Genomic DNA, 71,331 nt, shown 5'->3' with positions numbered 1-71,331 from the left:
CATACAACAATTATTCGAAATTATACTTCAGTGCCTCCCTTATGTATAGTTATGGTTTTACCTTGGCTAGTTTTACGTCAAGCATCTCTCATGTTGCTCTCTTCTATGGGAGATAGGACCTGTAACTTTTTTTTTATCTTGTAAATAAATATTCATTGTAATGTTTGTTTTTGGTACAATTAGTGTGCTCTTGTTTTTATAGTTGAAATAATCCTTAGTCCTGATTTATATACGTGTTATAATCTTGTTGGCTAATAGTTCTCTTCCGGTGTTAAGCAGATCACTATGGATACAATTTGTCAATTCATATCAGTGTCAAATGCAAGATGTTCACACGAGGTTGATGAAACAAAATTACGAGTCTATTCCCCGGTGGTGGTTCTACTCTCTACTCTTCTCCATGATGGGTTTTGCCATCTTGGTATGTGAAATATTTAGTGATCAACTTCAACTTCGCTATTGGGGAGTTGTATTAGCTTGTGCCTTGGTGTTCATATTTTTGCTTCCAGAAGGTGTCATGATGGCTACTACTAGTTCGGTAAGATGAATATTGAGTCATCGTATTCTCGTATATAGTTGTAGCTCAACGTTGTCAATATTTTTCTTCTAATCCAGCTTAATATAATAATTATAATTACTATATTGCAGGAATTTTCAATACAACTTTTATTAGAGATCATAATTGGGTACTTGCAGTCAGGTAAACCTATTGCAAATATTGCATTCACAACATACGGCTCTACTGCAATTAATACGGCAAAATATTTTACTATGGATATGAAGAGAGCATATTACATGAAGATTCCCCCAAAAGTAATGTTCTTCGTACAGGTATTTTCTGGACCACTTTGTTACATTAAGATACATCACAATTTATGTACCATATATTGACATATTTTTGCAAATCCAGATTTTGAATTTGCTAATATTATTATATTATATTTACTATCCTATATGTTTTTCTTGGTACGTAGATTTTAGGTAGTATACTAGCATGTGTGGTTAGCTTCAGTGTTGGATGGTGGGTCTTACACTCCGTGAAAAATATATGTTATCCAGAATTATTACCCAAAGAAAGTCCTTGGAAAGAAGATCATTCGCAATAGGAGTCACATGGGATGTTATAGGTCCAATTAGAATGTTCTATCCTCATGGCACATACTCCATCATCTTCATCTTCATTATTATTGGACTCCTTGCACCAGTAGGAGTGTGGATGTTGTCGCGTGTATACCCAGAAAAAACATGGATAAAACTAATTAATTGGCTGATTATATTCAGTGTTGGTACCATCGTGCCTCCTGGCACTCCGGTTAACGTTTGGTCATGGTTCATAATTGGTTTAATATTTAACTACTTTGTCTTCCGAAGGTTCAAAGGATGGTGGGCACGTTATAATTATGTGTTATCAATTGGATTGGATCTTGGAGCAACTTTTTTGACGATTATTGTTACTCTTTTTCTTCAATTTCGAGGTATATATGGACCTGATTGGTGGGGGTTGGAGATGGATGACCATGCCCCTTGGAGTTATTGTAAAAGGTTGTCCCGTGATCAATTAAGATTATCATTGAATTTGAGTGATCAATTAAGACTATCATTGAATTTGATCACTCCATTTGTCGGAGGGATATTATTGTTCATGGTTCAGTTGTTTAAAAATATAATTTTCTTTATTTCAGTTGTTAAAATAGATACTCTACCTGGTCAATCTCAATTGTTTTACAGAAAAGATTAAAAATGTCATGTTGTTTTTATGAAGATGATAAGCTTATATGGAGCAACAAAAACAAAAATTTTGATCTCGATAAACAATTCTACGATGTCCTTCATATTAACATTTGACAAAGAAGCATGCAACAAATACTCAAAATTGGAATTCACTTCTCGTAACGGTGTGGTGACACATTTTCTTTTCCACATCCCGATTGGTTTTGTTTTTCTGGGTATAGAGTAAAAAAATAAAAGGAGCTTTAAAAAAAATGAGGTGAGGTCTAAAGCTAACGTTACACTCCAATTTTTCATTAAAAAAAAGGTTTATGAGAAAGTGATTATTTTACTGTGCTAATTTTATTTAGAAATTATTATTCCTCTAATCCTGCCTATTTTTTATTAACCTATCAAATCTCAGCGACACATTCATTTGTGTGTCTTCGTGTCCCAAAGATACACGTGCATGTCTTGTTCAACCAAGAATATCTATCATTTAATAAAATAATATAATAACATCAAAATAAAATATTTATATGAAAATTACCTATACAAGAAACTATTTATTCATCATTATAAGTGTTAGGATAAAAAGTCGTTGATATCTTAGTCAGCTCGACGTTATCTGGACTCGTATGAGCAAGGTTATTCGAGGTGCCTCCAAGATAGAAACGTCGAGCTCATGAGGTGTTTCTAACACAAAAATCGAAGTCACGAGAGATTTTTCAACTCGATCCTTTTAATACTCAAGTTAATAACTCGAGATGAATGTGGGTGTGAATACTCAAAAGAAGGAAAAGACCCCCTTATCATGTGGGTGAGGCTCATTCCTTCGTTTGAGCCTCTAGGGCCTTATTAGAAGTCTTCTCTAATTTGTCCTTATTTCTTATAGAATGAATTAGTTCTCGAGTCCCTTTAGTCCTAGCGTCGGTTCTACAAAAGATCGATCTACCACCATTCTGCTCTTTCTCCTCAAGTTATGATGTCTCTTATATCTCGTACAGGCTTCTTTTGATCTATTGGTCGTTAGACAATTGAGGTCCACACTCCGCCTTTCAACAGCCCAAGAGCATAGAAGGTCCTAACCTCTCCTTTGTTATGGGAGGTAGTTCCCGTCAACACGAAGGTTCGTCGAGACTTAAAATAAAAAAATTCACATGACTATGATTTAGTGATGCACCACTCTTATATTACTTACGAGCTAAGTATTTCATCTTGATTGAGTTCGATTTTCAAGTCCCCTAACCTTGTCCGCATCCATTTGACCTCACACCCGTGTCATTTTGCTTATCCTATAACATTCTAGAGAGGGGACTTTGTCTTCCCATCTATTTGGTGATAGTATTTTACCTATAATGGTGAAAGATATAGCTCTCTTAAATGGTATTCAACTCATGACACTAATAGTGTTTAACGAAGAATATTGGTGTAATGATATTACTCCGACCCGTAAACATTTTGCTGCACCACACTGCCGTCGTCTTTGGGGAGGTGGCCTACCTCCTCGACCTCCGCGTCTCCTCCTCTTGCCGGTGACTCTCACCACCCGTTAATCTCCCCCACCACACTAATCACTGTATTTAATACTAATCTAATCGAGTGGCTACCTTAGGCGAAGGGGGATCGCACTGAAGCTGGTGCAGAGGTTGGAGGAGTGGTCTAAGGAGAAAGGGGCGGCGTATGCGTACATGGCTACGGAGAAGGATGACGCGTCTTTCCGCCTCTTCACCGGGCGGTGCAGTTACTCCAACTTTCGCACCCCCGCCAACCTGGTGCACCCCCCATGGTAGCCCACCACCTTCCCCTCCCCCTCCCCACACGCGTCGCCATCCGCCGCTGCACCCCCACGAAAACAACCGTCATCACGGTGGAGGCACCTACCCGGGAACATCATCTTCTTATTGATGGAAAGATGTGGGACTCGGAGGTACCACCATTGGGAGTCGATCGGAATGGGCCAATTCCGACCATGGTGGTACACCCAAAGCTACATGATTCGCATCTGCCTACATCTCGCCGTCATCACCATCACCCAAGTGATGTGCACCCACCATCACCATCATTAATTGGGTGGTGCGTGACACATCTGCCGCATAAGGATGATGATGCGCCGTTACCCATACTTACCGTCCACACAGCTCCCTTGTTGGGGCGAAGCTCGCATCTAAATTACATAATATATGGCGTTATTCGTGCCACGCTGCCCTGCTCTGCTTACACAGGAAGTAAGCAGAGGGACCACGCAGCTATAGTTGTCATTTCCATTTGGAAATTCAACCCCTCGTCCTGTGCTTCTCTTACAGCTATGTATATGCACACTGCTCTCTTTCTCTCTTCAATCTGGTCTTTTTCTGTTCTCTCTCTGTGACTGATGAGCTGCTGCTATATATAAAATGAGGGAGGGAGAGAGTAACCGCACCTCCACACCTCGTCCCAACTACTGAATGAGCCCCATACCTTACCCTTCCGATCTCTTTTCTCTCAACCCACCATTGATGCCCTTCAATTCATGCCAAGTACTCTCTTCCGAAGAAAGAGACAAGTTCCACTGCCATCACTTCCCCTACTTGGGAAAGACACATACATATGTGAAGACATAAGCTGCAGCGGCGTGTTTCTATTTGTTCTTCTTTTGCTTCTGCCTACTAAGTGATCGAGCCTAGTGACTGGACAAAGGGAGAAACAATTGCATCATCCCTCACCTTCGCGACCGTCATAATTGGCCGCCATATAAGGATGGTGGAGTTTATGGCGGTCGTGGTGATCAGGGGGTACGACGCGTAGCAGGACCCGGGGGGAGCGGATGTGGGAGGTGGGGTAAAGCAGCGCTGACATGTTCGCCACTCCCCTTCCTTCCTCATGCTCGTCCGTATTCCTTCTCTTTTTTTCTTTTTCTTTTTATGTTCCATTCTTTCCGATCATCTCCTGTTTCTGAGTTAACGCACTTTGGACATCCTTTTGTGATCTTATTCTACTTAGTAAGTATGCGTGTGTGTATGCGAAGAAGCACAATCAAAATGTTAATAAAGGTGGCGGAGATGATTAGCGGGCCGGAGAAGGAGATCATTGGACTTGTCCGGATGCATCAAGACCGTGGCCTGAGGCACCTCCTTGCCTTGTTATTATCCTCACCCTCGAAGAAGGACACCGTGAGCGACGTCTCTCGGCACCTTTCTCGCCGTCCGCCCGTGATCCCGGGTGACAGGTCCCGTGATCCTTCGAACGACGTCCGCCCGTGATCCCGGGTGGCAGGTCCCGTGATCCCTCGAACGACGTCCGCCCGTGATCCCGGGTGGCAGGACCCGTGATCCTTCGAACGACGTCCGCCCGTGATTCCGGGTGGCAGGTCCCGTGATCCCTCGACGTCCGCCCGTGATCCCGGGGTGACAGGTCCCGTGATCCTCACCCTCGAACGACGCTACAAGGCGTGGGGGACCCCAGCAGTTTTCTCGCCGTCCGCCCGTGATCCCGGGTGGCAGGTCCCGTGATCCTTCGAACGACGTCCGTCCGTGATCCCGGGTGGCAGGTCCCGTGATCCCTCGAACGACTGTCCGCCCGTGATCCCGGGTGGCAGGACCCGTGATCCTTCGAACGACGTCCGCTCGTGATCCCGGGTGGCAGGTCCCGTGATCCCTCGAACGACGTCCGCCCGTGATCCCGGGTGACAGGTCCGTGATCCTCACCCTCGAACGACGCTACAAGGCGTGGGGACCCAGCAGCTCCCGTGACGTCGGCTGCCGAGCGATGACGACGTACGAGCCTCTCTCCCATCGCACTAATTACTGTCTTTAATATTAATCTAATCGAATGGCATCCGGGGATTACACGTCCTCGTCAACCGCCCTCCCTCGGCACCTTCCTCGCCGTTCCCTCGGGCTGCTCCGTCGCGGTCCGGTGGGAGGGGGCGGGCGCGTTCCTGGCCGACCCGCCCGCATCGTGGGCGGTGGCCAGCGTGTGGAACTCCAAGGAGGTGTTCCCACTGGAGGTGCGGGGGGCAGGGCGGTGGCGGCAAAGGCTGGCGCGGGCGAGCCGCGCGGTGGACCGGGCGCTACCGTGGCTGCGCATCCCCCGGAGCCGGGGTCCTCCCTCGCCGTGTTGTGCACGTGACAGAGTTCACGGGTGGGAGTTCAGAGGTATTAGTAACGCGTTCAGATCTCGGACATGCAGAGAGGGATCACGGGATCTGCTGGGCAGGCGCTCTTTTCCCCTACTTTCGCCACCGTCATAATTGGCCGTCATATAAGGATGGTGGAGTCTATGGCGGTCGTGGTGATTTACGACGCGTAGCGGGACCCGGGGGGAGCAGATGTGGGAGGTGGGGTACAGCAGCGCTGCCATGTCCGCCACTCCCCTTCCTTCCTCATGCTCGTCCGTATTCCTTCTCTTTTTTTCTTTTTCTTTTTGTGTTCCATTCTTTCCGATCATCTCTTGTTTCTGAGTTAACGCACTTTGGACATCCTTTTGTGATCTTATTCTCCTCAGTAAGTATGCATATGTGTATGCGAAGAAGCACAATCATAACCTTAATAAAGGTGGCGGAGATGATTAGCGGGCCGGAGAAGGAGATCGTTGGACTTGTCCCGGGTGCATCAAGACCGTGGCCTGAGGCACCTCCTTGCCTTTATTATCCTCACCCTCGGCGCCGTCTCTCGGCACCTTTCTCGCCGTCCCTCCTTCGTTCTTGATCCTCACGCGCGGTCGTGGGCCCTGTCCCGCAGGTCCCGTCATCCCTTTCATCCGTGAACGGTGCTACAAGGCGTGGGGATCGGGCGCTACCGTGGCTGTGCATCCCTCGGAGCTCCGTCACCTTTTTCTTAAATGATTAGTGTGTTTGGAGAGAGGCTCGTACGTCGCCAGCAGCCGGAGTCCCCCACCTTGTTGCAGCGTTCACGTATGGGAAAGATCACGATACCTGCGGGACAGGGCCCACGTGCCGTGATGGATCACGGGTGAAGGATGGACGGCGAGAAAGGTGCCGAGGGGCGTCAATGTCACCGTGTTCTTATTCGAGGGTGAGTGCAATCAAAGGCAAGGGTGCCTCTCCCATCGTATTAATCACTGTCTTTAATACTAATCTAATCGAGTGGCATCCATAGGCGAAGAGGGATTAAACCGATTCTGGTGCAGAGGATAGAGGAGTGATCTAAGGTGAAGACGACCGAGTACGCGTACATGGCGGCGGAGATGGACACCGTGACATCGACGTTGTCCTCGCCAACCCGCCCTCCGGCACCTTCCTCGCCGTCCCCTCGGGCTGCTCCGTCGCGGTCCGGTGGGAGGGGGCGGGCGCGTTCCTGGCCGACCCGCCCGCGACGTGGGCGGTGGCCAGTGTGTGGAAGTCCAAAGAGGTGTTCCCACTGGAGGTGCGGGGTCAGGGCGGTGGCGGTGGAAGTCCAAGGAGGTGTTATGGTAAAACTTTTGTTATTTTTTTCTTTTTTTTTTCAGGTTTGAGATGGTCCGGTACTTGGCGCCGACAAAGCAAGAGTACTTGGCGCTCTGCGACTAAGGGTAAGGGTCCGGTACTCATCGCCTGTCATTGTTGGCCTCCGACTCAACATTCGGGTCGTTGAGTCTGCGAGAAGGCATTCGGGTCTTATCAGGCTCTGGGCGGGCACAAGGCCAGCCACCGGAAGCCTAGCAACGGTGTCAAGGAAACCTCGGCCTCGGGCTCTTCCACGACTAGCGCAAGCGCCTCCACGGCGGCCTCCGGTGGCGGCAGCGTGCACCGGTGCTCCCTCGGTGTGCCTGAAGACGTTTCCGTTGGGGCAAGCGCTGGGTGGCACAAGAGGTGCCACAACGACGGGAGCGTCGGCAGCGGCACTACCCCGGCGGCGATGACGTCGTCGGAGGGGGCGAGCTCGAGGCACATGCCGTTCTATCTGAACGTGCCAGCGACGCCGGACTCGGAGTTCGACGACGTCAAGCGTTGGGTGGCGGCGGCGGTGAAGGAAGAGGAGGAGGTGCAGAGCCCGCTGGCTTTCAAGAAACAGAGACCTGTCGTCCCACATGAGCGAGTCAACTCCAGTACTGGAGACCGGAGATCACCGCCGTAGAGGAATGAAAGCAGCCCCAGAGGAGAACTAGCCATTGCAATCGGATTGTCTATAAAATGGTTCTCACAGTACAAGATAGTACAAGATCGAGAATGAGTGAAATAGTGCTCATAGGCTGCGATTCTAGTTGTCTTTTTTCCACCCCAATCCGAATCCCTTGCTTCCTACACCTCGTTTCCTCCTCTCCTTTTCTTCCTCGTCAGTCATGCCGGTGTTCACGTTGCCATCAAGAACCAGGTGACAAAAAAGAAAAAGGATTTTGAAAGCTATAATGTGCCGACGCCAATCCACTTAGTATAGAAGAATATTCCCACCATCCAGTTCACGATTTTTTTGCATATTTAATTCCTTAACTAATCACAGCCACACCGACACCTTTAAAACTAATAAAAGTATATTTGGCAAAGGAATCACAACTGTTTCCATCACTGGTCGGACAATTAAACCTTTCCACTATATTTAGAGATGTTTTCATCCTTTATATCTGCTCAATATACAGCTTATTCTCTCTAATAGGAGTCCTACCAAATGGCCGATGAAGAATGTGACATGCCCCTCCCTGACATCTTTCGTTTTGACTTCTTACTGTCATCCTTGTTCAAAAGATTCTTTTTCAATTTCTTCCTCCCTCTCCTCTTCTTTCAGGTTCGATTCTGGATGACTCTCCGATCGAGCAAGTTCGGTTGACAGTCCCACCAACGGATGATAATACATTGCAGGTCTTGACGTTCCGAACATGGTTTATCGGAATCCCCATTTGCATCCTCGGGTCCGTAATTGCAGCATTATCTTCTTACCGACAGCAATTGTTCTATTTATCACAAGTCTGCATCAACATCATCGTGCTCATCGTTGGGAAACTAATGGCTAATATGCTACCAAACAAAGTGGTAAGGATGCCATACACAAACTGGGGTTTCTCGTTGAATCCGGGACCCTTCAACTTGAAAGAACATGTGGTGACCACCATACTGGCCGGCACGGAAAGTGCTTCTGCCGGCTTCGAAATATTATCCATGTCCAAGATCTTCTACCACAAGGATATCCCATTACTGCCGGCCATGCTGCTGGTGCTATCGATTCAGGTGATTTCTGATGATTTTGTTAGTTGGTTAATTCTGATGATTTCTAATGATTTTCTTAGTTATAAAGAAAAGGTAATAAATAATATGGTTGCTGATGATTTTGTTAGTTAGTTAATTCCAATTGATCTTTCCTTACTTCCGGTCAAGAAGTAACGGCTTTTAAATGCCCTTATGGTGTGTAGTTTCTCGGATATGGGTTTGCTGGCATATTCACGAAGTTGCTGGTGGACTCACCCTATATGTGGTGGCCTTCGACTCTAGTAGACGTCTCCTTCTACAGGTGGCGTGGCGTGCCTCTCCTTGTAAACAATGCAGAAGACAGGAGACTTTTAATTTATTTATTTAACATGTCTTCGTTGTTTTCACTCGCAGAGCGTTACACGAGCCGGAGAAAAGAGTCAAGGGAAAATTGTCACGATATCAGTTCTTTGTCATAGTCATCGTTGTAATTTTTACCTACAGCATTGTTCCTGTTTACCTTTTTCCTTCTATCACGGCTCTATCGTTTGTTTGTTGGATATGGAAAGACTCGATAACTGCGCAGCAAATTGGTTCTGGATTTAATGGATTAGGCATCGGGTCCTTTGCACTGGATTGGATAACCATGTCATCCTACGTGGGCAATCCACTGCCACTTCCAGCATTTGTGGTGATCAACATGATGGTCGGATTCATTCTCATTCTTTATGTTCTGCTACCATTATCTTATTGGAATAATGTCTACGATGCCAAACGCTTTCCTATTTTTACTTCAAGTATTTTTGACGTCCATGGGCAATTTTACAATGTGTCGCGGGTTTTAGATGAGAAGTCACTCACATTCAACGAAGAAGCATACAACAATTATTCGAAATTATATTTCAGTGCTTCCCTTATGCTTAGTTATGGTTTTATCTTGGCTGCCTTTACGTCAAGCATCTCTCATGTTGCTCTCTTCTATGGGAGGTAGGAACTGTAACTTTTTTTTATCTTGTAAATAAATATTCATTGTAATGTTTGTTTTTGGTACAATTAGTGTGCTCACGTTTTTATGGTTGAAATAATTACCTTAGTCCTGCATGTTATAATCTTGTTCGTTGGTAGTGATAACTTTTGATAGTTCTCTTCTGGTGTTAAGCAGATCGATATGGCTACAATTTGTCAATTCATATCGGCATCAAATGCAAGATGTTCACACGAGGTTGATGAAACAAAATTATGAGTCTATTCCCCGGTGGTGGTTCTACTCTCTACTCTTCTCCATGATGGGTTTTGCCATCTTGGTATGTGAAATATTTAACGATCAACTTCAACTTCGCTATTGGGGAGTTCTATTCGCTTGTGCCTTGGTGTTTATATTTTTGCTTCCAGAATGTGTCATGGAAGCTACGACCGGTCAGGTAAGATGAATATTGAGACAACGTTATAAATATTTTTCTTCTCATCCAGCTTAATATAATAATTATTATATTTCAGGGATTTACAACTAGGCTTTTATTAGAGGTCATAATCGGGTACTTGCAATCGGGTAAACCTATTGCAAATATAGCATTCGCAACATACGGCTCTTCTGCACTTGATACGGCAAAATATTTCATCGTACAACTGAAGCTAGCACATTACATGAAGATTCCTCCAAAAGTAATGTTCTTGATACAGGTATTTTCTGGACCACTGTGTTATATCTGAATAGATTTGAAAATTATGATGCATCACAATTTACAAAGCATATATTGACATATTCTTGCAAATCCAGATTTTGAATTCTATAACATTATTATATTATACTTATCGTCCTATATGTTTTCTTTACATGTAGATTCCAGGTAGTCTACTAGCATGTGTGGTTAGCTTCGGTGTCCAATGATGGACCTTACAGTCGGTGAAAAATATATGTTATCCAGAATTACTGCCCAAGGGAAGTCCTTGGACATGCCCTTGGGAAAGAAGGTCATTCGCATTAGGAGTCACATGGGGTGTTATAGGTCCAGCTAGAATGTTCTATCCTCATGGCACATACTCCATCATTTTTATCTTCATTATTATTGGACTCTTTGCACCAATGGGAGTGTGGATGTTATCACGTCTATACCCAGAAAAAACATGGATAAGACTTATTAACTGGCCAGTTATATTCAGTGTTGGTTCCATCGTGCCTCCTGCCACTTCGGTTAATATTTGGTCATGGTTCATAGTTGGCTTAATATTTAACTACTTTATCTTCCGAAAGTTCAAAGGGTGGTGGGCGCGTTATAATTATCTGTTATCAGTTGGATTGGATTCCGGAGCAGCTTTTTTGACTATTTTTGTTATTATATTTCTTCAATTTCGGGGTATATATGGACCAGATTGGTGGGGGTTAGAGATGGATGATCATTGCCCCTTGGCTCATTGTCCTACGGCATCAGGAGTTATCGTAAAAGGTTGTCCCATGATCAATTGAGACGATCACTAAATGTGATAAGCCATGGGTGACTGCCATTAATTTGTTGGAAGGATGGTATTATTTATGATTCAGTTATTAAAACAACATAATTTGTTGTTAAAATAGATACTTTTACCTGTACAATCTCTTGGGTATGGAGTAAAAAATAAAAAGAGCTCGAACAAATGAGGTGAGGTCTAAAGTTAACACCGCATTTAAATTTTTCATATAAAAGGTTTTTGAGAATGTGATTTTTTTTGCTATGCTAAAGAAATATTTAAAGTTATTATATCTTATTCCACACAAAAAAACACCTTATCTATGTGTCGTCAAGTCCCGAAGACGACGTTCATGTTGTTCAACAGAAAATATCATTGTCATTTAATAAAATAATATAATAACATCAAAATAAGATATTTAGATTAAAATAACCCATAGATTATGCGCTTATTAATCTTGAATTACTATTTTTTTAAAAAAATATTGAATTAATGTTTAGATTAACAATACAATATAATGTTTCACCCATCCCATATATATGAGGGTTAAATTGAAAATGCATATTTACAAATCTCATCAAGTTTAGCAATTCAGCTTTTCGCCACACATCAAAAGGGGTAAAATTAGATATACATATTCTTGTTCGCATTTCTAAGTCTTCGCTACAAGAGAGAAAAATTTGAGCTAATATTTTTTTTTTTTTTAGTGGTGTCGAGAGTGTTATCATATTAAAAATATTAAATTTATTTATCGTATTAAAAATATTAAATTTATTTTAGATATATTTTATATCATTATATTATTTTTAAATATGATAAAATAGTTGTAACATCGAGAGTTTTTACATATACATCCTTTTGACAATCGAATATCCCTTCCATTCGGACTTCTCAAGGAGATGATGGAATAGTGTTTCACGTCCCTAATTTCTCATCTCCAAAACTTTGTTCTTGCAATTCGACATCCACAGAAGAAGAAGAAGAAGAAGAAGAAGAAGAAGAAGAAGAAGAAGAAGAAGAGAAGCTGGAATGCTTATTGGGAACCAATCGATGGGGCAAGGAACTTATTTCAGGAATTGAGCTTGCATGGGTTTAGATTTGAACTTAAGCTCACATTTTATTTTTTGAATAACTTGTTTCAACAAAAAAACGTAGAAGGGTATCATTGCATGAAGAGATGGTTATTGTGAATTCAGATGGTTGTCCGAGCTAAGTGCCAATTCTAAACCAATCGAAGACCTTTCCCAAGTAGGTCTCAGTTCAATTTCAACCGAGATATAATTCTTCCGTGACTCTGAAAGCATCCAACCTGCAAGAACTACATGAGGATTTTACCCAAAAATCTTTTCTAATGATTAAATTAGTTTTGGTTTTTGATTATTCTATATATATATATATATATATATATATATATATATATATATATATATTATTCATAACTTTTTTAGAGAATGCACTTGAGGAATCCTCTATGATGAACCTTGAAAACTATTACTCCTCCGTTGCACTTGGGAATTTTACTATGTTGAATCTAAAAAGATGATTACATCCATGATATCGAGGGTCGATTGAGATGTGTCGACCACACGTAGGATGTGGTATCTTATATCGATCTCCCAAGAGGTGGCTCTTCATTATTTATGCATCTACACTTGAAACAATATATATATATAGTATATTCAGGTTATTATAAGCCAAACACCATAAGTAATCTGAGGGGGTCTAGGAACAATTTACAGAAATATTTAGACATAGTGGAGCATTAGCAGCAGTAGCAGAATCTCCACCACTATACTATTATTATATGATGTTTTAGCCTTAAAATATATTATACGACCTTTCCACTGTCATCCTCGATGATAAACCCAATTCTGATTCACTGAATGAGCCATCAGTTTCAAGCATAAAATTGAAGTTAGGAGAACTCCCTGTACTGATAATAACACATGCCCAACTAAGCATTTTCACATACATGTTGTTTGAGTTTCAAACTTTCATTGCACGATAAGAAGGAAGGATGAGGCTTGTGATTGCAAAACTTGGCATCGTTTCTACTAAGCCACAGCATCGAAAGAGAGTTGGAATATGATTTAGGTTGTTGTTGGAAGAAATTAACATGTGACCTCCACAAAAAGCTACACTGGACCAGAAAATACCATTTGCGATTGAAAGCCAAAGAGGATCTGAAACTTGTCCGTCATGTTAATTTGGTGTGCATTTATTTCATTAAACTTGTCTCGTGAAACTTGTCTCGTGATGTTGTTGCATAAGGTTGTCTCGTGATTGATCTGTTGTTGCATAAGGTTGTCTCGTGATTGATCGAAACGATCGCTAATGCAAGATGTTTCGCTTCTGGAAAGCAGCAAAAGATGGGATGATTAGCCGTCGCTTGTGAATTCTTGTTCTTTGGGGTATGGTTGGGTGTACAGAGAGACCATTTTGTCTCCTTCTTTATGACTTTGACGATCACCGGCGAGATGAGATGATTTGCTCGACTCTGCTGTAATGAAAGACGTGGTCATGCTTGATCAACATGGATGGATCTTATCGTGGTATGTATTGCTCCAGTAACACAATAGGACAATCTTCTATAGTTTCCGGAAACACAACTAAGAAAGGATAGGAAAGAGATGAGAAATCTGACTGCTGAGAGATTTGAACTGTTTTGTTGCTAACAGCATAGAACTAAATAAGAAGAAGATGCAAAGAACTCAGATATCAGGAAAACTAATTTGTTAATCTTAAACATGTCAACGATCGACAAAAAGAAACATTATTATGTCACATTTGCTCCACAGCAGAAATTTTATTTTTTGGGTTTGCTTGAATGACAATAATCAGCAAGATTTCAGCAGAAACTGATTAACTATTGTCATATAAATACTAATTTACCCCCCATAAAGGCCGGCAACAATAGCTGATCCTCTCTTAGCATCATGCAAGCATTGCTGTCGATGATCTTAATGGCTGTTCACTGCTTGTAGCAAGAACCAGGGCCCAATGGAGCAGTTCTGCCAGGTCCTGCTACCGGCGCAGCAGCAACCCCCCTTTGGTTGAGCAAACATCTGAATCTAGCCAATCTTCCTGTGGCTTGCCTTGGATCCTTCGCTAGTTTGTCAAGAGGAGTCCACAACCTCTCTTTGGAAAAAACAAACCGATTGCAGAATTCCGTAGATTCACGAAAGATGATCAGAAACACTTAATTAACAATGGCGTGAATTTTGACAAACAGTTTATACAAGTATTGATCTTTATCTCTGCTTTTGATACTACACAATACATTTTTCAGATATGAGTAGCATGCATGTTGAAGAAGACAACTTGATAATATGATTCTGTCGAAGTAAGGAGACAGCAGAGGTAGTACTCGGCTGGTTTGGTGCAGGTTATTCTTGAATCTTTTATATGAAAAAATTAAGTAGAATTATTTACCTCTATATCATAAAATCTTGTATTGGCAAGTTTGATATTCTATACTACCACAGCACTTTGGATGCACAAGAAGATATCACTTGTTCTACAAACATGCAAGTTCAGATGTATAAAAGATGGTGGACTCATGCCGAGTTTGTGAATTTGTCAATGCACACATCTAGTGTCAGACCAATAAAGATATTACCATTTTGAAATGTTCAATTGATCTGTATGCGAATATGCATGGTCTGATGTTTGCTGTCTGACTGAATGACGATATTGGAACATATAGTTCGATAGCGATACAATACCATTACTTTTTAATTCTTTTTCTATTTTATTCAATTATATATATACTGGTCTTATATTGGTTGGGTAGGTTATGGAAACTGATATCTAACCGAGATTTTAATGCTTAGTTTTCGCCAGTATTACCTGCAGCAGCTGCAGCACGAGGCCAGATGGTTTGCTCGATATCAGAGGCATCAATACTTTCTCCCCACATGCACACCTCACCACCAATGACCAATTTCTGCTGCTCAGGCGTGGAGATGTTTGTAAGGGGCTCATTCATGTAGAACTTCTGCCATGGGACATCCAAGTGATCCAAGTACCACTTGTCCTGGTTGCTCACAATGCATCTCAGTCCGGCCGCCACCACCTTCTGTGCTACTCCAACACCAAGCCTGCAAGCACACAAGGAAAATTGTCTTATGACAGTGATGACACCAACACAATCGATCCGGATCGCTGTACACATAAATAAATCCAAATTTCCAACATGCATTCTGATTTTTCTTTTTTTTTCGGGTGAGGATCTGGGAGAGGAAACACATGAGGTTTTTGAATGATGTAAGATAGTGTATCATCATAACTTTTGTTTTGACTAGACAGATTGGACAGAAAAAATGGCATCAAGAGCATAATGCAATTAACATTCTATAAGAAATAATGATCTGATCTCATTGGATGATAAGTTTGTGCTGCATTAGTTTGTTCAGTTTGCCATGCTGACCAAAAGATGGATTTTGAAAAAGCAAACTGTTACTATACAAATACATAGTCAAAGTTTATAAATATGTTTATTTTGACTAATATTAGACATTTTACAACATCAACTACAAGTATGATGAATGAATGATGGATGGTCTCTGTTCCCACGTATCATCATGGTATCACTGATTACATGAGGGTTGTTAATGACCACATTTATTATCCAAAAAATCAACATTTGATGTGTGTTTTATCATTAATGATGAGAACTTATATTTGACATATTTGAAAGCATATGTATTGCTTGATACCAATTAGAACAAACATGGCAGATCAAGAAAAAATACCAGTTATGAACCACAGTTTTTGGGCTGAGTTGACTCCCAAAGTTGTTGAAAGTCTCTTCCCTGTTCATCAAGGAACACAAGTTTTAGAGCAGAAACAACCGAGGACATACAATTCATCCAGATGTAGAATTCATACCAATTGATGACTTCATATCCATGTGATAATGCTATTTTTTGTGCACGCAAAACAAAATACTTGTAGCCCTGAGATTCATTCATGCCATGTTTATTCAACCTGTAAAAGAAATTACATAATGTTGAAAGATAATCTAAAGTTTATCTGAGTTAGTATTAAAAGGTGTTATCTAGAGTCATACTAAATTCTTTGTATTTGAGTAAGATCTTCGTATATGAGTTATGACTTTGTAAGCTAGATTAGGAGAAGAGTGATGGATAAACCTCTATGAATCATACAAGTTCACCAAAATTCTTTGCAATTTTCAGACAGATACACCTTTTTTTTATGCTTGTCAGACAACCAAAGTTACCGAAGGATTAAGGAACAAGAGATGAAATATAATTGAAAGTTATTGGAGGAATGCAAATTTATAAGAGAAACAGAATCTAATGATTTTTTGAATAGAGTGAAACTGAGGTTACATTTTTTATAATAGGACTCAAAAATAGTCCGATGCTATTTAAAAATATTGTAATTCAAGTATCCAATTTTTTAATTAAAACTTAGAAAGAAATTTTCTAATAATTTACAAGTGATTTTTGGCCTAAGTGATTGTAAATTCTTTTCAAATTAGTCGAAACTAAAAAATTGACACAAATGTTTTAAGGACTAAAATCAGTGAAAATATCGATTTTGAAAGTTGAAAATATCTATTTTAAAAGTTTGAAATAGAAAAAGTGATTGTTCAAGCCTTTATAAAATGGTTTTAAGGTTTTATTAAATCCTGGATCGTTTTGAAATAGTTGACTGAATTGGCATTATTTTTTAATGAAGAAATATTGTTTGTAAATGAGAACAAAAAACAATGTAACTCAACTCCTTTGGAAAACATACGACGATAATATTCACTAGTTTTTGGCCTAAAGTAATTGTAAATTCACTTTAAATATCAAAATTGAAAAAAGGTACAAATTGAGCTTTTCAAAGGTTTAAAAAATTAATAACCATATGTTTTAAAAAATTATTACATTAAACAATGTATAAGACACTCAAACATGTAGTCGAACCTTACATCAATTAATATTGCAACAATGCACTAACCATTAGTTTGTCTCAACAATGACATGAAAATTCTTATTTTAAAAGATTAAAAATGAAAAATGATCATTTGGGTCTTATATATTATTTCCAAGGTTTTGTGAAATTTTGGATATTTCTAAAATAGTTAGACCTAAATTACACTATTTTTGAATAAAAACCTAAAAATTTGAAAACAGTGTAACTTTGTCTCCAAAAAAAATTATTTCAAAACTTTAGAAAACGTTCTTTAATAACATATAAGTGATTTTTAGTACAAAATAGTTGTAAATTCATGTTGTATTGGTCAAAATCGAAAAAATTGACTCTTGGCCCTTTTAGAAGCTTAAAAATATGTGAAATGCTTATTTGATGATTTAGGCCTTTGTAAATAGTTTTTTATGTTTTTAAAAATTAGAAAATAAAAAAGAGTTAGACCTGACTTTTACTCTTTTTGAATGAGGTTATCCTATATTTAAATAGGACTAAAAAACAGTGTGACCATATTTAAAAATAGTTGATCTAAAAAAATAATTTTCTCTTAAAAATTTAAAAAATACTTGTATACTAATAATCGTGGTCTTGAGTTTCTGTTGAGGTCTATCCAGTAGTAGTGGTACTCAAATTAGATCAAATAAAAGTATGATGAACTTTATTTGGAATCGGACTTTAATGAACTGCTTTAATGGTTAAAATAAATATTCATACCTATTTTAAAGGCTTTTTGGATGGGGTTAAATTGTTTTCTAGTCTTCATAGTCTTTTTGAATGACATTAAATGCTTTTTTTTAAATAGGATTAAAAACAATGCAACCCTAGATTTAAAAAATGTAACTCGAGTCTCCAAAATTTTATTTTTATTATTTTATAAAAACTTTTTCAATAAAATTTAAGTGATTTTATACCCAACATAGTTTAAATTTACTTCAAATTTTATAAAAATAAAAAATGACATAAATTCAATCATTTAAGGGTTGAAATAGGTGAAAATGCCTATTTGAATGACTTAGAAATAGGAAAAAAAATACATATAGGCCTTTGTAAGTCATTTAAAAGGAATTCTAAAATTTCATAAAATATAGAAATAGTGAGATCTGAGTTATAAAATTTTTGAATTGAGTCGCACTATTTTTGAACTCGATAATAAAAACAATGCAATCATATTCAAAAATAATATAAGCAAGGACTTCAAAATTATTTTCTCAAAACTTTAAAAATATTCTTTGATGATATTCATTTTTTGTGACCAAAAGTGGTTATTAATTCACATTAAATTGGACAAAATTTTAAAATGAGATAAATTCAATATTTTAAGGCTAAAAATATTGGAAACATCCATTTTAAAAGCTTAAGAACCAAAAGTGGCCATTTAGACCTTCCTACATTATTTCCATAGTTTCCTAAAACTTCAAAAAAAAGAAAAGAAAACTAGCACCTAAGTTATGTTATTTTTTAATGGGATTATACTATTTTTAATAAAATTAAAAATTGTGTAATTTTGTCCAAAAAGAGGTCATTTGGGCCTTTGTATATCATTTCTAAGGATTTCTGAGATTTTAATAATTTTTTTTAAAATGTGATATCTGAGTTATATTTATTTAAAGTGAGATTACACCATTTTTTTAATAGGACTAAAAAAATAATGTGACCTTGTTCATTTTAAAACAACATAAGATAGGTCTCCAAAAAATTTTCTCTCAACTTCGAAAAATCTTCTCTAACAATATTTATATTTTTTTTTGCTCAAAGTGGTTATAAATTCATGTTGAATTAGCCAAAATTAAATAAATACACAAATTAAACCTTTTAAGGATCGAAATCAGTGAAAATACCAATGTTAAAGACTTATCTTAATTACACTTTATTTATTAGGATTATACTATTTTAGAATAGGTTTCCAAAAACAATATACCTTGTTTGAAAACTATGTAACTAAAAAAACATTCTCTAATAATATACAAGTGGTTTTGGGGTAAAGTGGTTGTAAATTCATCATAAATTGGCCAAATTTATAAAATTAACACAGATTCATCATTTTAAGGGTAAAAAATAGAAAAAATCATTCTGTGTAAGTCATTTCCAAAGTATCTTGGAAATTTGATAGTTTTTGAGAAAAGTGGATCATGAGTTATTCTTTTTTAATAAGATTATACTGTTTTTAATATGACTCCAGAAATAATATAACTCTTAGTCTCGAAAATAATTTTTTAGTAGAACTTCAGAAAAATAATATTTAACTGGTTTTTTAGATCAAGGTGGTTGTAAATTCACCTTAAACTAGGTTAATTTAGATAATGACAAATTCAATCTTTTAAGGGCTTTAATCAGTGAAAATACCTATTTTAAAGACTAAAATTAGAAACATAGGTATTTGTGCTTATAATTTTTTTAAATTTCCTAAAAAAAAATTAATGGGGTTAAATTTTCTTTAATAGGAACCTAAAGATAGTATAATCTCATTCAAAAATAGTATGATCCAGGTTTTAAAAGGATAAAAATTCAGAAAACCTTTTAAGATAATATTCAAGTGATTTTTTGGCCGAAGTAGTTGTAAATTTAACTTAAATTTGATAAAATTAGATAAACAAAACAAATTCAAAATTTAAAGGAATCAAATTATGAAAACACCTATTTTGATACCTTAAGAAAACGACGATCATTTAGAACTATGTTTGTCATTTCAAAGTTATTCTAAATATTTGATAATTTTTAGAAAAAGTGAAACCTAAGTTTCCTTTTTTTTTTTTTTCAAACTTCAAAAACCCTTCTCTCATGATATTTAATAAGTTTTTGTTCCAAAACAATTATAAATTCACTGAGTAAGAAAATTTGCTTAAGCATAATCATCAACTTGTTCCTCAAGAGAGGTGGGCAAAGCTGATACGAAATTTGAATGGAAATTAAAGGCTGAAAATGTACTATAAAATTTAAGTCCCAAAGACATGGGCATTCTAATGAATGTAGATAAACAATGAAGTTGTCTTCATAAAAACTATTAGAGGTAGAAGAAACTATGATCTATGTCATGAATAAATTCTATAAAGGTGGAAATTTACATTTGTAAGGATACATACCATTCAATTATATGAGGAGTGTTGGTCCAGCAGCCTGAAATCCACAACAAAAGCGGTATATTATGCAAAAAAAAAGAAACACTTGCATACTTAAAAATATTAAATTAAATTAAAGTTAAAAATATCACCTGGTGTGGCTTGGTATGAGCGGTATTTACCAATTCCATAACCTACTAGCACGTGGACCAGAGTAAACCGGATGGTATGTGTGGTACATGGCTTGCACCACCCAATATAGCTGGCATAGGATGACACTAACCTTTTTTTATTTTTCAGATCTTTTTTTGAAACTCGATATGTCTCGGTCCAGTAACCAAAATTAAAACCTTGATTTGAAGTATCTAAACTTCTAAAACAAATGTTTCTTAAAGCCATCTTTTGCTATTTGTATGAGACATCAAATGAAACATGAATGGTAGAAAAAGAAAGACCAATAGGAAAACATGAAAAGTGACTTTGTAAAGATCAAATGTCAAGAAATGACCCAAAAAGAAAGTTAAATCAGTGAAGTAGTATTTGATAGTTTCCGTTGTCTCTAGAAGTTTCAAGTTTGCCCACCACTGACCATGATGACTAAAAAGAACATGTTGAGGCATAAACAAATGAGGTGCTATTACAATTAACAGGAAATGTATGAGCTTACTTGTGTTAACTTCATCACCGCCCAAATGGACAAACCTGAACTTGAAAACCTTAGTGAAATCTGAAACATTAATCAGGAATTAGTCATTCATCTAACAACCATCATGAAAGATAATCTAACTTGCTTTTCTAAACTAAAAATAACATGAACTTTGAGAATAAATTCTTAGAAAAGAAGTCACATCAAAAGTATCTATTCACTGTATTGTATTCATCCAATATTATCAATTGCAGATATGATCAAACTCTGCCGTTAATCTTGTAGAAAGTTCTGGCTTTATTTGTCAGGTGCCTCTGGGAACCTGATTATTATGTGTGGCTAGTCTTGTTAACATCTAAATCACTGAAACCGTATTGTATTAGATGCAAACAGCAAGAAGAAGAAAATTTACCAGAAAGAATTCCATCAATTACTTTGAATGTGAACTCTTTACTGACATCAAGTGGTTCTTGGCATTCAGCTGAGGGCCACAAATCAGGATAGCCCACACCCCTACAAAAGATAATTTATAGAGTTTTATCTGGGTTGTGTAATCACTCCCAATTCACAGAGAAAAATCAAATAAATTGAAAAAGAATATTGCATTGCAGAAAAGAAGACATCTTTGGAGATGCAGGCTATGATCACCAAGAGCAGTATGAGTTAATATAATAACAACATGATTTCTTTTAGTTAAAAATTCAAGAATTTTTAAATCCATACAACAAAATAAGAGCTAAAAGGCCTTTGGACTTTATCTACCATGAGAGAGCATGGCCGGGCACATCAATCTCAGCCAACACGTTTACTCCCCTTCTTTCTGCATACCTGAAAATATTCATGTTTAGAAGTACAAAAAGATTCAGTCATGAAGAAACTAAGAAGCACCATAAAACTCATACTGATATATAAATTACAGGTATACACATATGAACCATTTAAAAACATACACAAGTGCAGATGATAATTTATGCATGTGAGGCATCAGACAGGAGCTTTTGTCCAAATTCTTGTCACCAGAATGTATATTCTTGGGGGTTTGTTCAATGTTCATCAGAGCAGAGGGTCATATGTGCCACTAATATATGTGCATGACCACAGAGAAGAAGTAGGCCTGCTTAGCATGTAATTAAAACTTAAGTATATTTTAAGAAGTCTGATCATATGTGCCACTGATAAATGTGCATGAGGGGATGATGCAGAGACACTGACAACAGTAGTGTGATGGAGATTATATGGGTCATACATTGCAAGAAAAAATATTTCAACTGATGAAAGGAAACTAGACATCACATAAGAAAAAATAATTACTTTCTTCTTAGTTCAGATGTCTGTTACACTCAAATATATCTGTATGCAAACTTTTTGTCCATAAAAATCATATGCTTGTAATGATCTAGGTATAACCCTAGCATATTCACCATCTCTTGTTGAGAGCTAGGTACAGATGGCTGGTAAATGATCAGAGCTAGGCCAGTGTGACGATCTCCAAGAACAAACATATCACAATCTTGAAAAGGATGCTTAAGTAGCCATTCATTGCTTACTGTACGATTTCAAGAGCATCAGCCTTAGTATATCGCTCAGAGTAGGAGTATGCACCAGCCCACAGTCTTGGATATGATGGTATCTCCAAGGGGAAGGATTGCTTATCCACGATATGCCAGTGAAGCACATTCTGTATGACAGTAAGCTAGAATTGATGAAACAAACACATAAAAGAGACAAAAGATACTGAGAATTTGAAATCATTATTAAAGAGACATGACACAATCTATACTATGAAAATTTGAGGATGAGCTGCAACGCAGATAGAAGGATTATAAAAGGAAAGTGTATGATAAAAGGATGAAAAGATGAACATACCAACTTACTATAGGCCATTGAATCTATAACACCTTTTATTATTGGGAGGGGTAGGTAATGTCGTGATGTATCTGCATCATAGACAGTCGCAAGTAGTGACCAATCTTTTTTGCTCATGCATGAAGATTATCATGAACAATCATATTGAGGTAAGAAAATTTCAATAAAGTCATGAAGTTCTCAATTGTTAACTATTTATCAGATTTTGTTTAAGATAGCTAATAGGATATTATATACAAGGCCGCGATGTCTGCAACATACACAGTAATAGGTTGTAACAGATACTTTTTCACTCATGCATGAAGACTATCATGAATCATCACATGGAGTTAGGAAAATTTCCATAAAGTTATTAATTTCTCCATTGTTAGATAATTATCAGAAATTGTCAAAAATAGCAAAGAGAATATCATACACAAATAACAAATAGTAGATTTAAAAGTTTTTAATGCAAGCTTAGTTCATTTATGTGTATGCAACTTGGTTATAAGAAGCCTATGTACACACTTCTGTATCCTTTCAGGTTGATCTAAAAATTTACACTAAAAAAGAAAATCTATAAGGAATAGTATTTACCAATAAGAAGTCCCCGATATGGGAATCTTGGTTGATCTAAAATATACCAAGGAGCCAACTGTAATTCAACAATTCTCTTATAGATATTAAAATGACACAGTTGGCTGAAAGTCTGCAAAATCAAACAAAATCAAATTGTTGGTTAGATCTACTACAGTATATTTTACAAATGAAATCCATTTTCGTAATGCCTAACTTACCTGCAAAGCATGAAGTGCTCCGTAAACAGTTTGTGCCTGCAAAAGTTATGATGGCGAATTGATTAAGAATAATAATTAACTGAGATGAGAAATCTTTTTGCATTAGATTATGACAACATGGTTGATTGGCATTTATTTAGAACTATAAAAGAACCAAATGAGGAAATGAACAACAAATCCCTTTGTGGCATCCTTGTAAGCTTATAAGTGCATCATCTTATGACTCCCCTCCTCTTTCAGACCAATGTTTTGTCATGAAATTGGCCAATCCTGATCTTGATCAGCAGAAACAGAGGCATTTTTCCTTATTGAAGTGCATTTCAGTAGAGGATTTTAATATTTCAATTGCCAATCCTTAGCTAATATGTACATTTTGTAGATATCTGTAACTAAAAGATTACCAATCCCATTGAAACTTGATAAATGCAGAAAAGACTCCACTGAGACCAAAATCAAAAGCGAAACAACTAAAATTCTTGTGTCAGACCTACTAATTTCTGTTAAATTTTGCAACCAGACCAATTTGTCCAGAAGATGATCTCTATTTTCTTGTTATGCTCGACAAATTTATTATGGACTAAAATAAATTTCCCACAGTGACAAAACAGAATTTAAGTGTAGTTCAGAGGACAAAATGGAATTTAAGAAGAACCAAACAAAATTCCAGATAACTATGCTAAAAACTAACTCAAATTTTCATGAAAATTGGAATATGCACTTCTGAACATATGATGTTCCTGGAAAACACATGGATTGTTTGGACTCTTTGGTGACAATTTCAAGAAGTTATTGCTTCATCTACCTCAATACGTGCATACACATGTTTCCCAGCAGCAGGAACATCCAGTTTATAGGACTCATTGATCCCAAAATTCAGCTGCAAAATAAAAAAAACTGTATCAGTAGACCATCAAAGTAATGCCTCTACAGGATTTACATTTTACTCAAGAAATCTATGTTCCAATCAAACATATGAAGATATACTAATTATATCAAGAATGAATTTTGGCAGCATTTCACAAGTTTTTTGCATACATTAAATTGTCACTACTTCACATATATGTACTAATCAGGTAAGGATAATAATATAAAGAGTCATAATTCATGTAATTCGAAACACACAACAACAACAACAACAACAATATCTGACTAATCGAAAACTAATCATGATAATCTAGCAATTATTTTCTCCAAATTTATGGCGACAATAAATAGTCTCCCCAAAGATGGTCAATCGATTAAGTAAAGGCCAAATTATGGACAATGAAGAACAAATACCTGATCTTGAGGTGACAAGATCACCACATTTAAGCCAGCAAGCACCGAAGAGGTTGGCGTGCGGCCATCAACGATATGATTCACTTCAACCACATCAATCATCCTGTCAAATGCTTCCTTCAGCAGCTCGGAACCGTCTCCATACTTGCTTCCCTGCGTCGACAGCACGAAATCCTTGCTCAAGAACAGCATCTGCGAGCCATGGCTCGCCGACTTGGGCATCGGCCAGATGTTAACGCCGTCATGCTCTCCACCAAATGCCAACACGAACAAGCAAGCAAGCAACCCAACGCAGAGGAGGACTTCTCGAGCCCAGCTTCCAACCGCCAGCGGCATTATGAGAAGAAAGGAGCGATTTTTATAGCACTCCGAGCAATGCAGATGGCCAGGACGCAAAGAGGTGGAACCAAGATCTGGTTTCGATGCAAGAAACTGATAGTTTCAGAAATGCAAGGAAAAGAGCGCCATTCTGAGAAAAAGAACAATAACAAGTACAAGAACAACCTGAAGCTGATAGCTTTGCTGTTCCAGCAGCAGGGATATTATGAAGGGATTGAGCGAAGAGACCAGGGGAAGGGAGGAGATGCAGAGACAAGAAGGTGTTAACGAAGGAAAGGAATCTCTTTAATAAGGGATGGAGACAAAAACGCACAATTAAGATGTGAATATAAAAAAGGATAAAGTTGCAGATATCAGAGAGAGAGAGAGGAGTCGAGGGGCAGTTCTGGGATGGCAGAGCTTCTTGCTCGTGGATCTCTGCGTGGGCAATGCAGTAGTGATGGTTGTGTTGGATGCTTCTTTCACTTCCTTGGATTGGTGGCCAGGCAGAATGCGTGAGAGAGAGAGAGAGAGAGAGAGAGAGAGAGAGCGAGAGCAGATTTACCTGCTCGTCTGCCACAGCACAGTCACGCCTTTTTACTGTCATGCCTTATTTAGCCGACATATATAACACCAAATCTCTTTTTTTTTATCAAGTTATAAATACTTATATAATATACACACAAATACACATGCAATACATATATATTTAGAGACAATATAATTCTGCTAAAACCTAGAGACAATATAATTAATTTAATAGACGAAATAATATGGAGTTTAGTGTTTTTCTTTATCTTTTATATTTTTTCCATTATGATTTTGATATAATTATTTTAAAAAATAGAGTTTCAAGTAATTATTTAAACATATATATTTAGAGGCATCACTACCCCAATACAAAAAAATAACATACAAATATTTTTATGATACCCACAATTACACACATAATATATACATATATATACATGTATGTAGATACAAAATGGGAATAAAAAATAATTTTTCCGAAACTGAAATTAGATTGCATTCATATTTTGTCTAAACTAGGATGAAAATTGTTGATCATTAGAAGACAAGATAATGTGGATTTTAATTTTTTTCATGATATTTGTTTTTTTTTCCCATTAAAATATTGATTTAATTATTTTAGAAACGTCAGTTCAAGTATTTATTTTATGTTTTTGAAAACATATAAGCACATATAGAGGCAATTCTATTTATCATATGGTATACATACATATATTTAAATATATATCTACTACCCCAAATACTAAAAAGAAAATAACATATAAAAATACTTTTGCTGCTCCAAAATCTTATGTACTACTTAATATAACCCTCCAAATTTTACATCTTATATATATCTCTTCAAATATTTGAATCTTTCATATATGTCACTCCCAATGGTACCTATCCAATAAACTCATGCTAATTCAGTATTGGTCATTGTTACTAATGAGTTTAACAAATATTAAAATACCTAAAACACCCTTTAAATACTTCATTATAAACTTGAATTTAAAGTAGTAAGTAAAAAACTTACTAATTTGTAGGAGTATATCTCCTGAAGGTATTAATGTCACTTGGATCTTCAACTAAATAAATTGATTATAATAAGTTTTTATTAGTTTTCAAGTTCTTTAGACATAAATATATATATATATATTTATTTGTATATATATATATATATATATATATATATATATATATATATATATATTTGTTTGTTTTTATATGCTTTGTGGTAATTGAAGATGATGATTTCTTACCTAACAAGTTGTCCCAATTATTAGTAAATCATTAAAAAATTTGATTACCTTTATGCCCAAAGAAAAGAAACATTAAGATAATGCATGATACTTTATTTTAAGAAAGGGAATGGGAAAGATCATAATTAAGTCTGAGAGGGACACTTTACTATGTGATGATTTGGGTTGCCACAGCACAGCTCTCTCTCCCCCCCTCTCTCTCTCTCTCTCTCTCTCTTGAGGAAAGGACTTGTGGGGCTTGACTGCATGCAAAAGAATGGGTAGTGATGAATCAGTCATCCTTTCTATAATTATATAATTCATTGGATTTTAGGCAATTATTAGTTTGATGGATAGGTTGGACCACTTATATGAATCACACACTCTGCATGAGAGGCCAAACAATGCATCAAACAGTTGAAGAATTGGCAAGGGTAAATTAGTCACTTTATTTTACTATATCACTTTGGTAAAATGCCATCTGGAATATTAGGTTTTGGTATTTATTAGATTGGAACAAAAGTAGGACCAATAACACAAAACATATAATTTGTGAGATGGGTCAAGATAATATTTTTAAAATCGGACCGATCAGTAAATCAATTTTCGACCCGACCAACATAATCGAATTATAAAATATAAAAAAATTGATAAAAGATATATCAAATATATGTAAAAGTGCTAATATTATTTTTAGATCTTAAATCCTTTGTAATTATCATAATAAAAATATTCAATATAAAATTTATATTTTTAGATCTTTTCTTATTGTTGAACTCCTTGTAAAAAAAAAAAAAGGACCCTAGTTGAATTATTTTGTTAAAATAAAAAAAATGATTATTTTTGCTACTTTTTTATGTGTTTATCCTATTGCCAACTATGTGTGTCCTCAATAGAACTTTTTGAAGGCATAGGCCACTTCTTGAAAAGGTTTAACTTCAGAAGTGCTGCACATCATGCTCATATCATAATCAAGTTAGAAACCCTAGAAGGAGGAACTCCCTACCCCAAGTTGCTGATAAGAAGAAGTTGGTCCCATTCCTTTGTTTTAGGTTTCATACCATGTATGAGCTCATATTAACTTTTTTTCACCGATGCCCACATAATTACTCCTAATTAATTTTTCTTTTTTCAAGTGATGTGATCTCTGAGAGGCTTACAATAGACAGATCAACCTAAAAAAGCACGATTTTTTTGCTAATTATAAGCTAATATAATAGCCTCTCTTTTTTTTTTTTTTTGGCTGAGGATTGAGATAGGAAGACAAAAGAGTTTAGTAGCAGCATGTGGCATGTCCTGGGAAACTGATGAACCCAGCCCCACATAGCATCTCCATGGCTGGCTGTGGCTGTTGCATCCTCCTTTTCCTGCTCCTTTTTGACTCAATTATTTCCATACCTTTACTCCAAAAACCATGTGTAGTAGTACAACACCATACAAATTTAATGTCTCAGTGAAACGTAATTAATTAGCCATTTCACCATCTCAGTGTACCTCAATGCTTGTTATTGCTTGAGCATCTTCTTCCTCGTTGCTATAGAATTAGTTTTCAGCCTGTTCTGTGCTTCAGCTTCTTTCTTCCACAGTTGGCAGTAACAATTTGAAGTCACATGTTAAATCTCATCGATGCTGATTCCAAAGATAAACTGGTGACCTTTTCTAATGAGATATAAATGTACATGGATGAGACATATTTCCATGCAAATTCCTCTAAAAATATTATATAGTAGTGTGATTCCATCTTTAAACATAGAAGATGAACACCCATCACATTCTATGGAGGATACCCTTTACCCACTAGGATTGACATCTTGAGCTCAAGGCAACTTCAGTAGATCATTCATGTCCTACAAGTTGCAGTGCCCTTCGAGATTGCTCCTCAATCATTTCATCTGGTGGAATGTGGCCAATACAAGCCGTGTCATATATCTATATATATATACGAACTGTAACCGAGGATTATGAATAGCTCTTTTAGTGCAGAAACTGAAGTGTAAAGCATATCCATCCTAAAGGGCATACATCTTCTTGTATTCACTATTTAGTATCTCTGAGTCCGAACCGACTGAAATAGACCACGAGCGGGACCTGCTCCCTGAGTTCCTTCTTATGTTCCTCATATTCTTTTCTTCTATTCGGTGAACAATTATGCAGTAGCACATTGATCCTAAGGTGGTCAGCATGATTGTGGCACCTATAGCCATGGTTGACCAAGCCAGCCACAAGTCGTGGTGGCCTACCACAATGTATGTCAGGGAAATGAAGGCCACTGATATGAAGAGGCAAGCCAGCCACATCAACTTGTTCATCACAAAGACCATCCTCCTCTTGGCCTTCTGCTCGACGACTATCAAGGAAGTTTGGACGACCACCACTGCTAATGAGATGAATAGAGCCAAAGAATCGAAAACCAAAAAGATGATGAATGCTGCATTTTTCGCGATATAGGCTTGTCCAAGAGTAAATCCATCTTCAACGTCCGGAACAAACTGGCCGGGCAATTGGAATATGGCCGCAAAGGCCACCGTGGCGATGAGAACCGCAACCACAGTGTTGGAATTGATGGCGTTATTGAGACCTCCCAGGTGGAGCTTTTGGAGCCTCTTCTTGATCTTCTGGACCTTCATTTCGGTTTGATGCGTTTGTCTGAGCTGGGACTGAACATCATGTTTTATGTCACTGACAGTTTGCTTCAGTTGCTTAGCAGCAGTCATTGTATTTGCAGGTTCTTTTGCAACAACTGCACCAAATTCTCTTAGAATGGCAGCAATCTCTTCATTTTCACATTTCTCCGCAATGCTGAGGGCTGTTTCACCTGCTCTATTCACTGCATTGATGTCGATTCCTTCAACTGATATCAAAGCCTGTACAATCTGCAGTACCATAAAGCAGATTTTTTACTCGTTGCTAGCAAATTGACATGAATTACATAGATGATAAGGCAGTCCAGCACATGAGTGTCCTAACACTGCAGATTCTAGAATGAAATATACAATGGTTTCAAGATAAATATTAAAGGTCAACAGTCAAGAAGATTATACCAAAGCATGTTGCGCTTCGGGCAATTGATCTCTCTTGAAGACAGCAAGTACTCCATGTGTGCTAAAGAATAAATAATAATATAAGTACTGCCTATATAAACATCTCTCTTAGCTTTTCAGTATGACCGCTAAGGTAAATTTACTAGCAACATATTACAGACAGGTGGTGCCAAACAGTAGTTCACAAATAACTTTCAATAAACAACCAGATATCATGACCCGACCTGATTAGTCCCCTGGCATAGTGACTCAATAGACTGAGCCTATAACCAGATAACCCGAAATGCTTAAGCCTACATTGTTAATACTGAACACATCTAGTTTTATATATCGTCAAAATCCTCCTAATTCCAATTTGGGACAAATAGATTGTCACAGTAATTTCTTGTTAGAAAGGTCACTTAAGGGATAACATAAGAGTCATCGGTGATCAAGCAAGCAAAAGGATAATTAAAACAAATCAGGCATGCGTAGCTACCTTAGACCAAACAAACTCACATCTGCAAACAATGAGATCTAGCACTTCAATCTTAAAAGTTGACGGAACAGAAGGGTATGCCATAGATGGCAGAAGACAAAAACACAGAAAAACAAACATGCAACCTGTAGGGCTTGCAAACAGCTAATACCAAATTAAATTTTAAGATATAGTAACTTGCCTTTGGATTGCCCTTCCTTGTAGCAATATGCAATGGTTTATTCCCTTTATTATCTTCTAAATTGATTATTGATGGATCAGGCTTCAGCAACTCCATCACCATCTCAACATTTTGGCCCTTCACAGCCATGTGAAATGCTGTCTGTCCCTTCTTATCAGTCCTTAAACCAATGCGAGGATCCTTATCTAATAGAGATTTCACCACGTTCACATGACCCATTCTTGCTGCTGAATGTAAGACGGTCTTTCCATTATTCCTTGCAATCTTAGCAAGGCTTGCATCAGTTTCTAGCAGTAGATTGACGACATCAACATGACCTTGAGTTGCAGCAGTGTCCAAGGCTGTTGAATTCAATGAATTTGTCGTCATGGCCAGTGCAGGGAAAGAATGGAAGAGTTCCTTCAACACTTCTGCATATCCAAAGATACAAGCAAAGACAGATTAATTATCCAACAATCAAATCATATAAGGAACTCAATAAGAATAGTTTCAACAAGTGATCAGATAGGAAGTGGAACAAACAAATAGATTTATTATTGTGAGGAAAATCCATGGGATTTATTGAAGACAAAGTTACACTATTCTTAGGAAGCAAAAATATTATATAGTGAAGAACGATTATTATCCTTGGGTCACCAAAGCTGCCGAATATTCGATCAAACTATTACATCTTTCCTATATGTGGCTGTTTAGCATCTTCGTAAATTACCAAAAATAAGCAGAATTTGAGCAAAGGCTGTTTAAAGTAAATGCCAGAAAGAAAAATCCAGATAACTAACAGGGCAAAAAGTGTCAATTGTCTATGTAACTTTGAAAACCTTTACCAACTCTATGAATTCATCCTTTTAGGTTTCAAAAGTTAAACGATGTGATTGATAAAAGGAATCAGGAGATCCTGACATCAGATAGAGGAAAGGAAAAAGTCTACATTATTTTATCATCAAACATCTTCAATGCGACAACCTAGAAATCATCACATTATTTCACTAATCTTCACATCCAACATGAGTCTCATGGTTGCGGTGACACCAATAGACTAGCCAACAGTAATCAAAACAACAAAATTCTTCTTTCAAAGTACAAGGAATAATAACACCATATCAACCACAATAAAGTAAACAATTGATGTCATCTATGGGTAGTTGTTTCATAAGGTATGTACTTATCTATTCATCTACCATCGTTGATATTTTACACCCATGGAATAACAAAAAAAGGTTGTGATCGGGATTAATGGCTTACCAAGATGGCCCTGCTTAGCGGCAATATGAAATGAATCATAGTTGTTATTGGCCTTGATGCCAGCTGATTGAATGTCTGAAACCTTTAATATCTCCCGAACGGCCTCCACATAACCCTTTTCTGCAGCAATATACAACGCCGTCTCCCCATCCTGATTCTGCTTGAAAAGCAAATCTTTCAACTGGGTCTCACTGCACTCCGAGAGTATCTTGTGTACACGCACTGCATTGCCAGCCCTAGCAGCAAGATGGAGCTCCAAATCCCCACGCTTGCCAGGGCTCTCCTTGTTCTTCCTTTCTTTGAAACTTTGCTGTCTATCTCCCAATCGAAAACTCCTTTGTTTGTCCATCCGAAAGCTCTTCTGTTTCTCCATCACCCCGAGCCGAAAGCTCTGCAATTTCTCCAAGGCTCCAATTCGAAGGCTCGACTGCTTCTCCATCTCCAAAGCCAAAAGGATTCTGCAGAAAAGAGTTTTCCTTGCTCCGCCCCACCCCCCTTCTTCTATCTCACAACCAAGAACATCACAGACGAAAAACTGTGGCCACAAAATCTAGCTTGGCAAATGATTCTTCTTTCCTCTCAAGAATCCAAATCAGATGTCAGAACAAGAAGAAATCTCACCAATCACTCAGCTCAAACTTCGGTTACCAGAAATCTACAAATTCACCTCAGACCTCAGCTATCATCACATCAGATGTCCTGAAACAGGGCTCGGATCAATCGCTTACACACATCTCCCAATCATGAAAGAGGAAAACCCTATTATCCCGCATCACAAGCCCCAAACCAAACAAAAATACCTCCTTTCTTCCGTCCCACACCCAAAACACCCAGAATAAAGCTAGAAATCCAACCCTTATCAGATTTCTAGCAGAAAAATCACGCTCACTTCCTTCTGGCGACCAGAAATTTCACCATAGTAGCTGAGAAGAAGACTCAGAGTGGACAACCAAGAACCCTTCTTTTTCGCTTTACCCTCCTCCTTTTCACCTTCGTGCTTCCAGGACAGAACCTAAAGCAGCTAAAGAAGCACCGAGACGCCTGCCCATCGATCATTCACCCTTGTGTTCAACGAGCAAAACGATTGCTTGACGCGTAGCAATGGTGCGCGTTGGCCTCAGCGTTCGTGCCACCACTTCGCCAAACCAGAATTTGGTTGGCCCGGGCCTGTAGGTTGAAAGAGAGTGGGAATGATGGCGGCTATTGCCATCAACATCAAACAAGGGGAGGGGGGGGCACACTTGCAGGCGCAAGACTCCAAAGCAAAACCAGTGACAGATAAGATTCCGGCGAGAGCAAGGAAAGGTGGCCACTGCAGTCTGAAGGCCAACAGAGTTTACTGCTTTAATATTAGTGTGTGTGTGTGTGTGTGTATCTTTGTAAATATCTTTTTTTTTGGTTTTTTTCTTTATGTTTCTCACTGTGAGTAATTTAAGTATATTTATGGAGAGATAAATACTTTTTAGGGCCCATTTAATCAGATATGCACTCAAATATACGTAGATGTAATGTCACTAATTAAAATTTTAAGATGCTATTAGAGATCCTAAATTAAATTTTATATATATATATATATATATATATATATATATATATATATATATATATATATATATATATATATATATATATATATATATATATATATATATATATATATATATATATATAGAGAGAGAGAGAGAGAGAGAGAGAGAGAGAGATCTTCATGAATTTTTTTTTTCATAATGAACAACAAAATGATTATAAGAAACATTGTAATTTTGGAAATGCTTTTGCAAGATTTCTCTCTCATTATATATCACAATTTCACTCTATTAACCTCTACCACATAAATATGTTAATGTTTATTAGTAAAATATGACCGTTGTCATCGTCAATTTGGCAGTATGATTGGATTATCTTTTTTAACTCTATTTTTATTATTTAAGACTTTCTAGTAAATATAGGCATGTTCTTCATCCATGTAGATCAATCAGAAAGGCGACATCCCAAAATGTAGTCTTATTCAAATAGATAATAACTAACAGTGGATTTTGCCTTTCTGATCTGCCGACAACAAATCCCTTTTGCATAAAATACAAATGTTGTTTAATAGGATATGTTAAATTGTAGCTGTTGTTCTTATCCATTGTGATGGAAATTGAGTGCAAACTGTGTCTTCTTTTCTTGATATATAGGTGTCTAATTAGCTTAAGATCAACTTTTTAGCTTATAGTTGCAAAGATGACCATGATTCATTTTTTCAACTTAATTTTGTAATATTAAATGTGCTTTTGAAGCAATGTTCTAAGGAGATTTATTATAGCTAGAGGTAAAAGAAGATCTAAAAAATAATCCTAATTTTAACTATATATATATTTATATATTTCTTTTCTACAAAAATAATTGAGATATTATGATTTTTTTGTACATGAAAAATCATTAATGTTTGGCCACAAGGTTTGACTTTTTACACACTACCTCAAGTTGAAAAAGGTTGTACTTTGAATGAAGAGGTTTCAGCTTTGTGCTCCTTGTGACCTCTTGCAACTATCCAAGTCTTCGTTGCATCGTCAACCATCGTAATGTGCATGAGAAGCAAGATTTTGACCAACCCAAGCTAGTGATGTCATCGGAAGCATGGCTTGACTTCCACCGGAGACTTGCAGGAAACATAATAAGGTTTGGCTCTCGAGAAAATATAGTCAATACAAAACATTAAAGATATGATTCCTTTTGAATGAAAACTAGAACCTGATGAATACTTCAGCTTTGATATCCTTGTGACGTATTACTTCATGAGAAGCAGTATCTCGAATCACAAAGTTCCCAACTTCATGTGGCAGATGAACAGCTTGGGAACCTCATGTTTCAGCTTTCGTCTCCTTATAATATATATTACAGCCACCAAAATCTGCACTGCATCATCGACCATCATTTATATAATGTTCATGAGAAGAAGCCATATCTTGAATCGCTTATTCTCAACTTCATGACGAGGTAGAGAACCAAGTAACTTTCAGCTTTTGATCCCCATAGATTACAACCACGAGGTTTCGATCCGCTTACGATGCATTGCAGCTACCAAAAACTGCACTGCATCAGCAACCATTATGTATTATAATGTGCATCAAAAGCAACAGTTTGACCGATTAAAACCAATGATGTCTCATCTTTTGTTGCTTAGTCTAACCAGCTTGACTTGGCCACCGAGACTCCTTTTAGCGCATCATCATCCACCGTAATTTGAGTCGCAAAAGAGAACGATCTCACTTGATCTTAGTTCGGCCTCAAATTGCCTGCAGAAGGTACGATAAAGAAAGAGGTAAAAGAACTCGAGTTCAAGCAAGTGGTTTTGGCTTGGATCACAAGCATTTGAAGCTTGAACTTGACCCCGCAAGATCACAATCGAGTTGGATTTTGACTCCTCATGATGATTCAGTACTATCTTAGATGGCTCACGGTTTTCGCATCTTTCCATATCCACATATTACCATTGATAATTCTATTAAATATGCCAAAGAAGCAAAATCCATCAACTCATTAGAATAGCCATGTCAAATTTATGTGAGAAATATTCTAATAATTTTCATCCATAGAGTTCATATACAGGCTTGTCAATATCTATCTCGGTTTTCACACATTATTTTTCATTTTGTTTCCTTCATGTTCGAGATTCATTGAGATATAATCTTCTCATTTGACCAAATGATCGAACACACATCATTCTATTCGAAATGGAGTATAAGCATTTGAGTCAACCCCAACATCATAAGATCACACAATGACACATGATGATATTGAATATTTAGAATATATATTTTTATGTGGGTCACCATGTTCCACAACAATAGTGCAAGTGACCCACAATGTGCTTGATCTTTGAGAGACATAAGTGGGACATTCTTCATATAATGTACATAAACACATGACATGGTTCCCTTTGTGAAACCACAGTAAGAAGGAATCATTCAGGCCATGTACTTACTAAATTATTGGTGGGTAAGCTTCAAAGTTCATTGCATGCTTCCTTTATCTATTCCACACAACAATTTGGAAATATTGTCAAAAATATTATTATGTCAATTAAATGTCTCCTAGTCTTAGTCATTGACCACTTGATCAAGATTCTTTGTATTGACACCAAACATCCAAAAAATTATACTAATTCTATATGCTTATTAAATAAAGAGAATCTTATATGAAGACCTTTTGAAGTTTAAAAAAATAGCACATTGCCACTACAAATTTAAACAAAGCATATGTATGCTTCTATATATTAAGATACTCCACATGTCACTGCCATTAGCATTCATCTTTTTTTTATGTTAGAGAAGTATATAAAAATATAATTCATCTAAAATACCCCTACTAGTTTTAGCATCATAATGAACTTTTAAAGTATATCAACATAAATTACACTTTCATCTAACAATTAACTAACAATAGCCTATGAATATTAGAATGACATGTATGCAATTTTTAGTGTTTGAAGATATGTTTTTTTTCCAAACATATTTATTTATTTATTTATAAACTTATAGAACTTCATGTAATGACTACAAACAACAATAATGATTTGGTTGGTGGAGTGGGATCCACTATCAACCAATGTGTGATGGTAATTAGTGTGTCCAACAAATACTATGATAACAAGGAATCTAAGTTGTTGATTTGTGGCAAGTATTTCTCCCCCACTCCCATAATTGTTTCTCACTATAACAGGTCTGTCTCCTTGTAATTTAGTCATGGAAGACTTGGGATATGGACAATGTAAAAGAGTATCTTGTTCCTTAGTCAATAGGAACATGAAAATTATGATTCAATGTCATCATAAAATCTTGGACAAAAACAAAAATGTCTTCTTCACGAATTTTCTACTTTAATTATTTATTTATGAATAATACATATGATTGATAAGATAATCATGAGTTCATGTAATATATATCGCATGTTGTCTACTGGTCTTCTCAATCATATTGGATAATATATATGTATATATATATATATATGTATATATATACATATACATATTTATATTTATATGTATATATATATATATATATGTATATGTATATATATGTATATATATAATATGTGAAAATACGTAAAAAAATTATGAATATCGAATAATTGAAATTTGAGGTCCTCGTCGACTATAATATGAACCATATTGCTCAAATTGAGGAAATGGAAGTCCAAATCGAACCAAGTCAACAGTGGAAGCATGCTCGTGGTCAACGCGAAGTGCCGAAGACTTATCTCAACCTTCCACACGTACTTTTTTTCTCTTTTTCTTTTATTTTGGAAAAATGCATACACTTAGCTATTTTGTGTACCAAATTCTCCGACACTAACTCAATCTGAAATCACTGATTGCCTAATATTATTAAGCATATTCTTTTCTCTCTCTCTCTCTCTCTCTCTCTCTCTCTCTCTCTCTCTCTCTCTCTCTAATGTGTGATATGTTGATTTGAGTGCATCTTGAAATGAATTAAAATTAGGACAGGTTTGGAATGGTTGTTCAACCAATCCAACCGAACACATATCTATGTGATCATCTTCTAGTAGAAGACAATGTATATAAAATTTCATAATAATATACCAAATACATTTTATATAGACTTTTATACATATATGTGTCCATCATCCACTATACTTATCCATGTGACCATCTCTTTCTCTTGATTTCTTTCCTTCTTTCTTTCAGTAATAAGATCTTAATCCATCAAACACATCTATATGACCATCTTATAGTAGAAGACATTATATATAACATTGCACAATATTAATATACCTAGCACATTTATATACACTTATATACATATATGTGTATGCAAAGCAGTATCTTTCTCTATACTTACCCAGGTGACACTATACACAACCTTTCACTATAATATGTCAAACATATATATATATATATATATATATATATATATATATATATATATATATATATATATATATATATATATATATATATATATATATATATATATATATATATATATATATATATATATATATATATGCATAAAAAGTGACATCTCTCTCATCATTTTCTCTATTTTTCCTTAAATTAATTTTGTGAAAAAAAAATTCAAGATGGCCATAGAAAATGCTTTAAGAGTATGTTCTTTTTGTTTGTAATGTTACAAGAGAAAAAAGAAGGAAGAAAGAGAAAAGAGAAAGAAGGCTCCATTTTCCATTTGTATAAATGAACTGGATTAATAAAGCACGACAATTGGAAAGAATACTTTAGTCAATGAGAAAAGAGATGATGATGAACTTGTTTCCTTAAGTTGAGAACTTTATGATATAAAGAAAAAGAAACCTTCCACTTGCTTGTGACTTGTTTTCATTAATTTATGTTGTTGCTTGCAAGATGAGAAGTCCTATAACTCCATCCATTTCTTCAGGAAGAATCCTTTTGACAAGCTCATTTCCTTCCTCATCTACTAAACTTGCGGCGTGACAGCATGTGATGATCCTCCAACAACAAGATTGCCGTTGTTTCGGCCTTCAAGTTAACCTTGTTCTCCATGTTTAAGTCTTAAGTCTGTCGATGGTCAGGTGATATCAGACACAAAACCTGTGCATATGGCCTCGGCACAATATATGTCTTATGTTTTATGTTTGTAGGCCCTGAGAATGATGGATATCAGTTTGCAGTTCCAGAATTCATGAAGTTGAGCGTGAACAATACCTGCAGCTGCTCTTGACTGTTCACGAAAACCATGCATGTAAAGTGTATATTTGTTAGGGTTAACAAGTTTTTTTCTTTAATTTTTAGAGTCGATCAAATTAAGTAAATCTTATATTCGTTGTTTTCTTTATCTATATGTTATTGTTGATTCTTTGTATTGTTGTTATTGGTATCAAGATGTTCTCCCCTACATTATGTTAGGATACAAGAGGGATTAGTAGCTTCTCAGTTCCTAAATACAGTGAGAGATTGAGACATCAACATGGCATAATCACTTCTGACGGTTTGCTTGCTGAAGTATGTGCCAAAAGAAATAGTGTCTATAGAATTAATCTCCAGTTGCTGCTGTAGGATGAGGTCATGTTTGCTACTCTATCTTCCAATGTCCTTCACACTCCAACCTCCAATTCCTGCTCGTGAAACTTATCTTCAACTTCTTCCAATATTTTAGTCTGCAGGATGAGGTCATGTGTGTTACCCCATTTCACCATGCTCAGTCAGAGGCAGAAGAAACAAGCATGAACTTATCCGCAGCTGCTGTCAAGCTCAAACTCCCCATGTTACCTAAGACAAGGGCCATGAAACAAGCACCCTTGCATCCATGAACACAGCTGCTTATCACTTTGTTACACCTGAATGGGCCACTGGTGCCAAAGATTAGAGTGCCATAGAGATGGATGCTTGGACAAGGATCAAGACCTTTAGTGCTCTTTGCCATCATAATATTTCCTCATGTTGTAGATAGCATATGTGATCAACATAATCATGGCTAAATTATCAAATCCATCTTTTTTAATGGTTAATTTAAACCCATTTTTTGCTTTCTTTTGTACTCTTTTTCACCTTTCTTTTAGCCTAAACTTAGTCTTTAGTATGTTTCTTTCTATTGGCTTTACCAAAAAGATGAAAGAATGCCATTGCCAATCCACCAACCCTTCTTGCAGTTTGCTTCTGTCCGTAGATCATTAATAAAGAAAGAACATCATCCAAATATTAGAATAATCTTAAGTACTTGATTTAAGTACATCGGTGTATGATCTGGTCTATTTCCTATAGGTCGAGGGTTTGAAATCTCATTTTGGTGCATTAGACATCCATTGTACATTCGTTTTTCATAACCTCTTAGATGGGTTTGATGCGCGATCAAAAGGAAAGAAAAGATAAGATAAAAGAGAAGAAGTATGATATGGTGGCCTTATAACTAACTTGCAATGGTCAACCAAGAGTCTATACTACTTGCATATTGATGGAATGTTACTTATACTTTTTGACTGAATATTGTCATAATAACCCAAATCAGTGCCGCTTTCTTCTCCGCCTTTAACTCCACCGATCAAGTTAGCCTACAGAACTTAACCATGCAATAGCAACTTTGATCTTGGGAACACAAACCCAATAGTCAAACTGCACACCAGTTTCAGAATGGGTTTGGCAGAAAGGTTGCATCCCTGGAACACAATCCTTGGTGCACAAGCAGTTGTTGTCAAGATCTTGATTGCACAACCTGAAATGGATTCAACCTCTTCCTACCTCAATTGACTTCAAAGCATGGAAGCCATCTGCATGAAAACTTCCAGTTTCATGCATGCCATGCCCATTTCCCTCCCTATGCTCAGGTCTTTGTGTGTCATCTCATAAATCTCGGCAGAGTTTGCTTTACTTCTCAGCCACCAACACTAAAACCCTCACACAAACCCTATAAATACCAGCCAACACAACCGGAGTGCCCTATGAGAAGCTTACATGGCTGAACTCAACTGCTCCATCATCCTTCTCCTTGTCGTACTCATCTCCACCCACCTCTTGTCATCTGCCAATGAAGTGTACAACATCGCCGAGTACGGAGCCAAGTCCGATGGCCGGACGGACTCGACCAAACCCTTGCTCGGTGCATGGCAGGCAGCATGCGGCTCGCCGGGGCCGTCGACCGTCCACGTGCCGGCTGGATCCTTCTTGGTTCGTCAGGTCACCTTCGATGGCCCTTGCAAGAGCAACAAGATCGTCATCCGGATCGACGGCACTCTCGTGGTGGCGTCCGACCTCGGCAGGGTCGGTGAGTGGATAGTGTTTGATCACGTCGAGGGGGTGTCGGTGTACGGCGGGACCATCGACGGCCGCGGCGCGTCCCTGTGGGCCTGCAAGGCCACCGGACGGAGGTGTCCCGGCGGCGCCACGGTGAGCTTTCAACCACAAAACGTTACTCTGATCTAACTGGAACTGCACTGATCGCTGTCTTCTTCGCGACGCGTGCATGCAGTCGCTGACGTTTAGGAACTCGAAGCGCATCATGATCAGTGGGCTGACGTCAATGAACAGCGAGCTGTACCACGTCGTGATCAACGACTGCGAGGGCGTCACGGTCCAGGGCGTCAGGATCATGGCGCCGGGCAACAGCCCCAACACGGACGGCATCCACGTCCAGATGTCTAGCTACGTGACCATCACGGGGGCCGTCATCAGGACCGGCGACGACTGCATCTCCATCGGCCCCGGCACCACCAACCTGTGGATCGAACAGGTCAACTGCGGCCCAGGGCACGGCATAAGGTAAGAACGTACATGCACAACCACCACGTAGCTTTTCACCCACTGAACCAGTTCGTGAGCGGTGGCAGCATAGGGAGCTTGGGGAAGGGATACGACGAGGAGGGGGTGGAGAACGTGACGGTGAAGACGACGGTGTTCACGGGGACGGAGAACGGGCTGAGGATAAAGACGTGGGGGAGGCCGAGCGAGGGGTTCGTCAAGGGAGTGGTGTTCGAGCACGCTGTGATGCAGAACGTTCGAAACCCCATCATCATCGACCAGAACTACTGCCCCGACAACAAGGGATGCCCCGACCAGGTACAGAGACTCATCCCTATCCCTTCCGCAGAAGCCATCAAGAACAGAACTAACCTCCTCTGCGGCTCGCATTCTCCGCAGAACTCCGGCGTAAAGATCAGTCAGGTGAGGTACAACGACATCCATGGATCGTCAGCCTCGCAGGTGGCGGTGAACTTCGATTGCAGCGCGAGCAACCCGTGCACGGGAATCGGGATGCAGGACATCAAGCTCACGTATGGAAACAGGCCGGCAGAGTCGTCGTGCAAGCACGCCGATGGCACTACCTCGGGCTTCGTCGTGCCGCCGAGCTGCATATGACGATGAACTTGAGCTGATCTGCATACCTACATATACAAGTACCAGGAAAGTGAGGTTGAAGACTGCATGCGGACTCACGTAGTACTGATGTCTGCTTCCGATGACACGTTTGAGAAGATCCATGTGTTGAACAGAAACTTCAGATCTAATCGTAGTAAATGGAAATTAATGGTGTGCTATCATCATTGCAGTCAACCTAATGATGTGATTTCTATGGAACATGACTCGATAAGCACGGCATGTTTCCTTCATATATATGAATCTTGTGAGTCAACGAGTGATGTCGGAAAAAGGTCAGCGCTGTGAGATGGGAATGACGACATCAGATCTTTGTGCGTGTATTAAAATGTTTTCTTTGTTTGTTCATCATTCACACGTAGACACGTTTCGTACCTGCCTTACGATCGGAGCAATGACCGAGGTGGCTCCCATGCTTCTTCCAATCAAAAGGCAGGTACGTCCATGTGTATACCTTATGTGGGTGCCGATTTAGTGCACTACTTTTTAGCATAATTATATATATATGTATGTCTCAAAATTCGTAATTTAAGTATTTATCGCTCTAAATTCGAGTATATAAATCTCCACATTTAAGTAAATGCCATCATAGTTAATTTTGACCATTAATATCATCATATTTAATTTCAAATGATATTAAAAATCATCAAAAATATTTTATATTCCTACGAATTATTTTTTATAACTATCCTTTCTAAAATTATATTTTTATATATTTTTTAAATATTAGTAATTATGATATAAAGTTATTATCTTTATCTTATGGGTTGAAAGGTTTAAATATTTAAATGATATATACGGAAGTATATGATGGGAGATCTTTATGATTGGATGAGATTGTTGTCTAAAATGGAGTCGATCGAGTTTGTTGTTTTAGGTTCATGAATATGGAGTCCAGTGACAAAAGAATGATGCATAACATTAGAAAGACATATAGTAGAAGAGTGACACCATGGATAAAGTTGAATAGTTCATTATTTATCATCACAAATCTACACTATCATGATTTTTATTGATGTATCAAAAGATGAATTACACAATCAAAATACTAGGAACCAGTAAAGACGGATAGACATAGGAAAACCAAGAGAATTAGTGTAGTGTATTTTTCGTTATCAATATAATATCGGATTTAAAGAAAGAAACATATTATTTGTAGACTTGAAGTGATAAACATGAAATATCATTTTATTTTTGGATAGTTTTTTGGGTTTTTTTTGGCTTATATTCCTTTTTTTGTCCCTAATTCTTTCTTTTATTGGCCTATTGTCACATACCTATTTCCACCAACGGATCCCACTGTCTTTGTGCTTCACTACTACACGGCACCGCAACTTCCCATACATTAATATCCGGTGGAGCAAAACCGCGTACCGAAATGACCGAAACACCCTCCCGAGCTGACCCCTGTCCGTAGCAACCTCGCCGCGTTGGTCGTCGTATCGCGATAAATTCGTCAACTCCATATCCAACGGTCAATATTACACCTTCGCAGCGTCGAAACTACTTTTGAACCGTTCGATCTGGCGCTTCAGGCTTCGGATCGCCCCGATGTTTTAGAGGGGCAAGCGGACGCCACGCCAAATTCCAACCCCCTCTTCGGGTGACTCTCTTTTTCCTGCCTTCCCATTCCTCAGCTTCGTTTGTGCTCGATTCCAACCCTCTCAGGCGTCGAGTGGGTGCGGATCTCTCGTCCACCTTCTTCGCCCGTTCAAAATCCCACCTTTTTGAGGGCTTGTTCCTGTAGTTGGTTCGGGATTGGGGCTCTACAGCTCGGAGTTGCGGTGTGTTCTCTGGAGGATGCTGCTCCCCTGAGGATTTCGTTGCTGGAGCTGGAGATCGAGTGATTGGATGAGGGCTCGAGTGCTTGGTGGTGGTTTGGTGAGCTGGGTTTTGGAAATTTCGGATCTCGAGGCTCGTTTCAGTGGGGAATTTGTTGCTTAGGGTTTGGGGAGTGTTTTGTGTTTGATGGGGTTCTAGGATCTTCGTGGCAGCTGAGAAATACTGGAAAATGTTCTATTCTCAGTTTATTTTGGCCAAGAAGGGGCCGCTTGGAACTATATGGATCGCGGCGCATTTGGAGCGGAAGCTGCGGAAGAATCAGGTGGCGGATACTGATATTGGCGTCTCTGTAGGTCGGTATCTCGTAATTCATCACCTACTCAAACATTTTCTCGTTTTTCTTCTCTTCTATGATTTTTGGCGTTAGCTTCTTGTGGATGCGGTAGCGACCTTTTGGTTCATATTACTGGCTTTTTGCTTCTTCAATATGCTAAGTGTTCAACAAGTACATATAGTTTAAATAACTTGTGCTAATGTGTTGAAGCATCAGTGTGATTGGACATCCCAATTGATGATTCTGTATCCTTGGTGGTTAATTTCTTTCTCATGGGTGTATGAGAAGTAGACGGGGAATCAAGTTACTTCTCAGCTATGGCTATAGTGGATTCATGTATTATTTCTGAATCATCTTCAGTATAGTTCTGTAAAAGAAGTTCTTTTGTGTTTTTTCCTCTGTGGAACTACTATTTAGTGAAATGTACGAGGAAATTCATGAACATCATGCTTAGAAAAGGCACATAGGTCCAGTGGTGTGTATGCTCTTCTACTTGAGACTATTAATTTTAGGTGCATAAGGAATATTTACCTCAGTCATATTGATACATCTTAGTCTTGAATATCTCTTTGGTTGACAACCACTATATTGCCTTATCTGCATGGTATGATGTGCATCTTCTATTTATCCAACCATGATGCATATAGAAACTATTGAGCATGAGATTTTAAAGCTGAATGAAACAGTTTCCAGTGAGGTTATATTTGAAGGTGGAGATAGCAATAAATATATGTTTGATCAGGAGCATATTATAAGCATTATTTTTCCCTTAATGGTTTATTGGTAGTTGTCTCTTATTTCTTAAAGATAGAAAGGGTTAAAAGTTGTTAGATTCATAAATCAATGCTTAAATCATTAATTGTTTATAATAAACTTACAATGCTTTGTTGGGGAGAGATAGGAGAATCGAAAAACCAAAGAATGCCCAAAGATTAACAAATAAGTAACATACAATAAAGTCGACGCAAGATTTAACGTGATTCGATAGCTCTCTGCTGAGGTCCACAGAGAAAACCAAATTCTTCACAACAACAATAACAACAAAGCTGTAAGTCTTAGCTATTTATGATCGGTTATATGGATCTTTTGTCGCCATTGAGATATGTAAAAAGCCATATGATTAGTTAAGTTCAGAGTACTTAAATCTTTATTTATAGTTTCATTAAAGTCTTTTTATGTCTTTCTCTACCTCTCCTCGTATCACTAACATTAATTATTTTATTTCTTTTAACTGTTGTATCCAGAGGTCTCCTTGGCACATGTCCATACCATCTTAAACCATTTTCTCTCATCTTATCTTTTATTAAAGTAATATTTATTTCACGAATAAAAATATTTTTTTATATCTTTTTTAGTAACTCCATACATTTATATCAACATTCTCATCTCGACAACATAAATTTTTTATATATATATTTTTTTTAACTGCACAACACTTAGATCCATAAAGTATTGTTTGTCTCACAACTATCTTATAAAATTTTTCTTTTAATCTCAAAGGTATTCGATGATTACACAAGACTTAACATGTCCCTCGTCGTTTCAACCATCATGTTTTACTCTATGAATAATATCTTTATCGATCTCTCCATCTTGTTGAATAATTAATTTGAAATGCTTAAAGCTTTTACTTCAAGGGATTTCTTGTCCTTCCAATTTAACTATATTATCTTGTTTATTTCTAGAATCACTAAAATTATATTTTATATAATCAATTTTAGTCGTACTTAATATAGAATCTTTAGCTTATAAGGCTTGCCTCCATAGCTCAAGCTTATAATTAATTTCATTTAGGCTCTCATCAACTAGGACAATATCATCATCAAATAATATACACCAAGGAGGTCTATCATGTAAGCGACTAATAAGTTCATCCAATATCAATGTGAAAAAGCAAGGACTTAATACAGATCCTTGGTGTAATCTTATACTAATAGGAAACTCACTACACATACTCCATATGGTTCTAACACTAGTAGCTATATTATCATATATATCTTTAATAACATTAATATAATTAGTGGATACACATTTTTTTTCTAAAATTCACCATAATAAATCTCTATGAATCCTATCATAGATTTTCTCTATGTCAATAAAAACCTATATGCAAATCTTTCTTTTTCTCCTTGTACTTTTTCATTAGTTGTCTTAATAAATAACTGGCTTATATAGTTGATCTTCTGGGCATAAAACCAAATTGATTTTCGGATATATTTGTTTCAAGTCTTAACCTACTTTTGATAACTCTTTCCCAAAATTTCATAATATGACTCATGATTTTGATTCCTCTATAATTTGAACAATTCTATATGTCAACCTTATTATACATTGGCACTAAAATCTATTTCTCCATTTATCAAGCATTCTTTCGAATCTCATGATTTTGTTAAATAATCTAATTAACCAAGTTATTCCTTTGTTCGGAAAACTTTTCTAGAACTCAATAGGGATACTATCGGGCCCTACACTCTTAGCTATTTTTATCATCTTTAATGTGCATCTTTTACTTCATTAGCTATAATTTTACGAATAAATTTATTATTATTAAATATATCATTATTATTTTATCATTAAATCTAAGTATTGTGTGGAATATTTGTTAAATAATTTATAAAATTAATTTTATCATCTTTTCTTAATCTCGTTATCATTAACAAGTATTCTTTGATCTTCGTCTTTAACGTATCTAATATTACCTAAATCTTTATACTTTCTTTCCCTAGCTTTAGCAATTTGATATATATCTTTTTTACAATCTTTAGCACCTAATTTATTATAAATATTATCATAACCTTTATATCTTGCCATACGAATCATTTTTTAGCCTTTTTTAGATCTTTATATCTTTTAAATTTTTTCTCATTTTTATAATTTTTTTCAATCTTTAAAACATGATCTTTTAGTAAAAATTAATTTTTTTAAACTTTCTCGCACTACCACCAACTCTCTCTTAAGGTTATACCTCTATCTTTAGTTTTACCAAGAATTTTCTTTGTTAAGCTTTTAATTTTATTAGCCATCATAGTCCAAATAATATCATTACTATCCTCATTTAAGTTTCACATCGTCTCCCTTATCATCTTATTCTTAAAAGTGCTTATATTATCATCTTTAAAATTACATCATATAGTCTTAGTAAATTTTTGTAATATCTTTTTCTTCTTCCATTTTTAACAGTAAATATCTAATACCATCAACCTATGTTGGTTCGTCAAACTTTCACTAGGTATAACTTTACAATTCTTACAAATAACTTTATTTATCTTTCTAGTGAGAAAAAAGTCTACTTAACTATAGTTGTGACCACTCTTATAAGTAATTAAATGTTCATCTCTCTTCTTAAAGTGAGTATTTACAATTATAAGATCATACGAAGTTGTAAAATTCAAAACTATACCACCATCATCATTTCTCTCCCCATAACCAAAGCCCTCATGCACCCAAAAACTAAATTCTTCAATATGTGAGACAAATCAATACGATGAATCACTCTCCCTTGACTTAACCCAAACCCAAGCCTTAAATCCCCTGTACACCCTCTCACATAAACCTGAAGATCTCTTTTTTCAAATCCTCTCTATATTCACTAGAGAGAAACTCTCAAAGCACCAAAGTTTTCTTGCCTCTCTCTCTCACCAAAACCTTGAAATTCAAGGTGTATTTATAAGAACATATCTTAATTCTTCAAGGACTCTTCCTACGTGAATCTCTAATCTAAATTCTAATCCGTCAAGGAATTTGAATTTAATTAGAACTTGTCCCGAGTAGTGGAAACCCAATTATGACTCTTAAAATATTTACCAACCCTAACATGCTTAAGTCATTAATTGTTTATAATGAATTTACTGGAACAATGACTTTTGTCAAAATTTTAGTAAATCGACACATAAAGACAAGTAAAGTTGTGGTATAAGGTTGGACTTCAATATTTACCAGAAACCAACAGGTAACACTAACTTGCTATCTCTAGTCTTAATTTTATTGAGTCAAGTTTAAAAGTTGCAATGGCTTTGTAAGATTGATAATTGGTCCTATAAATAGTTCTTATTTCATATATTTAATTAGAATGTATGGATGCACCATATAGTTTTAATTAGCCTAACAATGACGACAAGATATATCTTAAGCTAATTGATGGCTTTATAAACTCATTTATAAGAAGAATGTTGACCAAGTATTAGATTGAGTATTTATGTAAAAAAGTACAGGAATTACCTCTAAAGTTGTTGAAAATCAACATAACGATAGTTAATTTGAAGATCTTTGTGGAGACGTTTGATTACCTGTCTTAGGAAAGCACATACAACCAAGAGAAGTATGTTGATCAACCATGATACCGATTAGTTGTGTAAAAATACAGACTTACACCTCTTTGGTATTAAACATGAAAATAAGATCCTGATGCCGGCGTCCAAATCAGCCTCTGGAGGAATATGTGTTTCTAGCATGTGTTATGGTATGAATATCAAAGAATTCAATTTCAGTTACAATATCCTTGCTGGTTCATGGCCGGACCACTATAGGTCCGATCTGTGCTAGTGCATTGTGTATCGGTAAATTAAAACATACCATGATATTGTCAGGGGAGGGACAAGGAAGAAGAGGAGGGATAGCTGTATCGGAGTGAGCGTGTGTAGTGATGAGCATGCGGGCAGTGGGTAGGCAGCAGGATTGCGTGTGGGCAGATGGCATGTGGGTGGTGACAAGAAGACTCGCAACTCCTTGCAAGGAGTCATGTCAGGAGCCCTAGTGCAGGGTAAAGAAAATAAATATATTATATATAGAGAGAAAACTTAGCTGCTGGCACGTGGCAGATTGCTCGATTTTACGCAGATGCCTAAACTCGTAAGGACTGCGTTTTGATATTGCACTGTGCCCTTTCTGCAACCTTATTGCCCACCTTGCACATCTTTCTGTTTCTGCTTGCACAACCTCATCTGCTATCCTTTTTCTCTCTGATCAACAATAAGGGGGCTGTAGCTGACAAAATGAGAAGTTAGAAGACAGGAAGTTGATTCTATTGGGTATCAGGTCCATCTTGCAACAAACTTTAATTGTATATCTAGACAAGATAAATGACAGAAGTAAAGCATCTACTACTTCTGGACACCCATTCTCCCGATTTGACTTTGAAAAGTATCAGAGAAGTTTCTACTCCAGAAGTCATGACACTCATGGGAATTTCTTCAGATCACTTCATCTAGCAATAAAATCCAAAGAGGGAAACTGTCTCATTAGATGCCTTTAGTTACTCTACCAACTGTATAAGATAAATGGTCAGCATGGATGGTGAATAGGAACTGAATAAATAAGTTCCCATTATAAATCAGTCCATTAAGAGATCTAACTTATTTCATCTTGAATAACAACTTGTCTATATGTTTTATTTTTAAATCAGAATTAAAAAGTAAATATGTGATACTCTTAGTTGGAATTTTGGAGTAAACTTTGTCAGAAAATCGACCGTAGGTTAAATTGCAGTGTCTTCTGTACAGTAGGGGTGGGCAAAATATCATTTGATGTGCAATTGCCATTTTGTCTACCAATACAGTAAAGGTTAGCATGGTAGGACATGGTCCTTATGCTGACCGTTAAAGACCAATTACATTGCTGTGGTTGTGTTGCCACCCCGTTGGTGTTGCATGAAATCCTGCATTGGTACATAAAACAAGGCATATTGATTAGTATATTTCAGTAAGGCCAGTATGACAATTCTTTGTACAAATTTCTGGATGTTTTCTTTTATTTTTTTCTGTTCTTTTTGCACTCTGAACTTTTAGCTTTGTTTGTATTTGATGCAAATTCAATTCTTTACGTATAGTTATCTGAGATGGATCAGGTTAAGGGATTGAAAGGCTGATTTACTCCTAGAAGTCGCACATGGAAATGCCTTGAGGAGCACAAATATCATCGTGAAGTTTTTTCTTTTAATCTTCTCAACTATCTGATGATTTTAAGAAACTGATTTTGAGCAGCGTTAACAACTTACATTTACTTTGGCTATGTATTTTATTGTGTTATCCTTCTTTAATTAGAGAACTGATACATAAAAAATTTTATGCTTGCTTTACTGTTTTTAAGAAACTGATTTTGAGCAGCCTTAACAACTTACACTTACTTTGGTTATGTTGACTACAATAAACTGATACCAATCTCGTTCTTAAAAATCCTTAATGCAGATTCAATACTTTTCCCTGAAGCTCCAATAGCACTTCGGTTATCAAGTCATCTGCTCCTAGGTGTTGTGAGAATATACTCTCGGAAGGTGAACTATCTCTTCCATGACTGCAGTGAGGCTTTGCTTAAGATAAAACAGGCTTTCAGATCGACTGCGGTGGATCTTCCTCCTGAAGAATCTACTGCACCTTATCATTCCATCACTTTGCCAGAGACTTTTCACCTTGATGATTTTGAACTGCCTGATAGTGCAGGGTCAGTGTTGGCTTCCTGTATTCTTGTTGCATTTATCTTTCAACACCAAAATAGTGCCTATTATTGCATAATTATTTTCCTGTGCATTCTTCTATCCCCACTTTATCCTAGTCGTGGTGTTAATGTAAGTTTTACTTTGATGATTTGGCAGTGATTTTGTTGATCACCATGTCAGTACAAAAGAGCAGATCACACTTCAAGATACTATGGATGGCACGGGATATTCGACATTGCAATTTGGATTGGATGGTTTGCATCTGAATCATCTCAATAGATTGGGTTGTACAATTTGACTTCATATTTCCTGTTAAACTAAATGAAGTTCTATTGTTTTTTCTTCGAACAGAAAGATTTGGTGATGGTAATGCTTCCCAGATTCGTTTAGACCTTGATGAGGTAAATTTCATGTTTTGAATGTCTGTCTCTGCTTGCACAAACACCCATCCATCTTGGTTATACTGTGATGAAAAAAAGTAGATCTTTCCCCTGTCGCTGCCAGTTAGGTAGTGCCATTACTCTCATATAAAGTAAAACATGATTCCATATGGTTTTAGAGCTAGATGCTATAATAGAAAGAGGACCCTAGTGGAGTGAATACAAATAATTTCTGTAAATTGTAAAGATTTAATGGTTATTAGTACATGTAAACACTTACAAGCAAAATCTATGTAAACATCTATTGACAACTCAAATTTTCATATATTCTATGGTTCAAATCTGGCATAGAGGTTGCAGTCTTCTCGAGTGCATCATGTGATGTGATGATTAATAGGTCAAAAGAACTACGAAAATTGGCTTTCTCACTGCTTGGTATACAAACAAGAAATTTCTCTCATCTTGTCATCTATATAATAGCTGGTAATAGCTGGGGTTGAGATCTGAACCATATTCTTTGTTCTTTTATAGTAGTGCTTACAATGACTGGGTTTGATTGGTCGAGGTCAAGTAGTAAGACTACCTACGGTCAACCTTGAGGGAAGTGCCACCATGTCAAACTTCACTAATGGAGAATTGTCCTACACAATGAACTGGTCAGATTGGTCAGCCCTGGTGGAATTTGCTGGTTGAGGTGGATTCTCTTATTCTGGAGAATAAGCCGATTAGCTTGTGTAGTTCAGAAAATTTGTTTTAATTTAAATATGATTGACCTACTAATAGTTCTAGATTGACAAGCACTTATACCAATGGTTGATATGTTGACTTGTGTCCAACTTAAATTGGTTAGAAACGTGCTGAGTTGGTTTGTCTTGATCGGTTGGTTACAACCTAATAAAGCAACGAGGATAGACATAGTCATGACATGGATCAACATGATGCAATATAAAAGATACAATAGGGTAAGTCTGAATACATTTACCTTCCCGAACCTCCACATGACCAATCACCTTGAGCACTGACCAGCCTTTTTCTTGCCATTGTTTACATGTGAAGTTATGGCCAATTTGAATATTTATAATTATGACTTGTAAATTAGGATAAGCATAATGGCTGTTCTCATAAATAAAAATCAACCATAGTTATTTTAAATGCATATGTAAAACTCTAAGGAAATTACTTACATTGGAATAAGAGTTCAAGCCAAATACAGAATATATAAAAACTAAAAGGTGTATATGATATGCCATGTCCTATATGTTTTGAGACATCTGAACAAATTGTGACACAGGACAGATGTGGCTAATTCTTGAAGTGCTTTATGCTTCATAATCATAGTTTGGAATTATTTCCTCTAAATTATAGAGTTATTGTGTATGTATATACTTTTCATGCAAAATCAGGTCTGTAGCTTCCATGGTTCACCTTATGCCAGTTGGATGCCTTGTGGAAAATATGTTGTTTCCAACATATTACCTTGTTAATATCAAGGTGCTTGCATTTCTAGTGTTTAGTATTTGGAATATGGATAAATAAGATGGTCCTTACACTTTTTATGCTTCAATCTAATCACTCTTGTTCGATATGTTTCTTCGATATTAACTTGGAAGTAGAAGATTGTTGTACGTTGCCAAGTTCATTTAAAGGATTTCAATAGGCTCTTGCCCGTGTTTGTGTTTTGTCAACTACAGCATTTGAAATTCCTAGGCACAAGAAATTATGTAATTTGAGGACCTTCTGCATTTTAATTAGTCTATCACAAAACGGACTGCAGAAAAAGCACTTGGATAATGAAACTTTTATGGGTTTGATGTGCTTTTTGGTGCATGCATACAAAAGTTCAACAAATTGATGCTTTTGTATGATCAATCATATCAAAATATGTTTTCAGTGTGTCAAAACTTCTTTTGTTCTCATTTAAAGTTGCACAAATTAGAAGCACAAAAAACATGTGAATCATATTCTTGCTATCTTTAAAAAAAAAATGGAAGAAATTTTTATTATATTAAACAGCGTACAAGATGTTCAATTATATTCTTGCTATCTTTTTGCTGGCAGGACTTGTTCTTGGAGGATAGTCATCCTTCTTCTCAGCTTGCTTCAAGTAATGTTGCACCTGGTGAATGGTAAATTCTACTGCTGAAGCCTTTAGTACTTAACTAATTAATCTATTTTTTTTAGTTTCATCTTCCATCTTGCTCTTTTTTAATGAATCATCCAGTTTACACATTTTTGCCTTCTTTAGTTCCATGAGAGTGTTATCATAATATTGGTTGGCAACTTGGCATCTGTTTGTTCTGTCCTATCCTACTGATGCTACTATATATTGATTCATCTGTCAAATTTGAAGCCTTTATAGGTGCATTTAGATCTTCTGGTTGATTGTAAGATAATAGATTATATTATTGAGATATACATTTGTTAATTAGCTAAAGTTATAACATATACTCTTTTTGAATAATTTGTTCAAAATGGTATTTTCTTTTCGTCTTCATGTTGTTTTCATGTGTTTAGATTTTCCTTTAATGGTTTACTGGAAGTTCATGTATACAGTACTTTTTACTTGAGATGTTTTACTTTTTCTTAGATACTGGTCTAGTGGAAATGTGACTGCTATTGAATTTTGCTTAATGTTTAAGGTTGATATTCTTCATGTGGCTTGACCTTGAAAATGTTTAATCATGTTTTTCATTATTGTATATATGTCTTGCTTCAGTGCTGTGCACCAGGGTCAATCTTCATCCTCTATTCCTCTAACTCAGATGGATATTGACCATGACCAAAATGGTTTAGTTGAAGATAATGATACTGAAGCAACAAAAGAACTTTCTAATTCGCATGAGAGGCATACTCATCCAAGTATACTATATATGAAAAAGAATGACATATACAACATTCAGACTCCTGATCTCAATGAAGTCTTTTCTCCAAACGATCATGTTGAAGGGCCTTCTGCAGCACCAAGTCAAAGTTTTGTTGGATCAATTGCTGATGGTGTCCCGACACCAGATCTGGCTGAATGTCCTCATGCTCCTCCAACTCCTGGTTTGATGGAAGAGATGTTCTTGGGTAACATGCATGAAGGTCCTGCTTTGAGTCCCCAGACGAAACCTTCATCATCTTTTGATGAAGTCCTCAAGCATGGAAATTCTAACTTGCAGAATGGACATCCAGATTCAGTGACTGACAGTGGTGTCATGCCTGAGGTGACTGTGGCCCCTGATTCAGCAAATATTGTACAAGTAGTAGTTTCCCCTACTTCAGAACTAGTTGAACATAAAGAACAGGTAACTGCAACTGTTGAAACTGAAATGGAATGTCAACAGAAGAATTCCAGTGATTTGCAGAATGGATATGTTTGTAGCGAAACAAAAGACCTAACAGTTGATGAACAAATACAAGATAATGGAGAGGCCATGCCTCCTGAAGTAGCTCAGATTGAAAGTTTAGTATCTTCCAATGCCTCATATGAAGAATCAAATTCAAAAGCTCATGTGGACAGATCTCAAGTTGATACTGAAGTAGCCATTAGCAATTCATGTGGGGTTGAAGGTCAGCCATCAGGTTGTTGCAGTACAGAACATGTAGAAGATGTGAACCCTTCCCTCAATGGAGATGCTTCTGCACTTAGTTCAGATTTTCATTTGAGATCCTTTACCTCAGAAATCAATCAAGTCAAAATACTCTCTGCACAAGATAAGACTTCAGCACAAAACATTTGTGGAGTTTCGATTGAAGAACCAAGTGTTCCTTCGCAAACACCAGGGCAAGAGAATAAGCTGCATGATAGTGAATCTTCATTTGAGTTGCAAGGTCTGTTGTCAGATGTTGACTTCTTTCTTACCTGCTATATTCTGATTTTGTAAAGAATGGATGTCTAAGCTGTTTCTTTTTATTTTTCAGGCAAAGATTCTAATGGTGCTAATACTACAGATGCTGATCTGGAGGTAAGGGAAAACCCCCAAGATGTACTGACAGGATCTGCTGTAGACGTTAGCAACACAGATGAGTTATTGGCTGATCTATCTCAAAAAGACACCCAAAAGAATCAGTTGAACTGTTCTTTGAGTTCTGAATTCCCTGAACCTGAAAAGATGCTCTTAGCTTCTACTGGAGATGTTGACCATGCAAATGAGTTAAGCCAGGTAACTGAAGAAAAGGGAGTCATAGAGTCTGATGGTAGTGTTAACAGGATCACAAGTCTCTCTGGGAAAAAGCGCCGTCCAATGGAGACTATATCAGCTTTGCAAAATGGTAGCTCAGGGAAAATATATGGAAGGTCACGATTGAGAAAAAACACTGAATATGTTCCTGATGATGATGATTTGTTGGCATCTATATTAGGTACAACAATGATTTTTTTGTTTTGCCTGGATTATGTTTTCGTTTTATGTTTATGTACATACAAAAGATCAAACATGGTGCTAAAATTCCATCTGAATTACTACATATCCTCATTATCGAAAGTCTTAAGCAATATTATGTTTATGTCAGTTGGGAAAAAGACTCCACTTTTGAGGATAGGGTCTACACCTCCCCATAAGGCAACTTCTCCAAAACGTCCTCGATTGGCACCGAGATTGTGCATGCCAAAGAGGAAGGTGCTGTTGGATGATACTACAGTCTTGCATGCTGAGTATGTTATCTTGCTTTATGTTTCTTTGTCTATATTATCCTTTTCTGTGTTGCTTTAACCATACTAAAGGTACTTTTTACAGAATGTTTTGTGGAAGATCGATGTATGTTCATATATGAAAATCTCAAAAAACTGAAACATCATAAAGTTGTTATTAGAGTTTTGGTAATACATGTTCTGGTTTTTGCTGGCTTGTCATGAAATGCATATCTTATTCTTTTCCCATTACTTTGTAGGTACTAGTTGAAAATGTGCCTCCAAAAGGACACTGGGGAAAGAGTTGAAAGATGACCTTAGTTACTATGAAGTTTTTAGTAAACAAATGCCTTGGATTTTACTGTGTTGTCATGAGTTGATGTCTGACATTTTCCATTGTGGATTTTTTTAAAAATGCACTTCCCAGCTAAGAGATGGGAGTTACAGGAGAATGTGAAAGGAGATAAGTGAGAAGGTTATGCTAATAATATTGACACAGCTAAAGTAATATTTAGAAACCATTTGAGAGCCATACTTGACTAGATTTTTTATTGAAAGCTTTGTCTACATTAGATTTCTGACTCACCTTTTAAAATCAAGGTCTCAAGTACTATCTTCAATCTGTAACCGTACTTTTGTGACAGACAAGCTTAATAACATTAAAACAATTAACAGTTTTTTTTTGTTTGAGTGTTTTTTGCTCATTTTGCATGATAATATTTAGAAAGAACAAAAAAAGAAAAGAAAAGAAAAAAAAGTAGAAAAATGCAATATAGTGGCATTCTGTGCAGTGACTCATATTTTCTGTGTCATTCTCTACATTTATAATTTGTTTGGAAGTTGCACATTTAATTGGCAAATAGCCAGGTAACCTTGGAACTGAACAACAGATGGATCAATATGACACTGGTATGGGGTGGCATGTTGACACTTGGAGGGGAGGAGTAGGAGGAAGTGAAACGAAAGGGAGGAAGAGGAGGAGGAGGTGGTGAAGAAGCAGGAAATGAACTCGCATGAGGCAGCCCAGGCTAGGAGGAGGCAAAGGTGTTAATGCAATAGTGATGATGAGGACTAGGAGGTGTGGAGGGGGGAGAGAAAACCTGATACAAAAAGAGAAGACAAAGAAAATTAAAAAAAAAAAAAAATTTGGTTCTGATGGAAGGCTTACCAACAATACAGTTTAATACTGGTCTGTTCATTGTCCGGGAAGTCTGTTACAGGGAGTTCATGGCTGGAAGCTTGATTTCGGACTGAATCAGGCGAAATAATCTGGTCCACAATTCAATTGGCTGTCAGACCATTAAATACTGGCCCATACAGACTGCTACAAGCTGAGTTTTTAATCCATGCCTAGCCTAATAGCCAAGAGGTTGAATAGATTCCTAGGAAATAGTTCAAATGATGTAATTAATGTGAAGTTGCTTCTATCTTTTTAAGAACTATATATGTTTCTAGACTTTGGCATTCATTAGAAAATTGACTATGAGTATAACCATTTTGGACACATGGTGGATGAATGATAATTTGTACATTGATGTTGGGTCTTAAATGAAAAGAGTTGATGAATGATACATACCATTATTGACTTAAGCAATCAATAGCTATATATGTGTCTCTTACACATTGTTTATGTCATTGGTATATGTTTTACATTAAGCTATATGTAAAATCAAAGTGCATGTGTGATTATCTGGGCAAGTTTAGGCTAAATATTCTTCAACAGTCATTTACAGCCTGCCAACTTCTGGCAAGAATAATGCTGTTATATACTGATATTTGTTCCAGTAACACACACACACAGATATATATATATATATATATATATATATATATATATATATATATATATATATATATATATATATATATATATATATATATATATTGTTTTGAGTAGTTCATGGATACTATCAGGAACCATGATAAAGTTAGACAAAGCTAGTATATGCAACTAGCATGAATGAGAGAGCTAACATGTAGGTCAGTCATCAGTACTCATTTAGATATACATGCTATTGTGTGCATGAGCTTGGACAAGACAAAAATTTCATGTTTCGATTGAGTAATACATGGGGTACTAAATTGTAGGTGATCACCTTATTATCTATAAAAATTGGATTGATCCTGAAGTTGGTACAAAAGGTTGGAGTAGTATGCAACATGTGGTATGAATTAAGAACATTTCAATGAAGAATGCATAACCATAAAAAATTTCCAAATCAGAAAAAATAGAGAATTTTTTTCAGCTGTATTGATTTCAACTTAGCCAATAAATAGTTTTGGTGCAATTGAAAGAATCTATTCTTTCTTCTTTATGCAGTGCAATAAGGCAGCAGCTAATGAATACTGAAGACATACGACGCATGCGCAAGAAGGCACCATGTACACGTCCTGAAATTTGGATGATTCAGAAAAGTTCACTAGAAGATGAAATTTTCAATGAACCTATGATGACTGGTAAAGACTTTCTGCAGCTTTTATTAAGATCTTAATTATCTTAACCACTTCATTTTCCTGTGGTTGATGTTTGATGTTGATTTAAACATTGCTGAAAGGTGTGAAGGTCTATTGTTGCTAACTGGAAGCATCTTCTTTTAGTTGTGATGTAGACCTATATTCAAATTTGGTTATTACTATCTTTCCAGTGTTTTTGTGAAAAATTGAAACCTAAACTGAATAATATAATTGAAACTAACCTGCATTCTGAGTAAACAAATCAATCAAAGATCAGTATAAGTGGAATATGATGTTTTCCTGCATTGCATCAGCTGTTTGAGATGCCAGTTTTGTGGATAATTCTAATTGCATTGTCTGGTTTCATCTGTTATGAAGATTTAAACTACAATTTTAGGTCTTGAAATGCTACGTTACACTCTATAGCGTGTGGTTGATCCACACAACGGTCTTAAAGTATGTTAGTCTGATTTTTGGTTCACATTACAATTTGAAATTCTAACTAAAACCTATGGGATAATTCATCATGGAAATATAATGTTTATTTTGTAAAATGCAGGGCAACTACTGCCAAGTGTGCCTTTTCTGTTATACACATGATAGAACCAGAAGATGCAACTTTAAGATGACAAGAAATGTTTTTTAGTGGTTCCTACCTGATATCACAACCTTTGAACTTTTTCATACCTTTCTATATCCATCCACTACCAATCCTTTTTGTTATGTAGCTGATGGAGTGATGGAGAACATGAGCAGCTTGCTCATCGTATATGTGATTTCAGTCGGACATCTATATTTTCATTTTTTTCCCCATTGTATTGTACTTGTGTCCCCTCTTTTTCATGCCATATGTGAATTTTTTATGCTTTTTTATGAGAGACCTATGAGCATCTCTATATATCTTCTCTCTTGGGGTTGGCCTCATCATGATTTAGGAATAATAGTTGTGACACATTCTTTTACATGAAATTTAAACTATAATAACTTTAAATTTTATTGTTAATTAGAGTTGGCATATAAGTTGCTAGTTTAGTTTAGACATGGGAGTGTTGATTGCCAATGTGACACCAAGAGAATAGTTGAATTGTATAAAATACCAATAGAGCATGTCAAGAAGGTGAGGCCTGGGATTACATGGGTAGAAAGGTCTTGTACATATTATTCTGGGCCATTGTAGAAATTGAAATAGGTGAAAATTAAGCTCAAACACTGAAATGGTTGGTACAGTCACAAGCATCACGGAGATACATATTTAAGGAGCTTTGACCAAAAAGGGCGAGTGAGACATTGTTGAATTCTACTTGGTTGCTACTCAATATAAACCTGGTTTATTAATGTAAAACCTGCTTGGGTTTGGGTAGTTTTAGACTTCAGGCACCATGTGCATACTGGGAATGCCAAAGAATATATATTTAATTTAACATAAAGCTACTGGGTTCTAACTTTAAGTGTTCGGCTCTTGTCTTGAGTTCCATTTTATTCTGACTGTTCTGCATATTACCAGAACCTTTACTATTTCAGTGTTCCTCTCAATATGTGTTACTGGTAAAACATCAATTCCTTGTTGAAGATGATAATATGATCTGTAATACTTCTTTAATGACTTCTGGCATCCTCAAACCAGTGTTTATGTAATCTGCTTGTGTTTCTACTTTCAGGTATATCATCCATAATGAACGACTTACACACCCGAAGATATGATCCTGAAACTACCCGAAATTATTCCTGTGGTAAGCAACTAAAGCATTTGATCTCTGAAAACTTGAAATTTGTTAGGAAAACTAATAACATAGTAATGGCTGAGCTAAGCTATACTCAATCATGCCAGAAAATATTGATGGTCAAATGCAAGGACCATCTCATGTTTCTTTAACAGCTGAGGTGCAGAGCAGCACGAGCAAGAACGGATGTGATGATCAAAAGCATTCTGTACCTTTCCTGCCTCTGCTGGAGCACTCAGGTAATGATGGATCATGTATGATGTTGCCGACAGAAATCAATAATGGTAAAGATGCTGGAGTTGGTACTCCCATGCCTTCAGCTGCACCTTCTAGTGAATATGAGGTAATGGCCATTGATTCTACAGCTGGTGAGATTTCTTTTAATATTACCAGCTGCTTTATTCTCTGGAAGAATGACAATACACATATCCTTTGCAGCAGCCTAGAGATGGTTCTTCTGTGATGAATGATGAGGCAAAACATTTCACTGAAAATGATTCTACAATAGATTTAGCTTCTGCTGGTGGTGATTCCAAGGACAGGATGGTTGATAACAATGCACTTGCAATTGCGGATGATGATCATATAATGCATATTGAAGAAGCTCATGCCTCCAATGATGCATCCACTGTGGACAGAGGAATGGGGCCGCCAGATGCTATAACCTCAAGTGACCCACAAGATATGTGTGCTGTTGCGGAGGCTAATGGTGAGGCATTGATCTCTGAGCTCGATAATGTTAACCGTGAATCGGAGGGACATTTGGTAACTGATCCGGTTCCTGGAACTGATGATCGTATTATAGAAGAAGAAATAGTGGGTGCAAAGGTGGAGAATGAAGAGAAATTGATGCATGAGGGAAACCTTATCAGTGATGTTATATGTTCTGAAAGGCTTGAAACGGTTTCTTCATCTCCGAGTCAGATAAATAATGAGAGTGGAAATGTTCCATCAGCCATAAGAGAAAACTCTAGCTTTCAGGAATTTATCCCAGATGGTGGTATAATTGTTGAAAGCACTCCCATGGATTTGGTTACTGGAAAAGAGTGTAGCGTAAGATCCTGTCTCATTTACTAGTTTTATACTGATGCAATAGTTATCTGTGATTGTAAACTTTTTTTTTTTTTTTACGATTTAGTGACAACAAAATGTGCCATCAATAGTGCTCCCAAATCTTCTGTTTATTTTTTTTCTGTTAATTGATTTTCTACTTTTGTCCAGGACTTTTGCAGCACAATTGATGGTAATGATACAGGTAGTTTTCTATTTAATTTCTGTTAGTGCAACATCTATCAGTTTTGGATATTGTGATTTTGAATATTATATCAGATAATGTTAAATCCTCTACTCCATTTATGAGAGCTACACTTGATAAATGCAGAATCAGTCCTTTTTGTTTTCCTTAACCATAATCACAGATAACCAAGTCTTGCAGTTATTTTGGATTTTCCCTTAAAACTGATTGCCTTATTTGGTTGATCTATATTCTTTAAAGTCTCCTGCTTGGATCGAGATGTGATCCAATGTAGTTTTAGAATTTTGTTCTGATGAGAGGATGATACTGAAGCCTAGACTTTGGTATGCAAGCATCCTATTGCATGCAACCTGCAAGTGGTCCTACAGCCTTTTTGCTGGTCTTTGATCATGACTTTATGTCTATTCCCTTAGTAACATCCCATGATATCATGAAATACTGTATGCTTCAGGTTTAAGGATCCATAAATTTATTAAGTTTTGCAGTGGCTGATATAGAGATATGTCTTTTTCATTTTTTTGGAAGTTACAGACTTGTAGCAGTAGCAATCAGCCTTTCTGACCTCAAATTGGTGTCTGTATGACCAGTGAGAGGTATCTGAGGTTTCGTCTATAGAAGTCTGACGACACTTCAATGATACACATCCTTGGCTTTAGAGGAAGTGAATTGTGTAGGAGATTACCTACCATATATACTGCATTATAAACAAGTATTTCCAGCAATATGAGGGCTGCAGTGACTTTCGAGTCATCTGAAACATAGGCATGAACTTTGAAAATTGCATTTTTCTTATATAATTTATGTTGTGTGAGTTTTATGGTCTACAAAGAGCTGGATTGACATCTTTTATGCAGTGTACTGATTCACTATTCAAATTTGTGCACATATTTCTAAGAAGATAGTTAATTGTGCCCAAGCTGACTACAGTGGAGATTATTCATAAATTTATCTGCATCTATCTAACCTTATTTTATCTACCTTTGTATTAGAGTTTCTTAATGTAGATGATGAAATCGAATACCATGAAGGAGATGACGATGTGCCCAATGCTGAAGGTGGATCACTCGAAAACAGTGGTTGGTCTTCAAGGACAAGGTAAATCTTTGGTCAACATTTTTTTTGTGTTTAGTTACATTGGCAGTGATTTTCTAAAGGGAGAAAATTATTGGTGTGGATGTTACAGAGGTGTAGCACGGTACCTGAAAATTTTGTTTGATGAAGAATTTGGGCGTGGGAGAAAATCTGTTGCTATGGACCAGCTTATAGCAGGCAAAACTCGCAAAGAAGCATCAAGAATGTTCTTTGAAACCTTGGTATGCTAATCCCCTCTCCTCGTCTTTCTGACATTTTGAATGCAAATTGGCCTATTATGTTTGAATGATTTTTTGCCAAAGCAAATGGTTAGAAGTGCGAATGCTTATGTGTTTAGTATCTGTCATCATGAAGCAAGCCTTACCACTTTAATGGTTACTCGGGTTAAATTAGCATAGGATTACAGACTTTAAGACATCATTGTGTCTTAATTATGGATGATTAATCAGAGAAATAATGAGAAAGGCTGAAACATCACGAAACATTAGGGCTGCTCTGGCAATGAAACATACAAACTAGTTACAATAACAATGCAACTATGAGCTTCCAGTTAATCATGCCAAGATTCATGGAATGAGACCATCCTTCTAATAAGTTAAGTATTCTCTCTCTTCATGTGTCTCTCTTTTCTTTGATGTGAATGTCCATCTTTCCAGGTCCTGAAAACAAAGGATTTTATTCAAGTTGAACAAGAGAGGCCTTCTGATTACATCACCATTAGACCTAGATCAAAGCTTCTGAAGGCAGAGTTCTAATAACGGATGAGGGGTTGCATGTCATTTGAATGTACTTTGAGCTTTATGCTTCTTCCAGATGCTTACTCCACCCTTATTTGTTGTCAAGTTACCTCATTTATAAAATAATGTTTTTGTTATTTCCCTCTTTTCTCTTTTATGATCTCTTAGATGGGGTGGAGTTTGTTGCTGTATCAGTACACTAAATATATCTTTGTATTTATATGTGTAAATTAAATCATCTCATGTTGGTATTTGGGTGTATAGCATTTGCAGCCAGAAAAGGTTACTAGTATTGTTGATAGACCATCTACTTATAACACATACAAAGTACTACAAGAAAGTTTGAGATTTGAAGCATCGGCTCATCCCACATGTAAAAGCACAGATTGGATCCAATTGATGGTTAGGTCAGCTTGGTTTAGATTTTGTCAAGTTGCAGTTTGGAAACTTTTAAATGGTAATTAAAAATATTAAGCCATAATTGTTCGTGTAATAGTAAGTCAGGGCTATGAGTATTATCTTTGTTGTTTGTTTTGGTGCATTGTGTTTATTTTATTTTATTTGGAATGAGTGTAAGCCTAAAGATTATGTTATTATAATATGAAAAATTTTAATATCAAAATTTGAAATTAAATAATAAAATATTTAAATTTATGATGTGTATTTCTTGATATCATTTAAAAAGTTTTTATCTAATCTACTAGTGTATTATCGTCGGATTAGAAAGTTATAGTGATATTAATATGTAATTTTTTTTTTAATTTATCCTTCATAAGATCGTTATGAGCAATATATTTAGAGATGAAAGGGAGAGAAGATTTGTAATATCTCATTGATTTGTTCATGTGATTAAAAGGAGATATAGGAAGATTTATCATTTTTCAATCATCATGTATTCATTTATCCTTATTTATTCATGCATTTACGTATCCAAATATTTGTGTTGTTTTTAGAAGGTCTTGTTTTTTTTATTGACGAGAGTAGAGGATTTAGGATAAATAATTATGAGAATCCCTTCTATTAAGATCGTCTTATCAGAAATTCTATCATAATTATTTTTATTATTATTTGATAACTATAATCATAATCCAATCATATTCATAATATATCTTACCTAATTAGATAAGATCACATAATCTAATATTTTTTAATTAATCATTAGTTGGTAAGATACAAAGGGTTCAAAATCAAAAATAAATAAAATAATATTTATTTAAAAAATAATTTTATCTAATTAGATTTTAAATTTTAAAAATCATTTATACGCATGTGAATTTAATAAAAAAAATTAATTAGTATAATAAATATAATAATACTTCATTAAGTTTGATTAGTAATGTATGTCATAACAGTTATATATCATCAAGGTCATACTTCCTTCTATGTACTGCAATACTATTAGTTCTTAATATAATTTAAAATAACTTTTGTAATTTGTCTTGTTAAGACAATCCTGTTATCACATTCAACCATAATATGTACATACGTAAATGTAAATAAGATAGCAAAAACAAATAATTTTAAGCACGTAAATAAGAATCTCAGTTATAATATTCATTCAATCATACATTACAATATCTTCTATGGTTACTCACAAATCCAATCATAAGAACATATTTTTTCATGAATGGATCTATAATCAATATAGTCCATATCTTATATGGGTTATTCACAAATCCAATCATAAGAACATATTCTTGCCAATCAATATAGTGAAACTCAATTTTTAATTGATATTAATTTCCTCTAGACTTTTTTTCTCTAATTATTAAATACCTTATATAATAATGCATAAATCTACAATAGTATTTGTCATTCATAAATAAGAAAGCTACTACGATATATCACAAAGTATTTTCAGATATTTAATAATTAAGTTTGACTACATCAAGTCTTCAGATAAAATTTTATAGTTATAAGGCTTGATTAGTAGCCTTTTTATTAATATAGAATATAACTATAAAATTTTAAAATAGACTTTTTATTATCGAGGTAATTTATAAAATTAATACCTAAAAAATACTATTATTTCAAGTTGCTCTAATTTTATATATGTGAGTATATAATCATTCGTCTATTCCAAATATCTTATTACATTCTTTGTGATCTTCAGTATTTTCTTTCTTATATAACTCTAATATCTATCTAATGTCTCAATTAAAAATTAATATTTGATCACACATATACTTGAGCATGTAATAGACTTTCAACTATGCACACATAAATAATATTTTTTTATTTAATTCTTTTCTAAGTTATTTTTAAAAAAATTATTTTGATTAAAATTTTTTAACTGCATCATTTGTTTGAATAATGTTATATACTAAATCTCTATAAGACTTGATCAATACATTATTTATAAGATAGTCCTAACAATTCTTGAGATTTATCTTTAAATATTTTAATACCAATAACATAATATGTCTCATTCTCATTCATCTTAAAATTCTCAGTAAAAAATTTCTTGATTGAATATAATAAACTAAGATCGGTAAGTAAAATATTATCCATATATAATACCAATATAATAAACTTGCTCCTGTTGATTTTTAGATATAAATATCTTAAATATGAAGTAATAATATCAAGAAATTTTATATATCGTTATCTACTAGCTTGTTTAAGATCATTAATAGATTGTTTAAATATGCTTACCAAATTATTATTTTTTATTTTCTCTACGAATTGTTTAGATTAACTCATATAAATCTAGATCCCCCAAAACTTATTTTTATATTCTTATAATATAACTCAAAATCATAATGTTAGTAATGTTATAACGATTTTTAACGAGTTCATTTAAGAAAACTAGAAAAATCTCATTATGATCGATACATGAGTAAAACATTTGACCATAAGTCTGATTGTTATATCATTTGATATTACCCTTTAAGTAGTGTTTATATAATAGACTTTTTTACAGTTATTGGACAAGTCGATGAGTTCTTAAATACTATTTTAATAATTTATTTTAATTTTTTTATTACATCATATCACTTTTCAGAATTGTTACTTTTAATAACTTATGAAAATAATGAGGAATACTTTTGATTCTTATATTATAATCTAATTCTTATAGATATACTATATAATAATAAAAATTAATAATTTTTTTTCTTTGAGATATTTTTAAAATTATCAATTGTGATTATTTTATAAAATCATTAGTAGCAATATTAATATTATATGAGAGTTTATTAATATTATTTTATTGATTATCTTTATCAAATCATCTAATAATTTGAGTAGTAATAATATCTTGAATGATAAAGGATTATCAACCTATATCTTCTCAATATCAAGATTAAAATTTTAAATTTTCACTTTCACTAATTCATTATTTTCTAAGAATCTTCGATTATCAAATTTAATTATCTACGAACTATGATTAGGTTAATAAAATATGTAACCCTTTGAATTTTTTTAGATAAATTATAAAATATTCATAAATAGTCCTTAAATATAATTTCTTTTTATGTTAATTGAAGACCCTATAGGACAATCCTAAATATATAAATATCTTAAATTAGATTTTCTATCAATCCATAACTCAAAAGTAGATGAAATTGATTTATTAAGAATCTTATTTAAGATATACATAATTATCCTTAGAGCTTCTCCTTATATTGATTCGAGTACAAAAAATAATCCATCAAACTCTTAACCATATCCATAAGAGTACGATTTTATCTTTCAGTAACCCTATTATATTGTGGCACATATCATAAATCATACTAATACAAATATCCTACTTTTTAAAAAATCTAACAAAAGAATTAGAATGATGATTGGATTTATTATAACTATCATAAAATTTATCTCTCCCATAATTTTGACTTTTTGTATCTAATTGTCCCTCGACTTCATTTATGTACACTTATATTAATAATTTGAGACCTTACATGAATTAAATATATATAGTCATATTTTAATATGTTATCTATAAAGGTAATAGAATGTCTCTTTTTACAAAAATAAAAACATGAAGTGACTCACAAGTATAAGAATATATAATCTCAAGGAGTGTATGAAATTATATTTTATTTCAATAAGTATATATCATCCCAAGTCACCTAGTACGTAAAAGATAAAACTTAGAGATATAAGTTACAAATAGTATTCATCAAAAATTTGTAATATAATTTATACCAAAAAGGTTCAATAATAAAATAATAATCATAATAATTATTAAATATTAATTATTATAAAGAAAAACTCATAATTGTAATCATGATAAATCATAAATCATATTTTTATTAAAAATAAATAAATATTATTTTATAATTTTAAATATATGCATGTGAATAACCAAATAAATATATAAGAACAATAACTAATTTTTTATTTATCACATATAAAATTTTATCATCATGTCATATGAGAAAACTATTAAAGAAAATTATAATTTATATATGTTTTTAATTTCGTATAAAACCTTAAATTAGACCAATCAACCTTATTTAATTGGACATGCCTACAATTAGGTTACCCAAATTGGGCTCATGGATTTGGGCAACCATTTGCCTAATTAAGCCCATCAAAATTAAAATCAATCAAAATAAAAAAAAAATCAAAATTTGACTTTTTTTGAATTTGATCTAGACTTAATTAATCGAATATAAATCCAATCAAACAATCAAAATGTAGTAATTATTAAGTTTGATTAAAATATTTGATTAAAATAAATTGTCCACAATCGCTGCACAAGGCATGGTCGTAACCATCGTGCACAACAGCCACTTCGCCCAAGGTAGTTATAGTGCGACCGTGCACGCACATCGTCCAATGACCCCATTGACCTTCGACATCTAGTGACATTGGCCACGGCTAGCAAATGTCGCCGTAACGACATTGTTGTAACTGCCACAACCGATGCAAGCAACGATGGTATTGGTGTAGCCACCGCATATAACGATAGTGCACAACCACCACAGCTATCAAAGGTAGCGATGCTACTATAGCCATCGTAGGGCTACTGCACCCCATAGTGTTGTGTACATAATTATTCCTCGCGATTGGGCTAGCAACCACCGGATGTCGCCACCCTAAATAATACTATTGTCTGACAGTAAGCTGTCAATAGTGGTCCACCAATCAAGCATAAAAAACCTTATATCACCAGCAAGTAATATGATAGATTGGATAAAAACATAAATCGACAATATAAACCAATCATTCATGCATCATAAATAAAAAATGATTATCACCTTTCACGAGTGAAATATACTATCAAATAGACCTAAAGTATTTAAGTTTACAACCATAGCTCTGATATCAATTATAAGCATAAAGATTATTATTATGTGAAAAATTTTAATGTCAAAATCTAAAATCATATATATATAAGATTTATGATACATATCTTTTGATGTCATTCAGAAAACTATTATCTGATCTACCAGCATATCATCATTAAATCCGAAAGCTATAGCGATATTGATCTGTATGAGAATTAGACTCATCTTCTCCTCTCTTCCTATCATTTATAAAACCGTTATGAGCAATGAATTTAGTGACAAAAAAAAATAAGAAAAGAACTGTAATATCTTATTAATTGGTTCATATAACTAAAAAAAGATGAGTGAAGATTTATAATCTCTTAATCATATAACGTATTCATCAAGGTCATCTCATAATGAATTCTATCATAATTAGATTTACATCATATTGATCGATAACCGTAATCAAAATTTAATTATATTCATAATATATCTTACCTAATTAGATATAATTATATAATTTAATAATATGATAAGAAGATAAATATATTTGTAGTATTTGAATAGTAGGGGAGATTGATAAACCCTGTAGAACCAAATAGGTCCTAATGAAGTCACAACCTAAAAAAAAACAAAAAAATCCAACTATTGAGGTTCAAGTTTGAATATAATGTATTTGCTCCTACAAATTGTTAGAACAAAATCAAATAAAAATATTCCAATTAAGAAATCTAACAAGAGAAGATTAAAATTGGAAAGAAAGATTAGAATACCTGAAAGCATGATATGTTGTCGTAAGATGTATTTTTAGGTAATTTAATAAAAAAAATCGTTCGAAAAAGCAATCGGTAGCAAATTCTTCTTTGATTATGATCATAAAGAATCTTCAGCACCAACAAAGAAAGAAGATTATGTAAAGAAATAATATAAGAAAGATGAAAACAGAAAAGATGTGTATATGTAAGAAGATAATGAAAAGAAATAACATTAGAAAGATGAAAACTAAGATGTGTATCAGCATTTCTCTATGAAGCAAAAATAGTTAAAGCCAAAAGAAAAGAATTCATACCTTCCTCGGTCCAACCGGAGAATGTCATGTCGCCCCATGTGCAACGCCCTTCAAATATAACATTATACATATATATATATATATATGAAATATTGCCGAATATTTTTAATCCAAAACCCAACGGCTCTCCACGTGATCACTCACATGTCTTTCTTCTTTCTTACTGTTAAACGGCTCGTAGTCCCTTCAACGCTCTTCGCTGGCTCCCAACGTTCGAATTTTTAGCTCCTTCAAAATGCCACCACCTTCTCCTTCTCCCCCCATCCATCTGCTCTCTCTCTCTCTCTCTCTCTCTCTCTCTCTCACAGCTCATCTCATCCGCAAAATGGGTGGACTCTCCGCCGCTTCTTCTCACTACTGCCACACCCACAAGGCTTTCCTCTTCTGCAACTACACCCTCCTGGGCGCCGCCACCAGCTGCGTCTTCCTCACCCTCTCCCTCCGCCTCCTCCCCTCGGCCTGCGGCCTCCTCCTCATCGCCCTCCACGCTCTCACCGCCGTCGCCGCCGCCTCCGCCTGCGCCACCACCCCCGCCTCCACCCCCCGCTGGCACGCCGCCCACATGGCCTCCACCGTCCTCGCCGCCATCTTCCAGGGAGCCGTCGCCCTCCTCGCCCTCACCCGCGCCCCCGACTTCCTCGCCGAGCTCCGCTCCTACGTTCGTGAGGAGGATGGCGAGGTCATCCTCAAGATGGTCGGCAGCCTCGGCCTCGCCGTCTTCTGCCTCGAGTGGGTTGCACTCACCCTCGCCTTCGCGCTGCGGTACCACGCCCACGTCGAGAGTGGCGACCCGGCGAGGCGTAGCTCCAAGGTCGGCGGCGAGGAGGAGCTCAAGAACTGGCCATGGCCATTTCAAGTATAAGGGGAGAATGGTTCCCATTCTACCACACCATATATGATGCTCTACTCTACTATTTTACTTGGATGTATGTGTTGGAATTATTACTTCTGGAACTATATGCTTATAGTGCTTATCTATTGAACCGATTCCTTGAATCCATCCTTCTATCTTTCTATTTACAAACCTTGTTTATATTGAATTTCTTTTACATTTTTTTAAGAATATAAATTAAGATTATTTCTCATTTAAAGATTAACACTGATAAAAAATTTTAAAATTATATCAAAACATAAAACCCTTTGTTCAAAAATTAAATCCCAATCATATACATACATGAGGTGAAAGTAATAAGAACATAATTTAAAATCCCAAAACAGTGGCTGTTCAGATTAACAAGGCTGAGTGAGAATTCAGTGTCAGATTTATCAGCAATTCTGATAAATGGAAGCTAACACACTTCTATTTTAAGATGACTATAACCAGAAAAACAATGATTGGAACATGTCTTTTATTCAATACTTGTCGAACAGTAAATGTTAGGTGTGATAGATAGGCTGATCAATACTTGTGGAACAACAGTACATTTTGGATGTGATAGATAGGATGATCATTTTAAATATATAGAAGAGTTTGAAGAGTGACAAAGATACCAATTTTCCATACACCAACTCTTTGTTGGAATTAGGTACAGCACTTCATGAACAAAATAATATTTGTTTTCATAAAGTGTAAGATAAAATACGATAACATAATGCAAAAAAAAATTAAAAGAAAATAATTTTTCACTAAATGATTACATTTCATTAGGAAAAAAATGCACTTTAGCAAACAAAAATAATATAGATGATGAAAAAATAATATAATATAAATAAAATTTTCAAATTTTATGGTGCACTTTAATAAATAAAATAATAGTTTTTATATTAAAAATAAGTATGTAATGAATAACAAGAAAGTTCTCTAAATAATTTTTTATAATATGGTACACGATGCAAAAAAAATAAAAGAAAATAAATGTTCACTAAATGATATTTTTTCTATACTTTATGGTCCATGTGAACAAGCTAATAATTCTTTTAAAAGAAAATAAGATAAATTACAACAAACGATGACATTTCATTAGAAAAAAATGCACTTTAGCAAACAAAAATAATATAGATGATGAAAAATAAAATAATATAAATATTTTATATTTAAACTAAATATGTAATGAATAAAAAAAATACTCTAATTAAATTTTTAATTAAAAAATTATATATATATAATTATGGCCCATGCAGGTCTCGAACCTGCGACCTTCGCGTTATTAGCACAACGCTCTAACCAACTGAAATAATAGGTCAATTAAAAGTTTATTTGAATTTTTCAAATAATTAGAAGACAAAGGCAAATAAATTAGATAAATCAACATCTCCAATGGAAATGCCATACACAATTCTATATCCAACAAAGCGCACAATAATACCAAGCAGAGATGACAAGGTGACACCCTCAACTTATCATAAATTTCATGCAAACACTTAGCAATGGAACATTATTTTCTTGCAACAAATAAATGGCATGAGCCATCATCATAGTCCCAACCTAAGACCACAAACCTTCACATTCTTACATCAAGTCCCCATTGGCATTATTTCACTACCAGCAATTCCTTGTTATCATAATTCACATCTGTCAACATCTACTTCATCTTTAACTTCAGCATTGCACTTTCTCCCTACCTCAACA

At 35.8% G+C, this 71,331-nt stretch overlaps 6 protein-coding genes, 2 long non-coding RNA genes and 1 other non-coding gene across 12 annotated transcripts; 6 read left to right on the top strand and 3 right to left on the bottom strand.

Moving 5' to 3' along the window:
• The first annotated feature begins 275 nt into the window (after window positions 1–275).
• Window positions 276–926, top strand: LOC135614112 (uncharacterized). Its single transcript, XR_010487437.1, has 2 exons — window positions 276–538; window positions 649–926. It is a non-coding gene; the product is annotated as an uncharacterized LOC135614112 (long non-coding RNA).
• A 3,149-nt stretch (window positions 927–4,075) lies between these two features.
• Window positions 4,076–7,420, top strand: LOC135614111 (uncharacterized). Its single transcript, XR_010487436.1, has 3 exons — window positions 4,076–6,078; window positions 6,193–6,722; window positions 6,807–7,420. It is a non-coding gene; the product is annotated as an uncharacterized LOC135614111 (long non-coding RNA).
• Window positions 7,421–7,544: 124 nt separating this feature from the next.
• On the top strand, window positions 7,545–10,231 carry LOC135613363 (oligopeptide transporter 1-like). Its single transcript, XM_065110387.1, has 6 exons — window positions 7,545–7,734; window positions 8,409–8,920; window positions 9,031–9,128; window positions 9,221–9,793; window positions 9,969–10,110; window positions 10,199–10,231. The coding sequence occupies exons 1-6, from the start codon at window positions 7,545–7,547 to the stop codon at window positions 10,229–10,231; spliced, it is 1,548 nt and encodes a 515-aa protein (XP_064966459.1).
• A 3,736-nt stretch (window positions 10,232–13,967) lies between these two features.
• LOC103971126 (beta-hexosaminidase 3-like) lies at window positions 13,968–25,617 on the bottom strand. The gene is made up of 15 exons (XM_065111135.1): window positions 25,321–25,617; window positions 24,817–25,229; window positions 24,341–24,415; window positions 23,539–23,574; window positions 23,339–23,450; window positions 22,763–22,833; window positions 22,444–22,574; window positions 21,659–21,724; window positions 21,309–21,409; window positions 20,918–20,977; window positions 20,275–20,308; window positions 16,142–16,240; window positions 16,006–16,065; window positions 15,101–15,351; window positions 13,968–14,389 (listed from the first exon to the last, which is right to left on the bottom strand). Exons 2-15 carry the CDS (start codon window positions 25,150–25,152, stop codon window positions 14,223–14,225), a joined length of 1,599 nt encoding a protein of 532 aa, XP_064967207.1. The 5' UTR covers window positions 25,153–25,229; window positions 25,321–25,617; the 3' UTR covers window positions 13,968–14,222.
• Window positions 25,618–28,491: 2,874 nt separating this feature from the next.
• On the bottom strand, window positions 28,492–33,049 carry LOC135614108 (ankyrin repeat-containing protein At5g02620-like). The gene is made up of 3 exons (XM_065111134.1): window positions 31,828–33,049; window positions 30,586–30,995; window positions 28,492–29,758 (listed from the first exon to the last, which is right to left on the bottom strand). The coding sequence occupies exons 1-3, from the start codon at window positions 32,264–32,266 to the stop codon at window positions 28,895–28,897; spliced, it is 1,713 nt and encodes a 570-aa protein (XP_064967206.1). The 5' UTR covers window positions 32,267–33,049; the 3' UTR covers window positions 28,492–28,894.
• A 7,209-nt stretch (window positions 33,050–40,258) lies between these two features.
• On the top strand, window positions 40,259–41,841 carry LOC135613383 (polygalacturonase-like). Its single transcript, XM_065110409.1, has 4 exons — window positions 40,259–40,690; window positions 40,773–41,062; window positions 41,131–41,359; window positions 41,441–41,841. The coding sequence occupies exons 1-4, from the start codon at window positions 40,259–40,261 to the stop codon at window positions 41,657–41,659; spliced, it is 1,170 nt and encodes a 389-aa protein (XP_064966481.1). The 3' UTR covers window positions 41,660–41,841.
• A 1,429-nt stretch (window positions 41,842–43,270) lies between these two features.
• Window positions 43,271–62,735, top strand: LOC103971123 (sister chromatid cohesion 1 protein 4). 4 transcript variants are annotated; one of them, XM_018820737.2, is made up of 16 exons: window positions 43,271–43,812; window positions 49,976–50,228; window positions 50,380–50,477; window positions 50,575–50,624; window positions 52,662–52,729; window positions 53,320–54,416; window positions 54,507–54,947; window positions 55,098–55,239; window positions 57,536–57,672; window positions 59,328–59,399; window positions 59,546–59,733; window positions 59,829–60,443; window positions 60,612–60,645; window positions 61,635–61,740; window positions 61,829–61,958; window positions 62,394–62,735. In XM_018820737.2, exons 1-16 carry the CDS (start codon window positions 43,689–43,691, stop codon window positions 62,490–62,492), a joined length of 3,654 nt encoding a protein of 1,217 aa, XP_018676282.2. In that variant the 5' UTR covers window positions 43,271–43,688; the 3' UTR covers window positions 62,493–62,735. The 4 variants fall into 4 exon arrangements, 3 of the variants coding, with proteins under 3 accessions (XP_018676282.2, XP_009383356.2, XP_009383355.2); XM_009385081.3 differs by having other exon boundaries at window positions 43,272–43,812; window positions 59,498–59,733; window positions 59,832–60,443; XM_009385080.3 differs by having other exon boundaries at window positions 43,272–43,812; window positions 59,498–59,733.
• Window positions 62,736–69,020: 6,285 nt separating this feature from the next.
• On the top strand, window positions 69,021–69,762 carry LOC135613382 (uncharacterized). The gene has a single exon (XM_065110408.1). The coding sequence runs from the start codon at window positions 69,088–69,090 to the stop codon at window positions 69,622–69,624; it is 537 nt and encodes a 178-aa protein (XP_064966480.1). The 5' UTR covers window positions 69,021–69,087; the 3' UTR covers window positions 69,625–69,762.
• Window positions 69,763–70,871: 1,109 nt separating this feature from the next.
• On the bottom strand, window positions 70,872–70,945 carry TRNAI-AAU (transfer RNA isoleucine (anticodon AAU)). Its single transcript has one exon. It is a non-coding gene; the product is annotated as a tRNA-Ile (tRNA).
• Window positions 70,946–71,331: the final 386 nt, after the last annotated feature.

This window comes from Musa acuminata, chromosome BXJ2-6, assembly GCF_036884655.1.
Source record: "Musa acuminata AAA Group cultivar baxijiao chromosome BXJ2-6, Cavendish_Baxijiao_AAA, whole genome shotgun sequence".
Lineage (NCBI taxonomy): Eukaryota > Viridiplantae > Streptophyta > Magnoliopsida > Zingiberales > Musaceae > Musa > Musa acuminata.
This window is presented reverse-complemented; position numbering and strand designations above follow the sequence as displayed.

Excerpts from the sequence above, each read along its gene's own strand:
- LOC135614108 (XM_065111134.1), bottom strand. The coding sequence starts at position 32,266 with ATGGAGAAGCAGTCGAGCCTTCGAATTGGAGCCTTGGAGAAATTGCAG. Across the intron at positions 30,996-31,827 it reads CGCTAAGCAGGGCCATCTTG|AAGTGTTGAAGGAACTCTTC; the intron begins GTAAGCCATTAA and ends TTGGATATGCAG. Across the intron at positions 29,759-30,585 it reads CAAGGAAGGGCAATCCAAAG|ATTGTACAGGCTTTGATATC; the intron begins GCAAGTTACTAT and ends ATGGTACTGCAG.
- LOC103971123 (XM_009385080.3), top strand. The coding sequence starts at position 43,689 with ATGTTCTATTCTCAGTTTATTTTGGCCAAGAAGGGGCCGCTTGGAACT. Across the intron at positions 50,625-52,661 it reads TTCGTTTAGACCTTGATGAG|GACTTGTTCTTGGAGGATAG; the intron begins GTAAATTTCATG and ends TTTTGCTGGCAG. Across the intron at positions 61,959-62,393 it reads GAATGTTCTTTGAAACCTTG|GTCCTGAAAACAAAGGATTT; the intron begins GTATGCTAATCC and ends CCATCTTTCCAG.
- LOC135613383 (XM_065110409.1), top strand. The coding sequence starts at position 40,259 with ATGGCTGAACTCAACTGCTCCATCATCCTTCTCCTTGTCGTACTCATC. Across the intron at positions 41,063-41,130 it reads GGCCCAGGGCACGGCATAAG|CATAGGGAGCTTGGGGAAGG; the intron begins GTAAGAACGTAC and ends GAGCGGTGGCAG. Across the intron at positions 41,360-41,440 it reads ACAAGGGATGCCCCGACCAG|AACTCCGGCGTAAAGATCAG; the intron begins GTACAGAGACTC and ends CATTCTCCGCAG.
- LOC103971126 (XM_065111135.1), bottom strand. The coding sequence starts at position 25,152 with ATGCCGCTGGCGGTTGGAAGCTGGGCTCGAGAAGTCCTCCTCTGCGTT. Across the intron at positions 22,575-22,762 it reads CAATGGCCTATAGTAAGTTG|AATGTGCTTCACTGGCATAT; the intron begins GTATGTTCATCT and ends ACTGTCATACAG. Across the intron at positions 16,241-20,274 it reads ACTCCTCATATAATTGAATG|GTTGAATAAACATGGCATGA; the intron begins GTATGTATCCTT and ends TTTCTTTTACAG.
- LOC135613363 (XM_065110387.1), top strand. The coding sequence starts at position 7,545 with ATGACGTCGTCGGAGGGGGCGAGCTCGAGGCACATGCCGTTCTATCTG. Across the intron at positions 8,921-9,030 it reads TTCTTAGTTATAAAGAAAAG|TTTCTCGGATATGGGTTTGC; the intron begins GTAATAAATAAT and ends TATGGTGTGTAG. Across the intron at positions 9,129-9,220 it reads GTAGACGTCTCCTTCTACAG|AGCGTTACACGAGCCGGAGA; the intron begins GTGGCGTGGCGT and ends TTTCACTCGCAG.
- LOC135613382 (XM_065110408.1), top strand. The coding sequence starts at position 69,088 with ATGGGTGGACTCTCCGCCGCTTCTTCTCACTACTGCCACACCCACAAG.